The sequence below is a fragment of the Monodelphis domestica genome, chromosome 2, assembly GCF_027887165.1.
Source record: "Monodelphis domestica isolate mMonDom1 chromosome 2, mMonDom1.pri, whole genome shotgun sequence".
NCBI classification, from domain to species: Eukaryota; Metazoa; Chordata; class Mammalia; order Didelphimorphia; family Didelphidae; genus Monodelphis; species Monodelphis domestica.
Window position 1 is genome coordinate 131,004,988 of NC_077228.1, and position 72,089 is coordinate 131,077,076.

A 72,089-nucleotide genomic window follows, 5' to 3' on the forward strand; every position below is an offset into this window, starting at 1 on the left:
GACAAAAACAAAGATGAGAAAAATCAGTTTAACTGGAACAAGTATCCATAGAAGAAGTCTGTGCTAGAAGCAAATCCACTTTTTAGAGAGTTGTGGTGAGAAGGAAAAAATAGATGCTTAAAAATTGAAAAAGACACTGCTGGGTCTGTACCCCAAAGAGATAATAGACACAAAGACTTGTACAAAAATATTCATAGCTGCGCTCTTTGCCCAAAACTGGAAAACGAGGGGATGCCCATCAATTGGGGAATGGCTGAACAAACTGTGGTATATGTTGGTGATGGAATACTATTGTGCTAAAAGGAATAATAAAGTGGAGGAGTTCCATGGAGACTGGAACAACCTCCAGGAAGTGATGCAGAGCGAGAGGAGCAGAACCAGGAGAACATTGTACACAGAGACTAATACACTGTGGTATAATCGAACGTAATGGACTTCTCCATTAGTGGCAGTGTAATGTCCCTGAACAACTTGCAGGGATTCAGGAGAAAAAAAAACACCATTCATAAGCAAAGGATAAACTATGGGAGTGGAAACACCGAGAAAAAGCAACTGCCTGAGTACAGAGGTTGAGGGGACATGACAGAGGATAGACTCTAAATGAACACTCTAATGCAAATATTAACAACAAAGCAATGGGTTCAAATCAAGAAAACATCTAATGCCCAGTGGACTTACGCGTCGGCTATGGGGGGTGAGGGGGAGGAAAAGAAAATGATCTATGTCTTTAACGAATAATGCTTGGAAATGATCAAATAAAATATATTTTTAAAAATTGAAAAAGAATGTAAATATACACAAAACTCTTTCATTCATTTGCAAAAATTCTCCCTTAAAGGCACCTCTCAGAAGATATTTCTTATACATATTTTAATAACATATTCTATTTCTTGAAAGATGTACCAAAAGAGATGGCTACATTTAATAACTCTAATTATTATCATCAAGAAAAAAAACATTTAATAAGAAGATATATACTTCCCAAAGATTCTTGCCAATGTTGGAGATAATGTTCAGCATAAAGTTGAAAGGTAAAAGGAATTCCTTTAAACTGTGGAACCTTTAGGTATTCCTCCCTACAGATGATATTAGATATTTACTTCAAAACTTGAGCCTCCTGGCTCAAAGTCATAATAATTCAAGTTAGGTTTAATTATCTACCTCTCCACCCTAACCCCAACTCCCTACAGCACTTTTTAAAACCCTTTATATTTTAAATAAAAATTAATCTTTTAAATATTATATTTCTATTGTTACTATATGAGTTCTAATCACATAAGATAAATATTTCCAAAGAATTAATATTGTTATGCAATAAACTATAAAAAGTAGGTGTGAATGGGAATACAATGTATTACCTGTAAAGAACTGAATGGCATAAAAGATATCATCTGAGAGATATAAGGCAAGAAAAGAAGATTGGTTGGTCATATAGCAAGCACAGATGCATCTTCAGTATCCATATAATGTCCAGAGACTAAAAGGAAAGAAAAGGTATGGATGGTATGCTACATGATAATTCTTTTTGAAACCTACTCATAATTGCCTACTTATATTTTAGGATAGTTCAATTTACCCATTCCCCATACTTTATTTGTTCATGAACCTCATTAGACCGTGAACTTTATTCCTGGCTCCCTTTTCTGTTGTTGACTTCTGAGTGTCTACATTGCTATTTTTTCCTCCTTTATAGATTCTCTACATTGCAAGCAATTATATAGAAGACTACTTTCTTTCTGGGAGATATCAGGCTGTAATAGATCTAGCTTGGGTTTTGTTTCTCCGTTCCTTCCTTCCTTCCTTCCTTCCTTCCTTCCTTCCTTCCTTCCTTCCTTCCTTCCTTCCTTCCTTCCTTCCTTCCTTCCTTCCTTCCTTCCTTCCTTCCTTCCTTCCTCTCCCTCCCTCTTTCCCTACCTCTCTTCTTTGCTCCCTTCTCTTCATTTTTCTGCTCTTCATTCTCTTCTTCTCCCTCCTGTCCTTCTACCACCCTCTCATATAACTTTCTCCTACCCAAACTTCTATTATGGAAAGCCATTATGGAATTATGGAACATATGAACAAATTAACTTTGAATCTTAACTTTCTTGCTTGTATCATACCACTCTTCCTGACACCTTCCCCAATTTTTAGCCCTATATTTAATGATATAGCCCAACTACATCACTCGTTTCCTTCTAAATAGGTGCCATTATTCCCATTCTATGTCTTTGCGCATATTATTTCCTATACCCAGCATCCCCATTTCCTTATGTATTTGTCATTAGTGTACTATGTATTTATCACTATATGGTTCAAAGGACATTTTATCATTAAAGCTTTCTCTGCTTACTCCAAGTGGAAATGATCTCTTCTTCATTTTGTCTCATAGTACAATGTATTCCTCTGATGTGTTCATTATATTCTAATTTATATTCATTTGTGTATATGTCTTTTTTCCCTTACTAAATTGTGAACTCCTTGAGATCAGGAGCCACATTTATTTGTTTTTGTATCTTTTGCAAAGCTCAATATGCTGCATGGAATAGACTCTTAGGAAATATTTTTTATTGAATTAATGGATAAAATTCCTTTTCCTCTTCCCTGCTCCCCACTTAGGCCTCTACCTTTGCATGAAAAAAAATGCTAAGCCAACTTTCTGCAGCCTGAAACAGGATTATCATTATTAGATTTAAGAAAAATTCAAACCTACAGAAGCTGTAGTGTGATCAAATACATCTGGAAATATGGCTTCTGAAATTCAGAATATTATCTTTAGACTCTGATTCTTTTCTATCAGTTTATATTTTGTGTCAGGACTTTAGAGGAAGATATAATGATCTTGTTTCTCCAGAGGCTATGTGAAAATTGTACACATTTCTCTAGGATCTTTTTCAGTAGCACAAAGTTTAAATGAATAAAGTCTCCTTATAACAAAAGGACCACCACTGGTGACTTTTCTTGTATCTCCTCCTAAAATAATGATCCTTATATGAACTTGGAAAAATCTATTCCTTTACCTTTACATACAACATGAAATAAAGAATTGAGTAAGTTACTCAAATCATTCAAGAAAAATAAAATAAAAGATTTTGGGTGAAAAATCTAAGCAATTTCAAATAAAAAATTTTAGCATTTATTTCCTTTCATGGTTCCTTCAATTTTCATTTTAATATAAGATGGCGTAGGTTCCAATTAGTGTTCTCCTTCCAGGTTTTCCACTGCTATTGCACTAGGGTTAAACTTCCCCTGCTACCATTCTGCAGTAAAAAAGGGAGAGAGAATTTTCTTTCAGAAGTCATGTTATATTTTCATGGCTTCTATTTGCTCTTACATCTGCAAAAGTAGTTCCTTTCACTATCCTTCAATATCTCCTTCCCAATTGTTCAGCACATAGGACTACTTTAGACATGTAGCTAAAATTTTATCTGGCATGGAGAAAATGTGGGATAAGAGATATAGATTCCTAAGACTGACCAACCACAAAATAATTTCCACATAACTCAATTGATATGGCACATGTTAAAAGCATTAAATATCCCAGAATGGGAACTCCTTGAGAGGAAGCACTTTTTTTATTTCATTTTTTATTTGTCTTACTCGGTGCCTGGCATAAACTCTGATACAGAATTATCACTTTATATTTGATTGATTCTCAGCACTCTTTATCTGTAATACTCTTTCTATCCTGTTCACCCTTCTTCTAGGTCTGAATCCTCAGTTACCATACATTTTTTCAGAGCCAGAACTAGGATGAGACCAATGAGACTTTGTGCCAAACATCAAAATTTAGGATACAAATTACTCCTCCAGGTGGGACAAAAATATACATAATTTCATTTGATATAAAAATATTCAGACCAACAAAGACTGTAAACTCCTTGAAGTCAGGAACCATTTTCACTTTTTTCTTTGTATGTCTAATGTCTAGCACATAATAGGTACTTAAGAAATTATTGTTGCAGAAGAAAAACATATGATCCATCACATGGTTCTATGGGTATATAATTGGGAGTTTTGGCTTTAAAAGATCATTCTATTACAAATATGAATAATATGGAAATGGGTTTTGAGCAATAATACATGTATAACACAGTGGAATTGCTGGTCAGCTTCGGGAACTGAGAGGTAAAAGGGGAGGGAGAGAACATGAATCATGTAACCATGGAAAAATATTCTAAATAAACAATTTTTAAATGAAATTATTGTTTGGTTGATTGACCCAAATTAGGAAATTGAAAATATGAGGAGAAAAGCATTTAGAGATTAAAGATACAGGAAGGCATTCAGGAGAGTATTGTGTCTCTGACCTGAAAGGAAGAGAAGATATACAATATGAAGAAATGAATAGTAGTGAAAACTAAAGAAACATTGAATTTGATAATTTGGTAACTGGAGATGTAGACAGGTCAGTTTTGATAAAAAATGGTAAAAGCACAATAATAGGAATTTGTGAAGTGCATTAAAAGATGAATATTGAGATAACTTTTTTTTTTAAGATAAGAGCATAGGGGAAGGGATGGTACTTGAATAAGATAGAAAGATCAGTCAAAGACTTTTCTTCTTTTCTAATAGGATTAGGGAAAATTAAAGATAGTTTTCCTGTTTTCCCCCAGCTGCTAGAGACTTCTCCTAATTGATATCTCATATTGATATGATATGTACCTTTTTAGGGACATAAATTGTATACACAGCTCTCTCTGTCTCTGTCTCTCTCTGTCTGTCTCTTTCTCTCTCTCTCTCTTTCTCTTCCACTAACTATTCTAATGTAATCTCCTTAAGAACACAAATAGTTTTCATTTTTTATTTTTATTCTGAAGAATCATTAAACTTAATGAATGAATACTGTTTGATTGATCATATTTGTAGGTAAATAGAAAGGAGGCAGTATAAAGGATGAGATTGAATTTATTTAAGATGGATGAGAGAGAAGGGGAGGACTGCTGGACAGAGCTAGAAGTAGCACAAGTTGACCAGGATGGCCCAAGGTACTAACATCCAAGGAATTTTTCTATCATCCTATTAAGGCCAATATATTTGTAGTTCACTTTTTGTTCCTCTGCTGGTCTATAATATGAATGAGATACAATAGATATATAGCTTGGGTGCTGCACTGGTATCCATGAATTCCAAGAGAACTAGAACAAGGTCTAAAGGAGAGTGGGTGGACTGACTATGGAGAACTTATGGGAGGATATGGATAAGAAATATATGGGATGATAAGTCATGAATGGCTTATGACCTCCACCATTGGATGAAGCACTCATTAGTCTTGTGTTACTGGATGACAGGCTATGGACAAGGATGTGGTAGATGATGTCAACATCTTCAACAACTGACTAAGCTCTAGGCACTCCACAGCATCTTCTTCAATTGCCTTCATGGTCATTGGAACAAATTGTCTTCCTCTGCCTATTCTGTCAAGAAAAGTCTTCACATGAGTTGGGTAGGCATTCCCCTACTTCACGAATTAATTTGAGGTCTGCTGATTACCCTCAATCTGGTTTATCCTGTCTGTCAAGATAGTTTTACTGCACATTCTACAGCTTCTTGGAGGCACAGGTTAGGGATACCAAAGGTAGATGAGTAACTCTGGAGCTGGGCCCTCACAACAAAGGTGCTAGCCTCCCTGAATGCCCCATACAGCCCAGGTCTAAAACAAAACATTTTCCAGGAAGACTTGGTTTTGGTAGTGGGATAGCGGGCAGGCAGGAGATCTTGGAGTGTTAGTCTTCAGACCATAGCAAAGGAACAGGGAAGTGGAAATTTGCCTTTCAAAGAGAGCCTTAAATCAAGCATTCCAGAAGGCCTAGCTGAACAAACTAGTGATTTTGTTACTAATGAATAAAAGACAGGATATAGAACTTTCCAGAAAAGGGCAGAATGAAATTTCAAGGTCAGTGTCCAGAACAACAGCAACATTTCAAAGAAAAAGCCTTCTACTACAAATTATAAAGAATGGAGCAACTATATACTTCATCTCTCCTTAAGAGGATCAAATGAGTTTATGTATTTAAAGTGAACTGTCAACTTTAAAGTATTATGTAAATTTATTTGAATTAATAGGGACATATAAGAGTGCTCCAACTAATTCAGATTGGTCTATCATAACATCATTAATTCATTATAACCAAAACTATTCTAATACTGTGGAAGCCTACTGAAACACTGTTCCCACATCATCCATTTATAACAAATATCACACTTTTCCTCAGAAAATAACTACTCCCTCAAAGTCATCTTGTCTAACATCTTGCTTTCCTTGAAATAATGAATGGCATGATAGTATGCCTACCTATAGTAATCCAAACATTAGGTATTGAATAAATACATACCAAAACTGTGTTGAGGGATCACATCTATGTCAGACCAATAGAAGATCCTAAAGCAATTTTCTATTAAATGAAAGAAAAAATAATCATCAGTAAGTATTTCTTAAGGTCCCTGCCCTTCTTATCCTACAGCACCCCTTCACCATAATAGCCCCTCTTTTCTCATTGATGAATTCCTTCTTTCCATTCCTGGATATGCTTCTAACTCTCCATCTTTGCTAACATTACTCAACTATTATCCTGCCCTGAAATATCCCCTTTCTGACTCTTCCCTCATTAGAATGTAATTTCCTTCAGGCCAGGAGCTATCTTTTTTCCCATTCATATCGCTATTTTCAGAACATAAAATAAGGTTGTGGCACATAGTAGCCATCTAATAAATATCCAGTTCTGGCTAGTCAGTCATTTACTAAATATTTATTAAGTGTTTGCTAAAGGGTGGGGATACAAAGAGGAAAAAAATCCCAATACCACAGCTCTTGTTTTTAAGAAAGGTATATTTTCCTCCCATTCCAATGGGAAGAAAATAGTACATATTAGATATATACAGAGATTAATGACAATAATAATAATAATATTAACTAGTATTTTTATTAAATTTTAGGGTTTGGAAATATCTATTGGAATTTAAGTTAATCTGAAGGGGATAAATCATAAAATATATTAAAGTATTTATTTTGACCAAACATTATATGCAGTTATCAAAGGGTATACATTTTGAGTTAGGTACTGAAACCAAGAGGGACATGACTAGGCAGAAAGGAGAGTATTTCAAGTGAGGGGAGGATCCTCGCACCTAGATAGGAATGAGCACATTATAAATTATGTATTTCTGAGCAGGGGGATGATCAGGAGGACTGCTTGGCAAGAGCAGAAGGTATGATTTGAGGAACAGTGGAAAAGGAGGGTAGTTATGTAGACAAGATTGTGGGAGTATGAGAGATGAGAAATGAGAGGATGCCTTGGATTCACATGTTAGGGAGCTAGACCTTATTATACAAGATGCAATTAGGAGTCTCTGCAGTGGCAGTGACATGATTAAATGGCACTTTAGGAAAATGATACTAGCTCATGAGTGAAGGATGCTCTGGTTTTGGGAAACTACTAAACCCAGAATGTTTCCTTCCAGACTGATACATCATTCATGTCTTAGAAGGAGTCTTGCTTAAAATAACATGTCAATAACAAGGAGTACACTTTATTTAAAATATTTGCAAGGAGGAAGAAAATGAACGTAAAAGAAAATGATACATTAGTGAATATGTTCATATACCCAGGTACCTAATAAAGAAAACTTGATTGCCTTTGGGCAAGGTATACCTTGTATATAGATTTTCAAAGCTAATAGATTTATCACTTTAATAGGTCTCTCTGGTTACAGCAGGCCCCCTCTCAGATGAATATAGTGGGTTGACATATTTCTGATTGCTGAGTAGCCACTGACTATCTAATTTTACTTGCATTGTCTATCCCTTACTCATTATTTATTCAGTTAGGTTTATTGTCTAATAAATCATTGCTTTTCATTTACTAGAAAATGGCTCATTCTGGTAAGTTATTCCTTCAGTTGAGAAAAGCTGAGAGAAGAAATGGAGTAATCTTAGGATTTGAAAATATATGAAAAAGTTTCAGATGGTCAAAGGTGGCTTCTGGTTTCTTTAAAAAAAAAAATCTGAGTACTGAGACCATGATGCCCTGGGATTTATGCTATGAATGATTCCTGAAGCCCAATAAAGAGGCAAAGTTGACAAAGGTTTAGCCCAATACTATGTTTAAAATAAAAATTAAACAAAGACATAGCAGAAACACGCTGTCAATTTATTCTAGATATCTGTTGAGTCCCATACTTTAAAAACAGTTTTACTGAATTCTCCCAATACTTTCCAAACTTCTAGATTTTAGAGAAGATGGAAAATATACTTTCTTTTTTGCCCTTTCAGTTAAGTCAACTGATTAAAGAATAATGTTAACAAAGTCAAATAATCATTCATTAAGCCCCCTATTCTGTTCCAGGAAGTATGTTGGGTGCTAAGTATAAGAAAAAAGAAAGTTTAAGAATCCTTGTTCTCAAGGAGTTTACAGCCTAAAGGGAGATAATATATTCACAGATAAATGAATTTAGGAAACCTACAAAAAAAATAAACAGAGGTCTTGGCTGGGGCAGATTTTTTCAGGAAAATTAGGAAAGCTTTTTGAGAGTTGGTACTTGAACTAAACCTTGAAGGGAGTCAGGGGATTCAAAAGGCATAAATGAGAAAGAAGGGAATTATGGGTATAATAAAATCTGGGTAATAATGCAATCGTAAACAAGGAGGAGTTGGAATATCAAGTAGAGGGAAGAGCAAGTAGACAAGTTTAGCTAGGAGAATAGAAAACATGAAGGGGAAGGATGTATGATCTGCTTTAAAAGATAGACTGAATCCAGGTCGTAGAGAGGTATTTAAATGTCAGACAAAATAGATTGTGGGTTCTCAAAATATGTAATACATGTTCCAATGAGTATCTAGAAAGGAGATCAAAATAACTATAAGGACAAATATAGCTATGTGGGCCACTAGGCTCACATAGTATGTATGGATGAGAACATATTATTATTGTCAAATATGGCCTCCTAAAGTCACATTCTCTCAAATCTTTCACTTTATCATGGTGTTCCTCTTTGCTATTATTATCATTTTTATGTTATTATTATTATTATATTATTGCTATATGAGCTCTGAAGAGGTGCTAGATGCTGAGGAATATATCAAATATTTCAGGACTCTTTTTTTGCTATGGCAAAAATCATGAAAGGTGTATCTATCAAGTTGTACTCCTAAAGATAGGCATCAAAATATTTCCACAGCAAAAGTAAACTGAAATACTTATAGAAGAGATAAAGAAAGGAACAGGTAGATCACATTAATTTCTAGCTGGTATGCCCAGAGAAAGAAAGAAAGAAAGAAAGAAAGAAAGAAAGAAAGAAAGAAAGAAAGAAAGAAAGAAAGAAAGAAAGAAAGAAAGAAAGAAAGAAAGAAAGAAAGAAAGAAAGAAAGAAAGAAAGAAAGAAAGAAAGAAAGAAACAAAGAAAGAAAGAAACAAAGAAAGAGGGAAGGAGGAAGGAAGGAAGGAAGGAAGGAAGGAAGGAAGGAAGGAAGGAAGGAAGGAAGGAAGGAAGGAAGGAAGGAAGGAAAATTATAAACTGTTAACAATCCAATGAAGTGATACTCCAACCTCCTCTTTTGCTCATAAGAAAACTAGCAAATCAAAATAACCTATAGATTTAATATCACATTCAGTCAAACTGGAAATCTGAATATTCGTTGTTGGAGAAGTGATGAAAAGGCTTTTAAGTGACTCAGAACTGAGTATACTTACAAAAAGTCTGAAAAATAGAAATTTCTTTTTATATCAGCAGCTTTCAAGTGAAGTCCAAGATAGTGATATGAAACTGAAGGTGATATATTAGATAGAGTCTTGAACATGGAATCAGGAAGACTCATCTTCATGTGTTCAAATCTAACCTTAGACACTTACTAGCTGTGTGGCCCTAGGTAAGACACCTTGACTTGTTTGCTTCAGTTTCCCATCTGCAAGATGAGATGGAGAAGGGAATGACAAACCATTCCAGTGTCTTCGCCAAGAAAACCCCAAAATGAAGTCACAGAGTCAGACATGACTGAATAACAGCAATGAAATAAAAATAGAAATGGTTCCTTTGGGCAGTATATTGACTAAGTTAACCACAAGCTAACATCTATGTTGTTTTCTATTTTTATTTATTTTCTTAATCATTTCCTCATTAATCTGATACAGGCAACACTCAGGAGTTTTTCAGGTGGCCAAGTGAACATTTCTGGTCTAAAGTTCCAAGAAGGGGAAAAGTTAGCAGCTGTAGAACTAGTGGCAACCTGTTCATTGTTACTGACACCTCTCTCTCCAATAATTGGCCATAAAGATATGGTGTTGCCATCATGTATATTCTTCCCTGGTGCTGGAGAAATAGAGATGGAACTAACCAGGTTAGAGCCTTGTGAAATTCAGAAGATTGGATGAATCATCTCATTAGAGGTGCTTAGAGCAACTAGAGTTCCTAGTGAAAGATACTAGTAGCTAAAGGAGTTTTTAACTGGCAAAGGATCTAGTTTTGAGGAATGACCAGTGAATTAACCCTGCCACTAAGATACTATGTTCTTCATGGAAGGGAGCTACTCATCTAATAACTATCCTAAACCCATAATTGAATTTGGTGAGACAAGGCAAATGTTTGGTGGTCATCATTTTAAATTTAAGTCTACTCTCCTCCAGAATTGAATGTTTAAATTGCCCTAGTGTAAATATTAATAATATGGAAATAGGTCTTGATCAATAACACATGTAAAACCCAGTGGAATTGTGTGTTGGCTACAGGAGGGGGTGGGAGTAGGGGAGGGAAAGAAAATGAATCGTGTAAACATGGAAAATATTCTAAATTAATTAATTAAATAAATAACCTTAATATAAAAAAATTGCATGTTTAGATGTGAGAGTGAACCCTGAGGAGACCTGATGGTAGTGGGAGGTTTTTATATTTTAGTCAGCACTAAATCATATCAGTAAATATATCATTTAAAAGCTTGTAAGAGTACTTGTTGCAGTACTATTTCTATTAGAACTCCATTCAAACAAGATGAGAATAAGATAAGAATCATGATAGGATAATTGAAAGTTGTGATTACCACCACAATAATAAACATAGCTCTACAATAATATACTTTTTGGAATTTATGCCTCTGATCTCCTTACCTTGGATCCAGACCTTTCCCAATAGATATTCAGTTGTTTAGAGATTATATCATTTATATCACTTACAAAATACTTATGGGTATCTGGGTCCTTCTGAATATAAAAGACAGCTAAATTCCAGTGATAATAATTACTATTCAATCTATTCAATCAAAATAGGTAATAAAATAGAATAAATAGAAGAAGGAAAGGATGTAAGAATCAAAATGGGATCTCAGAGGTAAAATTGGGGGAAAACCAAAATCATGATTTGTGGGAGGCCATGAGGATTATGATTCAGAAAGTCGACCTTATCTGTATCTGTTGCTACCTCTAGGAGTTTAAATTCAAAGCAGCACAGACAATAAAGTCATAAAATTTTGAGTGGCTCCTAGGCAAAATACTTTACAAGCTTAAACTCATAGAGATGACATCAGAGTCCAAAAAAAGAAACTCAATTAAACAAATCATTTGGGTTTTTGTTGTTGTTTGTTTGTTTTTTATCTCACTTTCCTTCTGCACAAAATGGTCTTATTTTCCTAGTCTATAAAGCCTAGACTGAATGATCTCTCAGGTCACTAAGTCCTAAGTCTAATCATTATTTAGGTCACCAGAATGGGGATATAAAGGGGGACGACATCAGCAGGGCAGCTTGGGAGTGTAGAAAAACTGGGAGGGTTATGTTATCTAAATAAAGATCAGAGTAGTAAGCTTACCTTATCAGTAAATAATTAATGACATAGTGGAAGCTCAAATGTCAGGAAACATGAACACCAGTCATGTTATAAGGTATCTGGGGAAGTTAAGGAGAGATGTAGCCTGTAATATCCACTTCAGTTAAATGCCATGAGATCCTTTGATCTATTTGTCTACTTTATCCATACCAAGAGCAATAGTCCACATTTCTTTGCCTAGGAGCCACTCAAATTTTTAACTTCCTTTTCTGTGCCACTTTGCTTTGAACTTAAACTCCTGGAGATTAGGCACTGTTTTCTTTACTTCTTGTTGTATCTCCAGGTACTTTACTACATGTTAATTGATTGCTTAAATATGTGAAAGACTCAAATAATTAAGGATCTCTGGATCTCTCCCTCTTCCATTATCCAATGAGCTGACAGCTAAATAGAAAGATAATGATTTTTTTGAAACCTTAAAAATTAAATAATTATTAGCTATTTTTAGTGAATTTGATAATCCCAACAATCCTTTGAGATAAGTGTTACTATTTTCCATTTTAAAGATAAGAAAATTGAGGAACAGACAGAAAAAAAAATATTTTCTCAAGGTCATATTCCAAAGAAGTACCTGAGGAAAGATATAAAACTTGGCTCTTTTCACTTCAAGGATGGGCTTTTCTAATTATAGGACACTGCCATTTCCAAAGCATATGAAATTATGGGAGGGAGTCAGGGATAATCAGTTAGAGACCTCAACAGTCAGGATGTTCAGGAATGAACCTGATGTTTTTAAGTTGGATCTATGTTTGCCATGGATTTCTTTTATGGTAGAAGGAAGACAGCCCAGAATCAAAGAATTAGTGGTAGACTTGACTTCAAGAAAATCTGGGATGAGTTCTTCTTCTAATAGTTGATCTCTTATAATTCTGGACAAGTCACTGGATCTTTCTTATTCTCTGTTCTCTCAATTGTAAAATGGGGATGATAGCACTTAAAGAACTGTTAGAAGGATAAGCAATATATTATATCTTTGTTTTGACATATATGTACATGCATACATTATCTATTTAAATCTGCCTATTTATCTCTATCATCTACCTATATCTTTACAAACTTTAAAATTCTATTTAAACGTGCTTTATTATTATAGTATGCTTTGGTAGGACAAAAAACGATGTCAGTCTATTGCCTGGTAGATGCCCAGAAGGTAATAAAAAAGTGGAGGTTTATTTGTGTTTGTTTTGTTTTTGGAAGTGGGAAGAGAGGGTTATGGGTTGTTGAAGATATGTACCTAAGGATATACTTCAATTCACATTAAGATAGAAAAAATTTTGCATTACTCATTGTTTTTATCTAATATCCAGTGTAATTCTCCTTTCCATTCACTTAGCAGATAGAGCTGAGGACACTCTGATATTAAAAATGGCGATTCCCTAAAACCCAATCTCTTCCTATAGAAGTCAGTCATTCAGAAAAAAAAATGGGTGAAAGAGCAGTCCAATCCTTTCTTCTTGTTAACAAAAATTCTTCATCCTCTGAAATAAAATAAGGGATAAGCTATTCCAGAAAAATCTCACAGAATCATTGATTGAGAATTGGAAATAACCTTAGTAGCCATCTAATTCAATACCATCATTGTCTTTGTTTACTTTTCAAAAGTGCTGATTGTTGATGAGTAAAAGTCAGATGTAATACTCAATATTACATAGCAAATGGCAGAGGCAGCATTCAAATCCAAGGCCTTCTCTTCCTACAAATCCAATCCTTTTCCCTGTGGAGGATAAAGTGTTTCTATAAATGCCCTTTGTTAATGGTATCACCATAGACACCAATGTAAACTGGTCTTTTTCTTCTGAGATCTCACTGTGAGGATCCCTTTCTGCTCCATTTTCCATAGTGCCAAAGCAACTCTCTCTCTCTCTCTCTCTCTCTCTCTCTCTCTCTCTCTCTCTCTCTCTCTCTCTCTCTCTCTCTCTCTCTCTCTCTCTCTCTCTGTCTCTGTCTCTCTCTCTCCCTCCATCCCTCCTCCCTCCCCCTAAATTTTTCCTTTGTAACCCCTCTCCCGTGTGGTCCCCTCTCTCCTCTGTTATTGACACTCCCTTGGTACAGATCCTCATCACTTCACCTTTGGGCTTCAGAAATAGGCTGCTAATTGGCTTGCCATGAGTCTCTCTTTACTCCAATCCATCTTCTACTCAGCTATTAGTGAGTATCCCAAAGCATCTCTAATTCTATCATTTCCCCCAATGAATAAACTCCAGTAGCTCCCTTTTACTTCTAGGATCAAATAGAAAGTCCTCTGTTTGACTTGTGAAGCTCTTCAAAACCTGCTCTCTAAATAGATTTCTTATACCTTATTCCCCACTAAGTACTCTGAGATCCAGTGACACTGGCTTCCTTGGCATTCCTTGAACATGGGCACTCCATTTCTTTACTCTGGGCACTTTCATTGGTTCTCCCCCATATCTGGAATGTTCTCCCTCCTTAATCTCTACTTCCTGGCTTCCCTGACTTTCTTCAGTCCTCAGCTTGAATTTTACCTTCTACAAGAAACCTTTTCTGATTTCCCTTAATTCTAGTACCTTCCATTTGTTGATTATTTCCATTTATTCTGTATATAGCTTGATTATACATATCTATTTGCTAGTTGTCTACCACCTTCCCTCATTATTCTGTGAGGTCCTTGAGAGCAGGGACTGTCATTTGCTTTTCTTTATAGACTCATCACCTAGCACAGTACCTAGTACATAGTAGGACTTGCGATAATAATTTTTCATCTTTGATATCCTTTTTGTTATTGGATGGAGAGCATTGCTTTTTATTCTATTTAAAAAGTTATTAAGCTTTGTCCCACAGCATGTGAAAATTACTTGAGACATCAAACTTTCCTCAGAAGAGATGTAAAAAAGGGGAGTCAAGGTGCTTCCAAAGTAATTGCATTTAAGGAAAGAATCATAGGAGGTCAAATTCACAGGCTTATAAATCTCTCCACTCAATTAGTCCTTTGTGAATCCTCTCATTGTAGGCTAATCTGTAATCAGACTTAGTTTACCTATTGAGTCTGTTTAAAGGGGTTCGTTTCCTTAGGAGAAGTATCAGATTATGATTCTGTTTAACTATATTTTTTCAACTTTTATTGAAGAAAGTGTGAGATTGTGAATCTGTTTTGTTTTAAATTTATAACCAAAAACATGTACAAGATTACAATATTTAAAAGATATTCCTTCACTCTAATGCAATTTTGTATATAATTGTTGAATACTAATTAGAATTCAGTTTTTTTAAATTTTATTTTATTTTTGTCTGAGACCTTAGCCTGTGTTTAAGCATAATAAAACCTAGATGTTTAATCCTATAATTTCTGCGTTGAGGTAGAACTATTTCGGCAGCAATTACCTGCCATATGAACTCAAAGGAGATATTTCTCCCACTATGGAGTGTAATACATGTTTATTGACTGATTGACAAATTGGAATAATTCCCCACTTCAGGAAGTATTCCTATTATGAATCAGATTTGCTTCAGAAGACACATCAAACACTGTCTTTTTCAGGTTTCATGAGTATAGAGATTTGATTTCTGGGTCCTTTATTCAGCCTTTTACCAGTATGGAGCTCTAAGCAGTAAGATACAAAAAAGCAGACCTTACCATTTTCAGTGTGATATCTCAGGTGGCCCAGAAAATGAACTGAGTCTAGAAGATTGAAGGTAATTCTGATGGGTACAAATGCATCTGGTTTTACCTCTTCCCCCAAATCCCTGGTGTCAAAATCCTATAGAAAAGTATATTTGTTATAAAAAGCTTGAAATTCAAAGAAAATACCCAAATCTTCCTTAAATCAATATAGCAAAGGATTATTCTGCTATAAATCTTTCCTGGGCTGGGGAATAGATACGGGACCCACTGAAATGAAAGTCAATTTACTTGCAATTTAGCACTCCTGATAAAGCAGACAACAGCAATAATATCATAGTCTCAATGATTCCGTAGCAAATCTGGAACTGGAATTTTTATTTTACCTTTTTTGTTGTTGTTAGGAGTAGGAGAAGTGAAAAGAAGAAGAAACTTGGGGAGATATTGCTTTTTAAAAAAAAGAAACAAAAGAGTCTAAAGGATTTATTTTTTAAGTTCAAAATTCAGTTTGTGAATACTAAGGCTTTAATCAATCTACCACCAGTCCTTTTATAGACCCTCCTCATGGGAATAATCTTAAAAACTCCCTAAGATGCTTCTTGGTTCTCAGGTACTCGGGGTAATGGGGTTGGGGGGGGAAGAGAACAGGAAATAAACACAAAGGCTCAGTGTCTAGAGAGCTCAACTTTGCATCAGGCAGATTTATATATAAACCTTGCCTCCAAAATTTATTATGTAATAATTTCTCTCAACCTCAGTTTCTTCAGTGATGAAATGGGGACAAATTGATTAATAAACATTTTTAAGCATCTACTAAATCTGAGGCATTGATAGATACTAAGGATTCTCTTCCATCTAAAACATGAATTCATTATTCTCAAGGACCTAGCATTCTATCAGAATTGAACTTCAATAGAATTAGTTTTCTTTAAAATATTATGGATTTTATTCTTTAAAAATTTTTTTCTTTGAAGGAGTTCAAAAGATACACTACTCTACCAAAGAGGTCAAATACACAAAAAATTTTTGAAGCCCCTACTTAGATTAAAGATTTGTGAAAGCCATTAGATGAAATGATCTAATGCCAAACAAGAAGTTTGTTTCAATTGTCTGACAGATTTTGCCATGCCTTTTAAATCCTGTATATAATTATTTGTATCTGTTTTCTTAAGTATTGTCAGTTTAGGGGATTTAAGTTTTAGTTTCAAGCTAAACTAATCACTCTTCTTTAATGGGAATAAAGAGTCTCAAGCTCTACATCTAAAACTTAACTGCTTTCCCATAAATTTCCAGTTCTGCAATGAACACACATAGTAAATAATAAGAGGAACTAATTTATCCAAATCAATTACAAAACAGAAATCAAAGAAAGTATAAATAGGAAAATATATGGCAGAGAATAATATATACACAAATAGTTCTTCCATTTATAATACAAGTTAACACGTATCAACCAAGAGAGAATGTCTTAGATCTCTCTCAAGGGGAAATTCCCAAGTTTTTTAGTCTAGTAAGTTGAAGATAGAGAAGTGGTAGAGACTACAAGCTCCTCATTTTAGTTTTTCCCCAGGTTCTTTCTCCCCTTTCACTTATTGGAAGAAAAATTAAAAATTTGCATTTCTTTCTTAAAGCTGGAGGCCAGGAGCCTCTTCTTTCTCTTCTTTCCTGCTCTCAGCATCTTTTCCCATTCTATATGCAGATGGAGGCATTGAGTTGTCAATCTACCCTGATGAGAGAGTTGCATAAAACTGACTCCTTGAGCCAAGGTTTATATTTTATCTTGGGGTGTATGGAGTATACAGGGAGGAGTCTCATCTGAGGGTTTGCCTAGCCCTTTTCTGGGCTGTTCATCCCTTCTCTTCCTTTTCTCTCTCTCTATCTCTAATTCCTTTCTTCCTCCTGTTGTAATTAAACTCCATAAAGATTGACTGCTGATTTGAGTTTTCATTTAGGAATTACATAGCTGAATTCCTTGGCGACCTTAAATTAATATATATCAGTCTTTTAAAAGTGATTTCCTTGTCACAAGTCACACTCCAGTAAAACCATTTTGGCAGCAAACTAAACCAGGTTGAGGGGTAACTGACAGTCCTCAAATCTATTGTTGAGTTGGTAGGGGGATGTCTACTCCAATCATGTGCAGATGGAATTCCCCCAGCAAAAGAGGAGGATGAGAACAATTTGTTCCAATGGCAGCTAAAAAGAGGTGCTGCAGCACTCTTAGACCCTAGTCAGACATTAACGATGCCAAGATCATTCACAATTATTACAGGCCATCTTCAATTGTCCTGACTTTTGTCATGCCACTGATTCTGGAAATGAGAATGAGGCTGATGTTCTGTGTCATTTGAAACTCTACTTCATTTAAGGAATAGCTAGATGGTACAATGCTTAGATCTCTGGGCCTGAAGTCATGAAAAATTGCCTTCCTGGGTTCAAATCAGACCTTAGACACTCACTAGCTATGAGGTCCTGGGCAAGCCACTTAACCTTGTCTGCCTTGGTTTCCTCATCTGTAAAATGAACTGGAGATGGACATGGGAAACCATTCCAGTATCTTTGCCAAAAAAAAAAAAAAAAAAAACAAATGGGATTACAAAGAGTAGGATATTACTGAAACAAATGAACAACAATGACTTAATTTAAATCCAACAATTCATGCCCAAGTCAAGACATCACCATTATGATGTCATTGGTCCTTTTTAAAAATAAAGGACAAAGAAAAATACTTGGTCTTAAAGTTATTGTGCACTTAGTAAGCATATAATAAATTATTTTAATTCATAATAAACAGTATTTATAATTTACAAAGAATTATATAATATATATGTATATATATAAACACACACACACACACACACACACACACACACACACATATATATATATATATATATATATATATATATATATATATATAGAGAGAGAGAGAGAGAGAGAGAGAGAGAGAGAGAGAGAGAGAGAGAGATCATTTGAGCTGAAGAATGGGTAAAATGAGTTCTGTCTCTGGAGCCAGAGAACTCCAAAGATTCAACTCCTACTTTTGATTCTACCTAAATGCCCTTAGGCAAAAACAACCTCAGTCTCAATTTTCTCATCTATAAAATGTTGTATTACATGATCTCTGAGGTTTCTAGATCTATGACCCTATGATTCCAGTGAAGCAGACTTTTTCAGTGCAGAATTATTATCTTTATTTACAGGGGAAGAAACTGAGTCCCAGAGAGGTTAAGTGTTGTGGTTATGCTTATGGACTCTGAATAGTATCATTTTCATATTTCAGAGTAAAGATTTTTCAATGCTTAATGCTCAGAAGCAATGCCAAATTCCTTCCTTTTTTCAGTGAACTGCTGTCAGTATATGGCTGAAGAAACAATAGCTCAGTTGTTTGTCATGTGAGTGGCATTCTAAGAGTGATGGCTGTGGTCTCTTTCTGTATACAGGAAAGGGATTCATGACTTTGGGGCTGGTGGGAGATACTATTACTGCTTGCAGTCTTAGTAATATATCTATGCATCCATGAGTCATCCCAATTCTTGGCCAAAATCCACAGGCTCCCCAGTTATTCAGGTTAATCACAAAGGTATAGAGTGAAAGTCAAACCCATGCTTGGCAAAATTGAAGGTAAGGCAAGTTTATCAGTATTATCAGATCAGCTCTCCTGTCACTACTCCACCCCTAATTCCTCAGAAATGTGAGGGGTATCCTCATGCCTTCCTAGAACCTGTCATGGGAATGTTTGCCTGGGTTCTATCCTCTCCTGTAATGTTATATCATTTGGACTTTTTCTTCTTTCTTCTCACCTCTCTGAAAATGTACTGCACCTGTTTTTCATACTTTTGAAGATTTGCTCTCTGAAGCTTAACTTAATTAATCTGATCAATGAATTGAGGATAAAGTGCTTACAGATGATAGGTTTATATGGCATACCTGCCGGCAACGTTTATAGTCTAACACGGATTCTTGGATACAGTCTTTTGAACTGGGAGGCAAGAAAAACTTTATCCAAATACTACCTCAAACACTTATTAGCTATGTGACCATGGGTAAGTCACTTAACCTCCCTGTACATCAGTTTCTTCATATATAAAATGAAGGGGTTGGACTTGATAGCTTCTAAGATCCAGCTCCAAATATGTGATCCTAAGAATCCATGGAAATAACTCATATTTAAGTGTGGAAGTGTCAGGGTGGGAGAGGGGGACTTAAAATCACTATGAAAGATATTAAGATAAAGATTTAGAATGAGTTGATGGGGCAGCTATGTGGCACAGTGGAGAGAGAGCCAAGCCTGGGAACAGGAGGTCCTGGGTTCAATATTATTTGTCCTCAGACACTTCCTACCTGTGTGACCTTGGGCAAATCACTTAAGCCTAATTGCCCCTCTGTTGCCACTCTTCTGCCTTGGATCCCATAGTTGGTGTCAATTCTAAATAATGATAATTCTCAATAATCAATTCTAATTTGCCAAATAAAAATAATTAGTTGAATCAAAAGTTGAATAATCAGTGAATATTGAGATTGGTTGTCTCATTTGCATAAAATGAAGCTGCCCTTCTTTCAATTTTTTAAAAGCATGAGTTGATATATAAGATAACTCCCTGCAGGGGAGGGTCTAGGAGGATGAGGCAGCAAGGATTTTAGGTGGTAAAAAAACAAAAAAGGAAAGCCATCAACACGATTTTTTTTAGAGGAGTGTGTTGAAAATACTAGTTAAATTATAGTAATTTAAAATTACTCAAGGATTGGTGAGCAAGACATCTAATTATTACTAGGTGCTTGTTTTTAAATTTTTGCTTTAGGGGTCTATTTTAATCTTTAATGCTTTGCTCTGTGGTTTTAATAAAGGCTTCTATTTTTTGTTTTAGCAAAAAAGATAATTGAGTGGGTGAACATTCTAATCTTTCTTAACTGCATCTTGGCAACAGGCTATAAAAGGCCATGGCACCACTGCCCACCTGGTGGCAGTGTATCCTAATTACAGGCAAAGTATCAGCAGGAGAAATAAATACCTCTTGAAGTATTAGACTTACAAAGCTAGCCCTATAAAGAGACAGTAATGTTACATTCCTGGCTGCCAGTCTTTACACCCCAGACATCACAGTCACCTTATCATTCATTGGAATCAGGAAAGCTCTGATTTCCAGTCTGTGGACCCTTGGGAGCAACAGAATTATTGCCTGGTACACATATGGATTTGAGGACATATTGCAATGTCATTTCAATCTTTATTTAGCGTCACCCAATATATAACTTTGCTAATAAAATAGATGAGAAAACATTCCTTCTCTAGACTGGATTAATGATATTGTATATTCACATATGATTTTTTTCAGATGCTAGTAGTTGCTGTGACTGACAAATTCACTTTAAAGAGTCATTGAATTCTTAGTAACTTTTCATCTTCCTGTATTTGGAATTTGGAAGAATATTATGGAGACAAAGGAGAGATCCAGAGAGGGTTTTATGAGAAATCTGAGAAGGAACTGAATAATTCCAGTCTTCTTAAGCTGGGGTGTATGCTTCTAATAGTGAATGAAAGGATGCTATCAGGTATTGAGGTCTTAATGATAATAGATTCTAAGAGGAGAAAAGACAAAAGAAATAGAAGGTATGCATCTTGCCCATGGAGATTAATTGATCCTTAGTGCTTCTCATCTGCCAATGAAATTATTTCTGCCCATGTGATGGGAAGTCTACCTGACACACTTTATAACTTTCCATATGCAAAATACCCAGCAAAACTGCAAATTTCAGTTTACCTGAATCCAATATATTTGTTTCCTAAACTTTAGACTTGGTGATATGATCTCAACGGGATATTGTGTATCTCCATCATTCTACTGAAAATTGAATGATGCAACATTTTCTTCTGAAGAGGGTGCTGATCAATAATAACTTCCAAAAAAGGAGAAAAATTAAATTAGTATTGCTTATTTGTATTTAGAAATGGTGAGAGACTATTTTTTTTTCTCATTTAAGAAGTATCACTGTTGGGCAAAACCTGGAACAAAAGGAGAGCCATGACCTAGGTTCCAAACTATCACCAAATTGTTTTGCACCATTTTAGGAGAACAGATTTTTCATTCCCTCATCCATGTGTTTGGAGTGAAAATCCTTAGATTTCTCTCTCAGGAATCTATACTAGTTAATGCTTTACCTGGAGCCTTATTTGGCTGCACAGAACAATGAGAAATAACATGAGTTCACTACTAGAAATTGGATGGGACAAACTACCTACTGAATTCTAGGGAAAGGTGGGGTGGGTTCTCTAAGTCAATCTTGAACTTCCAGGAACCCCATTCTATTCCTTAGAGAAAGTAGTCCAGAGTTTTGCAAATAAGGAAGAGAACAAGCACTTATATATGCAGCTGATGAGCTGCCAAAACCAAAATGATCAGTTGATTCATTGAGATTGGTTGTCTCATTTACATAAAGTGAGCAATAATTAAATTGAATCTCAACTGTGAACTCTTTCATTTTAATTGCATTTCAACTACTAGTTCTGTAGTTTTAGCAGAAATGTAAATGCCTTTGCAAGCTTTTATTTTTTTAATTTCTTCCTCTTTCTTTGGTGGAGAGGGGGAGTGATAGAGTCCATAATGAATTAGTTAAATAAATGAGCCTGTACACAAGGTCTAAAGAAGCCCATTGAAACAGGTCCAATAACCTTGGGAAAGTGACTTCAGTCATTTCTGTCGACAGGAGATTTAGAAGTGTGGGGGAGAGGTGAAGAGAAGGGTATGTTATAGTCAAAGGGCATTACACTCAAATCAAGTCTTTTTGTCCCCCAAGGGGGAAACTGAGGAAAATGAACTTGGGTAGCCTCAGAGTGAAGTTAGCTTAGATAAAATCATGATAAAAATAGCTAAAATTTATATGGCACCTAAAGGCTTACAAAACACTTTAATACATTATTTCACAACAAATCTAAAAGGCAGATGCTATTACTATCTCCAATTTACAGATGAAGAAACTGAGTAAAGTTTAATGACCTATTCAGGGTGATATGATGTCAGCTTCTGAGGAATAATCCAAACCCAGAAGTACCTCAGTCAAACTACTAGCCTACCTTATTTCTAAATCATATTATATGAGCAGGAGGGAAGACCTCCACCGCATTTTAAAGATCTTGAATCTATTTGGACACACTACTTTGGTTTGTATCAATTTCATCAAAAAAGTTAGTTCATCACCCAGCAGAGCCAAGCCTGAAGTCCAAGATTTCTTACTTCTAGTCCAGTCCATTATCTATAACACCACACTTCCATTGAATAATAGAATCTTAGAATCAGGAGGGGCTTAACTAATCATGTGATCCACTTAACCTCTTCAACTGATTGATCCCATAAATGAGCAGAGGAAGATTTTGAGTGATTTGCCCAGACATATCAATTATATTGGCTGAGGCATGACAAAGTAAGAATAACACATTTAGGCAATGCTTTATGGTATACCAAATTCTTTTCTTATATAAAATCCTTGGAGTTAATGCAAGCATAATAAAGATTATCTGAGTTTTCTCAATGCAAAATTTGGAATATTTGACTCTCTTGCTCTACTATTGAGATAAAAGGAATCCACCACAGATAAAGAGGACTGTGTGGATCAGTGTAAAGAACTCTTGTTTACCAATGATGAGCAGCAGCAGCCCATGGAGGCTTGGTTGAGGATTCCTGGCATTGGAATCACTCTTTCTGCTCCCCTGCCCATCTTCTCTTCATTAGATCCTCAATAGCTTTGCCATAATTAAGAGGAAGATAAATTCTCCATCACTATCCATATCAGCTGGGCCAATAAATTAGAGATTGACCAACATCAGATCTTATGATTATGTGTGACTGATGCCATCACTGTATGGACTTTGGAAAACCAACATTTTTATCTGCTAACCATATGATGAAGGAATGAACTTTTGATTGTCTGCTGAATCAGAATGAGGATGAATTTAAAAAGTCACTAATCAATCATATGAATATTTTTCTTTCCTTCCTTCCCACCCTCCTTCCTTTACTCCCTCCTTCTCTCTCTATCTCTCTGTCTCTCTGTCTTTCTCTCTCTTTCTTTCTTTCCTTTTTTAGTGAAAAAGACATGTAGGTAAGCCTTTGAATATGGATACCCCTGGAGCCTGCCCTATCCAGAGACAACATATAGTCTATGAATATGAGCTTTGATCCCTGCCTATTTAGATTTCTCCTTCCTTGGTTTTGGTGATAGTATATTAGAGATTACTATGATCTAATGAACTTTGAAAGGATGTAATACTGAGTCCCAGAAATGTTAGCCCTAGAGTCCTTGCTAGGATTTTTTGGCAGCTAGATGGTGAGAGAATAGAGTCTTGTGTAATTTATTGTATTGGACTGGAGACAATCAATAGGCTCTCAGTTAATCTGTAAGTAACTGAGGCAGTACTTCAATTTATTCTTTGGCATAATAAATTTGAAAGTGAACTTAGAATGGTAAAGTATCAATAGAAGCTACTCTAAGTTTGAACCCATTCTTCCCAGGCATCAAGGTATAGAGGAGAGTGTGCACACAAGTATTGGGAGAAATACTTTGCCATTTCCTTTACTGTTATAGCTCCAAAGAAAATATACTATTAAAAGATGTTCATTGACTAGAAGAAAATTGGATTTTGATCACTGCTAAATAATGTTAGGGAAAATATACTAGAATAGTGTCTTGAGCCAAGAACATTAGTGAAGGAGAGTCTGACTCTTAAGATTTTACACTAAAATCCTAAGGGGTAGGTGTAGCCTTGCTCTTAGCTATCTGAATCCATCTGAAATTGAGTTCAAGTAAAAGTCCTTAGAGTTTATAGGGGGTACTCAGATCTTAAGTGCCCATACTTGTGGGATAATGCTATAATAAGAATTCAAGAATCTCCTACTAATTTGGTAACTTGGGTTCAGGGCCAAGGGGAGTATCTGATGCTCCTCAGAGTCCAAACTAGGTAAGGAAATAGAGAAATAAAACTATTTCAGTTAATTTACTGTATTCTGATAATTGACCAACTGTAATGGAAGAACTAAGATCTAATAAGAGAAGAATTCTAAATGTCTAGTATAGGCTTCCAGATTCGAAACTCATTAAGTATAGAGCAGCATTGAACAATAGTCTTCACATTGAAATTCAAGGTGGCATTTTTTCTGCCTAGCAGGAGCAAAGAAAGTTTTGCCAGTTTCCTTGAGTTTGAAGAAGCATAGATTCAAACATAGCATGTCTTTATTTGCTTCCACAAGAACAGAGATGATAGAATTGCATTGCTCAGTACTTTTAGCATTTGCAACACCAAGATTGTGACACCAGGACATCATCCCCTTGGTACCAAGAAATAAGATACTTATCATGTCCTATATAGCTAAAAGATACTCTTTTGAAGGAGATTATATTACAGTCGCTTTCTTATTGTCTATAGAGATGAGTCTTAGGAAATTTTGTCAAGGTTAATGTTAATATATGTATATTTGGCATTGTGCTTTGTATGAAATATTGAGACCAATTTCCATAGTGCTGTGATGTGGAAATATCATCTTTTCTGGATTTGTTTACATCTGTTAGTACAAGCAAATACTCTAAATTAGCAGCAAAAAGGAAAGAGGGAAGGGAGGGAGGGAGGGGAGGAAAAGAGTAAAGAAGAAGGAAAGGAGGTAAGAAAGGAAGGAAGGAATGAAGAAAGGAAAGAAGGAAGTTCTAGATTCCAAAGACTTAGAATTAAATCTCAGCTCTGATGCTGACTACCTGTTTGACTTTGGACAAATAACTTTCTCTCCCTCTGCCATAATGTTCTTAATCTATAAAATGAGGAGGTTGAACTAGATGACCTCTGAAGATCTTAACACCTCTGGATCTATAAACTCTAGATACCAGAAGGACAACTGGGGGGAAGCTAGGTGGTATAGTCTATAGGCCACCAAGCCTGGAGTTGGGAGGACATGGGTTCAAATCTGGATTCAGACACTTTCTAGCTGTGTGGCCTCCAGTTAATCACTTAACTCTGCTTGCCTAGCCCTTGCTCTTCTGCTTAGAGTTGTTACTAGGACAGAAGGTAAGAGTTAACATTTTTTTGACATTTTAAAAAAGATAGGTGGGAAAAAGTGGGTGTGTGCTTTGTCAAGTGTCTAGATAAAGGGGAAATATTAACAGAGGTAGTATATAGATAAGTTAGGGACCAAGGGAAAAGAAAATATCAAATTACAGAATCATCAAAGCAGGTTGGAAGTGTGCTGATTTTTGTGTAAATTTTTGTTTTGTTTTGTTTTGAGGTTACAGTTGTCATAATCCATACTGCAAGGGAAAGCTTCAGAGTAGAAGCACTCTGATGCAACATTCTATGGGAATTATTTTGCAGAGCATTTTCTGCAAAGAAAAAAGAAATTCTAAGGCACTTTCTTTACTAACTGAGGGGTCCACAGCAAAGAGATTATTCCCTGGAAAAGATGGATAATATTGCCAATTGCTAACATCTCTGGACAGTTTCAGGAGGAGCAACAGCAAGGACCTATAGCCAATGCCAAAAGTTGCTGGGTGGGAGATGCAATAGGAGTGAGGGAAGGGATCATTTGCTGGAAAGTTCTAGAGGAACAACAACTGGTTCATGGCAGCTGTGCAAAGCTTTATGAATATCATAGGATTGGAAAGATTAGAGCTGGGAAAAGATCTCATGGGCCATCATTTAATCCCAAACCCTTATTTTACAGGAAAGGAAATTGTGCTTTAAATAGGTTGAATGACTTGCCCAGGAACAAGATAATTGCACAAGCAGGACTAAAGATCCCAGTTCTCTGACTCCAAAGAGTCCCTTTTCTTTGTACCATTCCAGATATGTCATGCTTAGATACCACTGGAGGCATTCTTTGCTAGGATTTAACTTAGTTCAAGGCTATAAGAAACTGAGTCATTAAAAGTCTCTGAGCACAATGAGATCATCTATGGACTTTTTTTGTTTGATGTCAGAATATATTTTTCTTCCTCAAACTTGTGAATTTTGAGTTTTAAAGGTCAATTCATAGAATCTGAGTTCAAAATGATGCCCAAGGGCATCTATTCCAAGCCATATCTTAATAAGAATACTCTTTATAAATAGTTATACAGCCTTTATTTGAAGACTTCCAATATACTATATATAAAATCATCAAATAAAAAATTGATTATGTACTAGTTAAACATAGAGGAGTCAATAAGTGGAACACATTAAGTACATGATACACAGAAAAAATGTACCTAGTGCCAACTGTTCAATTAAACCACAGAGTCCAGCCATTAGGGTAAGAAATTACTATTTTAGACCAACAATGGTGAAAACTAAAAGGTGGTCTGGCAGAAATTAGGTTTAGATCAGCTTCTCACACCATTAAGATAATTTCCAAATGGATAAATGACTTAGACAAAAAAAGTAACAGTATAAATACATTAAAGGATCAAAAAATATCTTTAAAAACTACAGATAAGGGAAAGATGAAACAGACAATTCTGATCACTTAAAATTATAAAATTTTTTGCACAAACAAATCCAATAAAGGTAAGATCAGAAAGGAAATAATTAACTGTAAGGTGGTGGGGATGTAGCATTATTCTGATAAAGGTCTCATTTTTACATATGTGCATTTTCATATCATATACATATAAAACCAAAAAGTTTTAAATTTGTAAGAATGAGAGTTATTCTCAAGTAATAAATCATATAAGGCTATAATTAAGTATAAGAAAACAAACTAAGCTACCTATAGTTATATGAAAAAAATGTTTCAAATCACCAATAATTAGAGGCTATAAATTAATGTAACTATAAGGTTCTACCTTTCACTCATCAGATTTGCTAAGCTAACATAAAAGTAATATGGCCCATTTTGGAGTGACTTTGGGAAAAGATACATATTGATATATTACTGATGAAGCTGTCAATTGGTTCAGTCATTCTGGAGAGCAATTTGGAATTATGCCCCAAAAATTGTTAAACAGGCAATATTACAATTAGACTTATAACTCAGGGAGATCAAAAGAAGAGTAAAAGTCCTTATATAAACAAATATATTTAAAGCAGCTCTTTTTATGTGGCAGCAAAGATCTAGAAAGTGTTTCCCATTAGTTGGAGAATGGCAGAATAAATTGTGGTATGTGAAAATAAAGCTTTCAATTCAACTGGGGAGATACGTAAACTGATACAGAGTAAAGGGAGCAAAACCAAAAGAATAATTTATGCTATAACATCAATTTATAAAAACAAACAATTCTGAAGGACTTAAGAACTTTGAACAATTAAATAATCATGCATGATTCTAGAGGTCTAGAATTCTAGAGGAGGAACACTGCTCATTCATCAGCAAGATACTGGACTACTAGAAAAATAAATGTATTTTTAGATATAGACATTGTGGGTATATGCTTTGTTTGATTATACTTACATGATGCAAGTGTCATTTCTTCCTCCCTCCCTCCCTTCCTTCCTTTTTTTCCTTTCTCCCTTCTTCAGTTGGTAGAGAGAGTTAGAAGAAAAAAAATTCTTGATAATTTCTTTTTAAAAAATCTATGGGCCTAAAAATAAACATAAATATGATATGAAGTGAAAGCCTTAAAATAAAATAAGAAAAAAAGACTTCCTATGGAGTGATTCCACTATCTCCTGAGACAATTCACTGTGCCTTTGAATAATTCTGCTTCATAATTTTTTCTTACATGTAGCCAATTCTAACCTTTCTGCAGTTTTTACCCACTGCTTCTAGTTGTAATATCTGAAGCTAAACAGAGCAAATATAATTCATATAATCACAGAACTTGAGAGATACAAGCAGGCATATGTGGGAGCTAGCTCTAAATAGCTTGCAAGATTACTAAAATTTCAGTGTATGCATTTACACTTCAGAAATAAGAAAATTAGGACTAGAATTATTATTTTGTTAATTGTCTAGACTTAAGGTGTGAATAATTTATATTAAATTTAAAAGTATATGTCTATATTGTTCCCCCAACACCCCCCCACCTAGTAATTCTCTAAAACATACCTTAAACTTTACAAGAGTTCTGTGGAAGGCTCAGGGGAGGAAGACATCACTCTACTGGAAGCCTGTTGATTATAGGCCAATAATAATAATTGGCATTTATATAGCACTTTAAGGTTTACAAAGTGCTTTTCATCCATTATCTTATTTGAGTCTCACAAGATCCCTGAGCTTATGTATGTCTTTCCTAAAATGATTTGCCCAGAACTGAAAGAAGTAATCCAGATGTGGCTTTGCCAGGGCAAGCAATAACTAAATCAACACCAACGCTCTATTTTAGAGACTGCATCTCAGGATGATATGAGCTTTTCAGACTGCTGGGTTAGACTGATGAGTCAAATTGACCTTGCATTTCACTAAAAATAGCTCCATCCTCAAAATGGATAAGATTTTACAGCCATCTAATCCAGTCTATATAAGTTCTCTAAGCATATAGTCACCCAGCTTTTCCCTGAAGATCTCCAAGAAGGGGACCCATCATCTATTGAATAATTTTATTCCACTTTGGGACAACTCAAATTGCTATGAAGTTTTCCCTGATATCAAGTCTAAATTTGCCTCTTGGCAATCTTTTCTCATTGTTCTTGGTTTTGTTCTCTGGGGACAAATAGAAAAAGTCAAATCCCTCCTTCATCTGGCAGCTCTTCAAACACTTGAAGACAGTTTTCTTGTTTCCTTTGAGTCTTCTTTTCTCCAGGCTAAACATATTTAGTTCTTTCAACCAATTTTTCCCATGTCATGGACTCAAGGTCTTTCAAAATCCTGGTTGATCTTTCCTGAACACTCTCCAGTCTATTATCTTTCCTGAAATGTTGCACACAGAACAGAAACAGTACTTCAAGGTCTAACCAGAGTAGTATACAGTGACTGTCATCTCCTAAGGTCTAGACATTATGTCTTTCTTAATGTAGCCAAAGATTACATTACCTTTCTTGGCTGCCATATCATTCTGTTGATTCATATGGGACGTTCAGTCCACTAAAACTCCTAGATGTATTTTTTTAAACATCTGTCTAGCCATGCCTTCATTGTCTTGTATTTTATTTTTTTAACCTTAGTGTAACATTTCATTTATCTTTATTAAATTACATATACCTTTATTAAGTTTCATCAAAGGAGACATATAAAGTACTTTGTAATCCTTAACATGCCACATAAAAGTTAGTTATTATGATTTTAGTTGATTTAAATAGATCATCATGAGCTAAGAGAATTGACTAAATTGAATATCATTCAGGGATTTAGCCATTCTTCCTAGCTGGTGATAGCACCCTGGTTGGTCTCAAGCAAATAAGCTCTCAGATTCTCTAGTTGGGACCAGTGAACCAGAGGAGGTGAGAAATCTTCCAAATTATACCCCAATTTTTAAGCCCTTACCTTCCATCTTAGAATCAATATTGTATATTGGTTCTAAGGCAGAAGAGCAGGAAGGATTAGATAAGGAGGGTCAAGTGACTTGCCCAGGGACACACAGCTAGGACATGTCTGAGGCCAGATTTGAACCCAAGACCTCTGGTCTCTAGATTTGGTTTTCAATCCACTAAACCACTTAAATGTCACCTATACCTTAATGTTTCATGTCATATATATATATATATATATATATATATAACATTTGTAGTCCTCAAAACACTTTATAGCAAAGGAAAGAGAGGCCCAGGGACATAAAATGATAGCTCAACATTGTACAGATAGCAATAGATCTGAGACTCAAACCCATGCCTCCTGATAATGTTCATTTAATGTTGTTAGTATTATAATTTGACTTAAACCAAGTGATATTCATTTGAAAATATCAAATATTTGTTTATCTATGCACCTGTTGTTCCCCCAATAGAAAAGAATATAAGCTCTTTGAGGGGAAAAATGGTTTCCCTTTTGTCTTTTTCTATCTACCACCTAGCATAGAGTATGGTGCCTCTTTTGAGGCACTTCATAGATACTCCTTGATTGCTTTATTGTACTATGCTGATATAAACAAGCTGCTAATACAGCAATCATGACAGTGAGGGCTAATCAGTGCTGGTATTTATTACACAAGTAGGGTGCCAGGATGGATGGAACTCATTTATTTTTATTTTGTTTTAGAATTTGGGATTCTTCCTTGTGCCCTCTTTGTGAGGGTGCCCAGCTTGAGCACCTGCTCTCCCATTGGTAGCATTTGTGTCCCTTTTGTGCCTTGGCATCATCCTTGGCCTGCTTTGGAGTCCTTGTTCCCTTCAGGATTGCTTCTGGCTCAGCTGCTGTCAATCACTCTCATTATTATGCTTATCAGAATATTTGGGTCTTATCCGGGGCAGGAGAATATGGAACTAGTTCCCAGCAGGTGATGGTTATATAACTGTCCTGCCAGCCACCCAAGCAGAAACGATGGCCCCAGCCTTGTAAAGAGGAAAGAGCATGCCGATGGCCTGGGACCAGGGTGAAAATGCACCCCTCTTCTCCCCTGGCAGGAATCTCTTCTACTTAAGTGATTTTCCACATTGGTTGAAGAAATATAAGGAAAGGATTCTTCATATTCCAGTAACAGCATCCTGGCTGCTCTGGGTAGTGATGGGGAAATGGAGGTAGAGATAAAGTACTTCAGTTTTGTTTGGAGCTTTTTAAAAATATTATATATATATATATATATGTATATATATATATATATATTTCAAGTGACAAATGCTGTATTCAGTTTCCTTGGTGGAATAAAAACAGACTGATTGGCCCTCTGGGTGTCCAAGAAAGAAAGGTCATCCATCCACTTTGTAACCATGTCCACTCAGGCGAAGAAAGGCACAGATTGAATGTGACCTGAAAAAAGCTCTTAACCCTTTTTCCCTCTCCTTTTCCCAACCCCCAACCCCAGCCAGTCCAAGTCTATACCCTAATCCTTTTCTCCCTGGACTGGGCAGCTGGGAGCTGCCATGGATTAGGCTATACTAGACAAGGCAATAATCTCAACTCAGGAAGAGGGAATTCGATGAAGGGAAAGGTGAAGTAGGAGAATGGAAGTAGGAGAGTGGAGGAGCTGGAGACAGAAGAGATGATCGAAGGCTATTCCCCCACCGTGGGAAATGCCACTGCTGGGACAGTATGTGAGACAGAAAGGAAACTAAGTCCTGTCTTACAAGGTACCATCAAATGTGCTTGTCTCATTCTAGGGATACTGTTTCATTAACAAATTTTTCATTTATTCATTCAACAAGTGGGTGCCACTTGAGAGAAACAGTCAGAGACAGAAAGAGAAAAACAGGAGAGAGAAAAAAAGAAAGAGAGAGACAGAGTCAGAGAGACAGAGACAGAGATGGAGAGATAGAATAGATAGACAGAAACAGAGAAAAAAGAGAAAAAAGAACGAGCGTCAGAGACAGAAAGAAAGAATAGGAGAGAGAGAGAAAGACAGAGACAGAGAAAGACAGAAAGAGAGAAACAGAATCAGAGACATAAAGAGAGAGAGAGAGAGAGAGAGAGAGAGAGAGAGAGAGAGAGAGAGAGAGTCAGAGACAGAAAGAAAGAACAAGGGAGAGAGAGACAGAGATATAGAAACACAGAGTCAGAAAGAGAGAGAGAGAGAGAGAGAGAGAGAGAGAGAGCACATTTATTAAGTGCATACTATATACCAGACACTATACTAAGGCTAAGTATACAAAATGAAGCAGATAAAATAATACCTGGTTTCAAGGATCTTACATTCTTTTTTTTAATCCTTATCTGTCTTAGAATCAATACTATGTATTGAATCTAAGGCAAAAGTGTGGTAAGGGCTAGACAATGGGGGGTTAAGTGAGTTGCCCAGGGTCACACAGCTAGGAAGTATCTGGGGTCAGATTTGAACCTAGAACCTCCCATTTCTAGGCCTGGTTCTCAATCCATTGAGCCACCCAGTTGCTCCCAAGGATCTTACATTCTAAAGGAGAAAGGTGATGCATAAAAGGGAGCTGGAAAGAATTGAGTTCTTTGAGGAATATGTTTTGGAGCTAGAGGCCAGGATATAAGGAAGAGGATTATTTCTGGACAAAATAAAGTAAAATCTCAGCTTTCAAAGCCCAGGATAGTTCCCTCAAGTTAGAGACCAACTTTTCCACAGGGAAAAGGCATATATTGATAGGGAGTATATGGTGGTGATGGTGGTGCTAGAGGAGGAAAGCTAAAGAAATATTTCCTCAAAAATATTACAATATGGATGTGGTAAGAAAATCCTTAATTGGGGATAGGGAGAAGTAGTCTCTAACCTTGGTTTTGCCTTTAATTACTTATATAACCTTGAGTAAATTACTTCCCTTGGTCATAGTTTTTTTTTTTTCATTAGAAAACAGAGGAAAAGTTGACTTTGTAAGCACTAACATTCCCTCTAGTACTGGATCCTGTGCCCTATGAGGGGTATCAGAATGACACATATGAAGAAACTGGATATGTAAGACATGCATAATCAATACTTTTTTCTATATCATCTCTATCAACATACTAATATGCATAGCAGTAAACAACGTATACACACACATAAGCACATATATATGCAAACTTCTCAAAAGTCAGATATCTGCTATGTATTCACTATATATTTTGACGTTAAAGTTAAAACACAATCTGAAAAGACTAATTGAGACAAATATCTCCTTCCTTTGACCTTGTTACAAAAACTCCTTCTCTTGCCCTCCCTCTCCTGATCCTAATTCTTTTTGAGCAGTTATGATGGCAGTCAATGTGAGTTCAGTGTTTTGACTGTACCCTTGTGTTAGACTACATTTGCAACTTAGCTTGGTTTTACATTTTAAACTGTTGATACTTGGCATGGTAGCCACTGTGAGTCATAGAATAATACCTTTTCTCTCTTCATTCTCAGCTTCTAAAGTAATTTAAAATAAGTTATTTCAAAAATTTCAACACTGCTGATTTTTCCCTTTTCTCTTATTAAAGGATGAGCAAATGTTTTTAAGAAGAAAATCTGCTATATATAATTTAGTGCTAAATTGTGTGGTACAGACTATAATTATGGCAACTTATACACCCTAGATTTTTTGTGATGATTCTAATGCCAAGAAAAGGAAACATACTTGTAGGGAGATTTTACATATGGTCTGATAAAGGTTTTGTAATAATTTTTAGTTTAGAAAATACAGTAATTATAGCTGTATCAAAGAATGTAGTGAGAATGATGGCTAATAAGAAGACTGCCCAAATGGTGCTCTGGTATCTAGAAAATCTTTAATGACCCAGAATAAATTTTCTAGCACATAAAGTAGCTCTAATATGAAGAATTTATGCAACAACTTGGACAAAAGCTATACAGGATGATCAAACAATGATGAATTGTGATTTGCACAAATAAAACCTTTCATATCAAGATCATGGATTCAGTGAGGTATTGAAACTATAAGTGCTGTAAGAATTCAGAGTGGAGAGAGAAAGAACTAAGATTGGTCATGATGTACTTTTCCTTCACTCCAGCTTTGTCATTGTTTCTGGAAATGGGGTTATCAATCTATTTCCCTTATAATCCTATATACTCTCTGACAGTCTTAACCAAACTCTTTTCCTCATCCTGTATTTTTCTCCCTTCAGAGGATGTAAGTTCCTTGAGGACAGGAACTCATTTTGCTTTTATATTTGTGTCCTAGTAAATGCTAAATAAATCTTTCTTTCCTTCCTTCCTTCCTTCCTTCCTAATCCTAATGCTAACCCTTCCTTCCTTTCTTCTTTTCTTTCCTTCCTTCCTTCCTTCCTTCCTTCTCATGAATGTAGGGATCAGAGTACATGTTCCCACAAAAAGGGGTTAGAGGGCTTACCCCATTCCTCCTGATACATTAAAACTTAAAAAGATAAAGAGGTGAGAGAGATAAAAATTTAAATAACTATATAATACAACAATACAAGAGATGTTACGAAATAGTACCAGGTCAAAATAACAAATGGCTAGTTTATATCAGCACAATAGGAGTTGAGAAGAGATATTTTTTAAAATTATAAACTGGATGGATTAGGGAAGATTTACTGAGGATAAGAACTTGAATATGATGGAGAGGCCAAAGAAGGCATTCCTAGTAATCACTGAGTACCAAATGTCCACACTGTTAAATGAAAGATAAGGATACAAAATTGATAAAAATAGAATTGCCTTCAAGGAGTTTATTATATAGGTGTGAAAAAGAATAAATATTTATACTAAAGAACTAGAAAAATATGAAAAGAGCAGCATATGTATTATTGTAATACTAATTTTATCTATGAGTACTCAAGGGACTCCATATTTCCATCCATAATTTTCAAAAAAAAACTTAGGTTCAGTTTTGAGGTCTGTCATTTACTAATTGGACAATGCTGAGCCAGTCACCAAACCTCCCTAAGCCTTGGTTCCCTTATCTCAAAACGGGGACAATGCAGGAGACCTACCATTAATATCAACAGATTGCAGAGCATATATTTCAGAAGGTCAGTGTTTTGGATTTTAAAATATATTTTATGACTATTTTCCCCTATAATTGGCTTCCTTCACATTTTATTTTATGCATTTAAAATATTATTCTAAGAAGGGGTCCATAAGTTTTACCTAATTGTCTAAGGGGTCCTGACATACAAACAAGTTAAATCTTTCCAAGATTTTGATACCAGCCCTGTCTTGTTCACAGTGTTGTTGTGAGAGACTTATTCTCAGCAAATACAAAACACTGAGCTTATTTGAAGTAGGAAATTACTAGATGGTTAGTCTAGCTTTTCCTCCCAACCCACGAAGTCATGCCCTAGATAACTATGACCAAGAAGTGTGCTGGAGTCATCTCTGACTACCTGAAGAGAGCTGATTGTTAAATTTTCAGTGTGAGCATTTATACCAAAGAAATTGGCACATACTACATATTATGGCTTGATTTATTGCTTTGTTGATGGTTTAAATTTAAGAATATGATGAAGTGTTAACAGTTCTGATTAAAATTAAAAGTATGTCTTGTGTACTTTTTATTTATACGTTTTTGGAAACCTCATTGTTACACATTTATCAGTACACTGCTGCTCCTACCCTACTCTGCTCCACAGATATGACCTCCTTCAAAGCCCCCAAGGATCCCAGCCCATAAGGACTTGTCCTGAGGTATCAGTTTCCCTCTTTACAAGATTGTATCTTGGCATCTTTTCTGCAGAGCAACCGTATGTCTTCACGTCTGGGGTTTCTTCTGGAGGTCACCTTTCATGCTACTACCTCAGGTATGATTGGTGGGACCCCAGACAACAGAATTGTAATAATTCATTCTCTCTCCTTACAAATGAGGTCATTGTGTTTTGATTAGGTCTTTAGTCCTTTTTCAGACTGAAAACAGACAGATTTTTTCCCTTTCCTGAAATAGGAAAAAGAAAATTATTTTTTTTCTAATTCTATATGCTGGAGTTATTTGATGTTATAGGGCACTGAAGGAATTGGCATGTGCCCATCCATACTTGCTTCATTCCTGACTTACTCAATTTCGACATTACCTTACCTCCTCAGTTCCCTTAGCCCCTGAGGGTTCCTTCCTTATCCCTTCACAACTGCCTCTTTAAAATGAAAGATCCTTGAAAGTAGGGTAATATTATTTTCTTGTATTTGTATCTCCTATATGTCAGAGTGCCTGGCATATAGTAAAAACTTCAGAAATGTTTGCTGTCTGTTTCTCTCTCTCTCTCTCTCTCTCTCTCTCTCTCTCTCTCTCTCTCTCTCTCTCTCTATATATATATATATATATATATATATATATATATATATATATATGGTAGCTAGAAAACCAACATGAATGGACCATGGAATCTCAGAATCTATAAATTCTTAAGTATATGACCAAGAGATGTTTAATCTTCAGAGTGAATAGAATGTTAAAGGCAGACTCCCTATGGCCATCTACTAAAAGGTTACTCTGTATCAGGCTTCTACCATTACTACAAAATCTATGTGGCACCTGCTAATCATATTTTGAAGCCTTCTTCTCCAGGTAAGAAAACACATTCCATCCTGAAAATAAAATTGCTGTCATCTGCAAGGCATCCCCTTGGCCACACTGTTTCTTGACAACTTTACCATAGTGTGGGTGCATGCCTCTGTTAAATCGGGTTGTTGGCTGAAGGCAAAAGAGAAAGGTCCATGACATAATAGATAGGGTTAGACTTGACAGATTCCAGAAGATTTGAGTTCAAAACTTGCTTGTTGTGTGATCCACAGCAACTCTGGGTCTCAGTTTCCTCAATTTCCTCAATTATACAAGGGGGTGGGAGAGATTTTATGACCTTAATCCTTTCCCCATAGTCCCAAAACAGTTCCCCTACCTATCCCTCCTTTTCCTTGCTGAGCAAGTCATTCTAGAAGTCTAGGGTTTAGAAGCCAGCCTCCAGATCCTTTTATCCTCCTTTTCTAGAATAGCTGGAAATGCTCCATTGTGTTAGGACACTCACAGAATACAGTAGCCCTATTATCTTCCTTCCTGAATACCTTCTCTAATACCTTATAACTCCCATGTTAAAAGATCTACGTCAGTGATCAGTCTTTTCAAAGGTGCCCTTATATCTGCCTAGTCAGTCCATCAGCAGTCCTTAGATAAGTAGTCCTTGGTGAGGATCCACAACCATCACTATGTCCCAGTCCTCTAACAACTGGACAGTCATGGTCATCACTCAATATGCACACAACAAAGTACAGTGGTACAGTTTGATGGGGAGGGGGGCTTATAAAACTTCCCTGGTTCATGTCCTTACCCAAGGAGCACCTTTCCTACCCACACAACTTCACAGTGTCAGTATCTACTTCATTTTAATTTTCCCCAAAAAATCTCCATTCCCCTTTCTAGCATTCTAACAAAACATTAAACATAGAAAAGGTCTTGTTTCCCTAACAAAGAGGTAGAAAGGACTCCTAGGACCTATAGAGTGTACTAGAATGCTTCCATGTCCTATTAGAGAGAAGAAGGATTCATCTATTAGCCCCTAAATAGTCCAAGAAAATTCTCCCATTTCTTCCAGAAATGAATGCAATGGTTTTTAAAGTTTTCCCTGCCTTGGTGGCTTATATCAGCAGAGAGCCTATCTTGCTCCCAGCCCCTAACTGAGGTCTATGCTCTGCATAACTCACTGATCTTGCCAGATCCTCATGGGGACATGGTGCGGTGTTCCCATCCCAATCTATTGCCACCGACTCCCCATTTTGTCTTGGTCAGACACCATCTCCAAGTCCATTTAATGCTTTTGCCTTTCTGAGTCTATCTTTTTAATCTGATCAGGCTCTCACATGGAAACAGATCCCCTCTTGTTTTCCTGCCCTAGGAGTCTTCCTTGAGGAAGAAAATAAGGAAAAAGAAGAGGAGGAGGGAATAAGCATTTCTTTAGCACTTACCATTTGCCAGGCACTGTCCTAAATGCTTTACACATATTGTCACAACAACCCTGAGAGGTAGGTACTGTTATTATCTTCACTTTACATTTGAAGAAATTGAGATAAACTGATGAAGTGAATTGCCCAGGGTCAAACAGCTAGTAAGCATTTTGAGGCTGGATTTGACCTTCTTACTACCAGATCTGACAATGAATCTGCTACACAATGTAGCTGCAGAAGAGTGATTATCTGCCTCTTGGCCCATAATTAGTAGAGTTTGGTATTACTGGCATTACTCCCCACACATCCTGATGAATTGTCCCATCTCAGTCACTGACTGAAACTATTTGTCCTGTGTATTTGCTTTCAGATAAAAACAAATGTGTATGTATGTATGTGTAATACTATCTATGTATATTGATGTATATGCATATATGTGTGGACATATATATACGTATATATGTATATGTACATATACATATATATATATGAGATGTTTACCACTTTTTTAAAAAGCTAGGTTCTAAATGGTAATGCTCCCCTACAAAAAGAAGCATTTTGTATGAATTTAATTATTCTCCATCTAGAAAACAATTTGATTTAGACACCCTATGAGGAGACTCACTGTATTTTCAGATCAAGAGTCCTACATCTTCATGCAATATTTTTATCAGTTTTCTGGCTGTTGATTTATCTCACAGAGGCTAAAAACTGGAGCATGACATCCAAGAGTAAAGGAAAAGACCACCTTAGCTCTGACTACACTGGAGCTCCAAGGCTTCTGAAAATGGAAACTATGACTCAAGATACCCTTTCATCCCCTTCCACTTCAATTTTTCAACAAGCTGAAGAGCTGAGGCCCCAAAAGAGAAGCCAGGGGGAAGGAAAGTGACTAAACCAAAGGAATTAATTAATATGTATGGTTCTGGGGTCCTTAACCTCTCTTTGTTATTCCATCTTAGCTTATTAACAGAAGATTTTGAGATTTTGACACCTTCTCCCTACCTCCTATCCAGGAAGGAACATGGTTGCTATTGTTATCTCCAATGGAAATGCTAAGTCCTACAAATGAGGACATTCTGGCTGCTCTCTTCTGCCCCTGGGGCAGCTTTGGGCATCCATCCTTGCCAGTTGACAAGACTTCTATAGGCAGGTAGTAACATGACCTCCAGAGAGTTAAGAAGCAAACAAACATGGATTTTTCTGCTTTATTGAAAGAAACACTTGAGAAAAAATAGAAAGGCCAAGGAGAAAGAATTCACCATTAAAAAAAAACAAACTGTTCTACCTCCTCTAAGGTCTCAAAGAAGGTTTTTTCATACTTTCAAGTTTTATTTATATCATTTGGAGGATAGGAGTTAATTTTTTTTTATTTTGAAATCATAATTTTCCCACAACCTTTCCCCCACCCAGCTTACCTCATCCAGAAACATCCTATAAGGCAAATAAAATGGCTAAATAGTAAATAACTACATTATAGTGTATGTATTATTCTGTACTTATAGTTACCCACTTCTCTCCTGAAAGAGGGGAGATAAGTTTTTGTCTCTGTTCTTAGAGATAGTTTGGTCTTTATAATTCTTTGGAGTTCTAGTCATCTGTTACAGTATTTTTGTTCTTTTTGTTTATTTATATGTATGTCATCATTGAATAAATTGTTCCCTTTGATGAAGACTTTCTGGTTCTTTAAGTGAAATTTTTAAAAAAGAGTCAAACATGATTATATTTCCTAATATTGTTAACTCACTATCTAAATTCCACTCAGCCTTCTTGCCCTCTGTCCCTTTGCTACTACACCTATAAATATGCATATTCATATGTGTCTACAGCCAGTAAAGCAATTTCCATGACCTGATGCATGGCCCATAGTAATTCAGGTTTAGCCAACTAATTGTTACAAATTCTTTACAGTAAATAATATAATGGGGGCATAATACCTTATTTGCTTTATGCCTCATCCAGTTAATGAACTCTATTCGTGATTAAACTGTTTGTCTGTATTATAGGAGAAGATGAATAGGAGATACTTCTTCCTCTTTCCCCAGCTGACTCTCAATGGTCTTAATTATCCTCTCTAGAAAATCTTTCCATGCTCTTAAACCCCAATTCAAATAAAATGGATGAAAGAGTAGAGAGAAGGAGAGGGTCTGGATTGAAGGGCTATATGAAGTAATTTTTATTCCCTTTGGAGTTTCAATAATTTCTTTTCACTTTTCTCACTATTATTCATTCTGCTTTGTCTTGGGCTTCTGCAGAATGGAAATGTGATTACTAAGCATCTACCACTTTGAGAATATTCCAACATAGGAAAACAAAGCAAAGGTCCGGTGGAGATTTTGATAGAATGTGATTTTACCTTCATTGGAGAAAACAACATTATATATACTGTACGGATAGTGAGTCAATTGGACCCTTTTCCTCTAACAAGAACAACATATTACTATCTGAGTCACAGATAGCACCCGATCATGGACTATGTTCATTCCTTCAGGAAATATGAATGTAATTGATGTTATAGCTACAGAGGTATAACAGAGGTATGAGGTATCTCATTTTCTCTGGGCTTTATATGAGGTGATATTGTTCCAGTTTAAAATATCAAGATAAGCTTGAAAAAGAAGACAGAATAGAGCAAGTAGTGTTCCTTCATGTTTGGGTACCACAAGACTTCTAAAAGAACCCTAAAAGAAATAAGAAAAACATAACTGATCTGCTAGAAATGTTTCGGAACAGATGACATTGACCATTAAAGTAGATAAACTATGAGTGAAAAATGTGTAAGACATAAATATTTTCATTATAACAAAATTAGAAAAAGATATTACCAGTCCTAGGCAAGGACTTCACTCTTTTATTCTCAAAAGAAATCTCAACTCCATTGTCACACACACACACACACAAATGTATCCCCAACTTATGTAATAATGTATAGGGAAGGGTAATTGTAAGAAATAATTTTATCTCTAGGAGAGGCAAAGGAAGGGAAGGGAAGGGGAGGGGAGGGGAGGGAAGGGAAGGGGAGGGGAGGGAAGGGAAGGGGAGGGAAGGGGAGGGGAGGGGAGGGGAGAGGAGGGGAGGGGATGGGAGGGGAGGGGAGGAACTTCAAACAATAAAGAATATCAGAAATCCTAGGTTCCTACAATTTGTAATTGAAAACAAAAAGGTGAAGAGAATAACTAAATAATAATAATAATAATAATAAGCTAAACAGAATGGCTATAGTTTCTAACATTGTACATTGACGTATGGGTTATTAGCAAAAATTACTTCTACAAATTTCCTTTTAGATATGAACTTGATTATACCTTTCTTGAAAGAAGCCATCACACTCATAAAAGATAAGACCACCAGTGACCACTGCAAATATAATCGAAATGTATTTTTAAATAAAGCATTTATAACATGTTTAACTAAAATGATCTACAAATAATTATATGAAAATAATACATTCATTGAGAAACACAGGGCATGTCCAAAATTTTTAGGACTGAAAAGTACATATCATTATTGATTACATAATTACAAGCCTTCCCAAAGTGACATATTGTTCATTCTGTTTTTATTCATTATTGCAAAGCTTTTGATTCAGTCCTGTACTTAAGGCTTATTCATGTACTTTAGGAATATAAAATAGATCCCTGTATAGTTAGAACACTAGAGTATTTGAAATTCATGTGAAACTATTCTTATTTAAAATACACCACCAACACAACATCAAAGACAATTGATTTAAAATTTGACATTTTTCAGAGCAACAGTTTCAATCCATTATGATTCTGTCTACCCTTAAATGCATGATAATTTATCCTTAACTACTTTATCATCTTTTTTAAATAGAACTAAGCATAATTTCTTAATTAAAGAGGGAATCTAATCAAAGCAACTTATTAATCACTTTATATAAATAGATGACAATTTTCTATAGCAAGCCAAGACATGTTAAATAGCTTGTATATCTTACATATTTCTCAAATTATATAAAAATATCATTTAGATTTGATTACTTTATAATTATTTTAAATGTAAAAAGAACTTGTTTGGTTTGGTTTTATTTTTAAGATTGAATCTACCTAAATTACCCATATTGAGTAACGCTACTCCCATGGATTCATCATATTAATACTAAAATTACTGTGGTCAGTGGCAATTATAGAATTCCTATTATGTTTTAAGATAATACAGGAGTCTTTGATCTTGAATTCATCGTAGTAATATTAATAAATTTTTCCTCTAGGCTAGATATCTCAAGTGTAAAGATAGGGAAAAGGCTGTAGTTGATTAAGTTAAAAAGTTTATAGAGCCATGAGTTCAAACATGCATACAAAGAACATATTCAAAGTGATCAACTCCTATTAAAAGCAGTTTTAATGTACATTTTCAGAATTGTAGGATGGATTATAAAAGATTTGGAAAATATTCCCCCCAAAAACCTATACAATTAATAAGACATAGGGTCCAATACCCTAAGGAAGTAGTAAAAAGATTTTTATTTTACTCACTACAAAGAAAGGGATTGATGGAAACTTTTCAAGTAATTATTTATTTTTGGCATTTTAAGAAATCTGAGCTCCAAATTCTCTCCCTTTCTCCAGCTCTTCCCTCACCCACAGAGAAGGCAAGCAACATATTAATTATACATGTTAAATCATGTAAACCATTATTTCCGTATTAAGCATATCACCAAAAGCAAGAAAAATAAAGAAAATAAAAAGATTATACTTCAACATTCAGAGTCTTATCAGTTCTCTCTCTGGTAGTAGATGGAATTTTTCATCATAAGTCCTTCAGAATTGCCTTGGGTATTGATCAGAGCAAAATTTTCATTACTGTGTACAATGATCTCCTGTTTCTACTCACTCCACTCAGCATCCTAAGTTTTTTCTAAAACTACCTCTTTCATTATTTCTCACAGCACAATGATATTCCTTCACAATCGTTCTACAACTTGATTAGTCTTTCCTCAATTGATGGATATTCCCTCAATTTCCAATTATTTACCACTTTCAAAAGAAGATGCTATATTTTGGCATTTAAAGATCCTTTTTCTTTCTCTTTGATATTGTTGGAATACTAATGGTAGTATTGCTTGGTCAAGGGTATGCAAAGTTTTATACATTTAGTCTTTTGGGAAAAATTTCAATTTGTTTCCAAGAATGGTTGGGCCAGCTGACAGTCAAACACTAGTGCTTTAGTGTCCTAGTTTTTCCACATTCTCTCTGGTGCTTGTCCTTTCCCTTTTTTATCAAGTTAGCCAATATGATAGGTGTGAGGTAGCACCTCAGAGGCATTTTAATTTGCATTTCTCTAATTATTAGTGATTTCGAGTATTTTTATATAACTACAGATAACTTTGATATTTTTTTCTTCTGAAAACTGCCTATTCATATCCTTTGACCATTTATAAATTGAGTTAAGAGCTCCCAAAGCAGTTCATTGCTGATGTTGGTGCCATACACACTCAGGACCAACTACTCCCCAAAGACCTCTTCTTCAGAACTCCTAAATAATCCTGGGTTGGAAAACTATCTCAAATTAAATTTCTGTTGGTTATGCCTCTCCAAAATTCAATCAGATGCATTATTTTAAAGTTGTTTTGATGGGAATGTTGGAAGAGTTTTGGTTCTTCATATAGAATTTCTTAAAGCACATGATTAAACATATCAGAAACATGCTAAAATATTTTTGTAACATGTAGAATTGGGATTATTGAATGGAAACAAAGATGTTTTATCCCTAATTGAAGACTAAGAAATGGATGACACAATAGTGAAACCAAAAGATCCTTCAAGGGCAATATCTTCATGAACTCAACCAACAATAGATCGACATGTTGAATACAGATTATTTCTGTAAATATATAGGTTTATGGTAACAATTAAGATTCTAGCCATTGCCACCTAAAATTTCAGAAGTGATCTGAAATGAGACTAGACTTAATGTTCAACAGAAATTATACAAAAAAACATAGAGAGACTGTAGCAACCAAGGTTTATCATGTCCTGAATACCAAGCAAGACCTGATCTCATAGCTCTATGATGGTGAACCTAAGGCACATGTGCCAAAGATAGCATGAAGAGACTTCTCTGTGGGCACGTGTACCATCACCTGCCAGATTTAGTTACTAGCAGGATCTGCTCCCTTTCCCTTCTCCACTATGCCTTCCCACTCCCTTCTCTAGCAGTCCAATGGAAGCTCTTACTCCCTCCCCTGAGCAGAAGTCTTGGGCCATTCCCCTTCCTGTCTCCACACATGCCTCTCCCTCTCCTAAGTGGAGTGCAGGGGCCACTATCTTCCCTTTCTCCCTCCTCTCCTCTGTCTTTGGTAAGGGGGAGAGGGGCAAGGCACTCAGTCTGTGGGGATGGGGTGGAGCATGGAATATAATTGGGGATGGTGCATGGCACACAGTGGGGGTGGGGCATGGCACAAGGTTGCTAAAAGGTTCACCATCACTGTCATAGCTATAAAGAAGCTTATTCTCTTTGGTGAACTGACTCCCTATGTTACAAATAGAGAGCTTAAAATATAATTAAAAGCGGCCTAAACAAAATGTACTAGAACCAGACCATTGTCACAAATAAAACTTAGAATTACTTAGACATAGCACTGATTCATATAAATTTAAGAATAGTATTTTAAATAGATGTTACAACAAATATACATAATCTCTAAGCTTCATGACTCCAAAATTCCATTCAAAATATAGAGATATAGCAGGAGATAGCAAAATCATATGGGGATAGAGAAATCACTCACATATTGCTCATACTTTCCTTTATGGTTCTGAAATTCTACAGAGTAAGTTTGTAATGAGCTTACAATAAACTAATATCTTAATATTTTTATTTAACTATAAAAAATGATTATCCTATATACATCTTTAATAGTTTATTTACCATTAAATATAAAAGATTAATAGATTAGCAACTTGTCCCAAAACCATTTATGTCTTGACCCTATCAAAAATATTTAAAAGGAGAAAATGATGATAATAATAATAAAATATTCAAACAATAAACACAAATTGTATCACCTAAAAAAAAACTATTGGCCACAATGAGAATGAGATGAAAGAAAAAAAATCTATTGTAATAGGTATTTAGAAATATCTTTAAGGTTTTCAGACTATTTTATATGAATCATCTCATTTGAAAAATCACAACTACCTTATTAGATAATTACATATTTTTATCTCCATTTTACAAATAAGGAGACTGAGGCTTGCAGTGGTTATCTAACATACTCATGGTCATGGAATAAGCAAGTGTTTATTGCTACTGGTCAAAGCTGCCTTTATTAAAAGTAACAACTACAGCAAAAAGTAGATATATGCTATAAACAAACTCATAGCTCCTGTAACAATGTAATCAAATCCATGGCAGTATACTTCAATGGCTATACAACTAGGCTAGAATTAAAAGTCTTTTTGTTGTTATTAAGTTATTTCAATTGCATCTGACTCTTCATGATCCCATTTGAGAGTTTCTTGACAAAGATCCTGGAGTAGTTTGCTATTCCCTTCTCCAGCTCATTTTATAGATGAGGAAACTGAGGCAAATAGGGTTAAGCAACTTGACCAGAGTTACCCAGCTAGTAAATGTCTGAGGCCAGATTTGAAACTTTAGAAGATGAGTCTTCCTAATTTCAGGTCAGATACTCTATCTACTGCATCACCTAGCTGCTCTATCAAGAGTCTTGGGTGCCTTTAGATGGATACTGTGTATTGGTCTCCCTTACTATAGAATGTAGAAATGTTACATTTTTCTTATTAAAACTGAGACAAGTAATACTTTAGGTGCTTGACAGATCCATTATCTCATTGTTATAGTTTCAGCTGAAGTCCCATCTTTTGTAAGAAGCCTTTCCTATCTCCCTCAATACTAGTGTCTTCCCTCTGTTGATTATCTCCAATTTATCCTATATATATATATATATATATATATAGTTTATATATATATATATATATATATATATCTTGTCTGTACACCATTATTTGTATGTTGTCTCCCCCATCAGACTGTGATCTTAAGTACAAGGACTGGGTTTGGTGAGTTGGTTTGCTTTTTTTTTTTTTTTTGCTCTTTTTGTATCCTCTGGCTTAGGACAATACCTGGAACACAATAGGTACTTAATAACATTACAATTTCTATATGCCTTTTCATTCATGTTTTCCCCATCTTTTCCCACACAGGATGCATCCAGAATCCCAAACAATTTCTAGCGTTTTTTTTTTTTAACTCTCCTTGGTTGTTAATGGAGAACCCTCATTCCTATCATCCTTTTGTCTTATCATGTGACTGAACCCAATCATACCTTTTGCAATTCTTACCGAGTAGGTGCTAACTAAAAAACAATAATTATAAAAATAAAATAGCAATGGCCACAAGTAAATAAATGGGGTAAAGAAAGGATAGAGGTGGCTTGGTTACTAGTACTCTCTCACTACTTAGGAGATGTGACTTTACCTTCATATTTTCCCGAACAAAGTAGTCAAGATGGTCAAAGTGAGGCATTGAGAATCAGAAACAAAGAGAAAAAGAAGATAGGGGAACAGGAGAGGAGAGGAAAGAAAGAGAGAGAGAGAGAGAGAGAGAGAGAGAGAGAGAGAGAGAGAGAGAGAGAGAGAGAGAGAGAGAGAGAGAGAGAGAACAAGAACACAAATGTGTGTTGGGGGCATGTGACTATAGTCTTACAGAGATTCTTTTCTCCTCACTTCTCATATGCTTGATTTTTTTCTTTGCTTTCTCACATAATTTTGCTGCTTCTAGGTTCTAGTTTGTTCCAATACATCTTTCATAACATTGCTGGATGAATATTTCAAATGCAGATCTCTTACCTGTTAAAACCCTAAAAAAGTTTCCTGTCATCTCTTCAATGAGATCCAGATTCAGTACCTTGGAATTCAAGGCCCTGGGCCAAGTATCTCCCAGATTTCTTCTTAATTTTGTTTCACAATCTTTCCCCTCTCATATTCTGCTCACCAGCCAAAAAAGCCTGAAACGTCTTTGTTCACTCCATTCCCAAGGCAGACCATAGAGTTAGAGCTAGAAAGGGCCTTAGAAGATATCCAGTCCATTCCTATGACTTTACATATGAGGGAACCGAGGCATAGAGAGATTAAATGATTTACCTGACACCTTTTGGTATGAATAAATTGCTACTTTTTCTATCATTTTCCTTTAATTTCTCATCCAGAATTCATCTATTACTTCTGCGAGTTCTCAGCCTTAATTGTTTGTCCTTTGAATATATTGGCACTTAAGAAATATTTGTTGAATATGCAATGATAAATATGTTGCATTTGAAGTCACAGACCTGAGTTTAAATTAATTTTAATACTTAACCCCATGTGACCTTGGGCAAATAAATCACTTAACTTATTTGAACCTCCATTTCCTCATCTATAAAATGAAAGGGCTAGATTAGGTGATCTCCAGGGCCACCTCCAGCTCAAAATGTATCATCCTTTGATGGAACATTGAGATCTTGTTACAAAATCAGAAAATCAGCAGTATTGCACTCTATTCTAATACAGGACATTGATTTTTTCCTTTCCACAAATGTACTATGATTGTCAATATGTTATCTGTCCTTTCTATATAGATAAATAAATTGATCATGACGACAAAGACAGAAACAGAGCAATAGATGGTAAGTTGATGAAAATGATGAGTAGAGTTACATATATTTAGAAATATAAAGCATTTATTAAATGTTTACTATGCACCAAGCATTATGCTTAGCCATGTGAATACAAATATGGGTAAAAAGGAAGAGAATCTCTGCCCTTGAGGAAGAGCTTGCATTCATATGGAGAGGGAAGAACCACATTCACAAAAGAACTGAAAATCTGAAAACTAAGAATGGGTTTAGGTGGACTAGAGAGCCAAGAGTCAGGAGCAGAGTCAGGTTGTAAGTGACTCTTGCTATTATGGTAACTTCCTTAAATGAAGATTCTGAGTGGGAAATTCCCACTAGGAAGAGGGGGCTGCAAAGGAGAAGACAGCAAAGGGCTATACTGCCAGCCCTCTTCTTGCTTCAAGGTTAATGGGAAGAGAAAACAATTTAAAGGGTTCTTGGAAAAATCAAACAGTAATACATTGCTAATAGCAAAGATAATAATAGTAAAAACTTCACCTTCATAACATCATAAGATCCCCTGGGTGGCAGTTACAGATATTATGTATGTATCAGATGTATTTCTCATACTATTTAATTGCTATTATCTCAGTTGGTTTTACATCTTCATTAGAATGCTTGCTACTCACCTATGTCATAATGGGGAAATTGAGGTAAAGAGCAGAAGGTGATTTGCCCTTGGCTACAAAATGAATCATGATTCCTAGGATCTCAGGTCACCAGACTTTCAGCCCTTTACATATAATACCTCCTTCATCTTTCTTGAGTCTAGTCACTCCCATATTACATTTCAATAGTTCTAAAAATGTCCAATGGTTGTAGCCCAGCCCTAGAAAAAGAAGGCTTCCTTTCATGTTGGCAATGGGGAAAGTGACCTTCAGTCAATGGCACACAGCCTCACCTTCTCAGAATCAGTTCATCAGTGTGACCTGGCCTGTCCCTAGAGTTCAGATGAGGGAACCTGGGCACATGACAGAGATGCTTTGTATCTTAAGGCAGCCCAGATGTTCCCGGCACAGACAGCCACATTCCCCACACAGATGGCCAAATAGTACCCATGACATCCGTGAATTCAGCTTCGTGCCCATTTATTACCAGCTGCAGGAAATTCCCTACTCAGGGAACTGACTGTGACTTGGCAGGTAAAGTGGAAAATGTAGAGCCAGAGGTCATGCAAGGACCTGTATACACCTCACCCTGGGGGTGGCTAACTCTTTTTGATGGGCAAGTCACTTCTCCATCACCAAGCTAGAGAGAGCAGCTGGAATGTAGTTATCTAAAAGTCATCTCTAGTGCAAAGATCCTTCCCCAAAGAAGTTTGATCACTCCCTCCACTGAAAATCATCAATCTATACAATTTGTTAAATACAGACTCCTACCTAGTGGACAACACAGTGTGGGATACAGAAGAAGACTGGAGACTGATGGATCTCACAGCTATTTCTGCCCACTGAAAAGGGGAGATAGAGTTACCACCATAAAAGAACAATGCCTGGGCCAGAGAAATAAGACAAGGGACCATCTCCCTCTTATATGCCTTTGTAATGCATTCACCCAGCTGCACTCTGCTGACTTCTGGGCTCTTAGAACACCCTCTAAGAATTTCTTTTCCACCACTTCATGCCAATTTGAACTTAGTATTTTGGTGAACTCTGGTTTGACCAAGAACTTGGTTGCTTTCTCTGATTATAACCTCACTTCCCTAGGTTTGTTTCCTCAGTCAAATAGCTCATACTTCTTTATCTAGAGTATCTATCCTCTAGTAGTTTACAATTTGCTTGAGAAAATGAGACATGAACAAATGAAATAATTGGAAAATAGGATGGAGTGATATATTTCTGTGTGAATTAAGTGGTAATTGGTATGCCCCATTTAAAAGATAATAGAAGTGCCAAGAAAAGAAGGTTCAGTGAATATCAGAGGTGTTAATGCCAGAGGTCTTGGGAAAAGCTTCTCAGATGTGTAGTTGTAATGCAGTCAATTAAGACCTGAGCTAAAAACTGGCTTGACATTTACTCTAACTTCTCAGTGCCTGATTTTCTTCATCTGTAAAATGAAAAGGCTGGATTTAACACTTTACCTGGTCCCTTAAAGCTATAATCTGTGATCCTAGGATCTTATATTTAGGCTATGCCTGAAATCTGATTCTCTCATAGTTTATTGTTATTGCAATAAGAAATAAGGACCCTTTCTTTGACAAGTATTATTTTCTCTAATAAACCAAATAACATATATGTACTCAGTTGTAGAAGTAGCAATTAACCTTGATTAAATATTTAAAATATGCCACTTCATTGTAACAGGAAAATACCTACCCTAGACACTTGGAAGTAATAGTAGTGACCAATTATCTTAATATTAAAAATAAAATATTGGTAATACAACAAAGTTATTGTCAGTGGGCACCATTTTCTGTCAATTTTTCTAGTCAAGAAAACAATGTAGCCAATTATAACATTTCTGTAATACAGAAGAGTCAGATTTTTTGCTTAGTTTGCACAATTTTCTCTTTTGTTAATAAATTGAATCTAGTTATAATCAAGGGAGCATTGGATACAAAGTAAAAATAAATAAATACTAATTTTATTTCTGCCTCTTATAAGCTATGTAACCTTAGATTAGCCCTTTTACTTGCTTGAGCCTCAGTTTCCTCATCCTAAAAATAGAGATAATACCTTCATTGTTTACTTGATGGAGTTATGAGAGGAAATATTTTGTAAACTTTACAATGATACATAAATGTGTACAATTATTATTAACATATTATTCTTGGGGTTTTTATTTGTCTTCCCAACTACTTGTCAAGCTATTTATGATTAAGGTTTATATTATATATTTCTTTTGAATATTTTCATACTGTTTGATATTATATAGAGGCAACAGGGCTAATGGCTAATGGACTGACTATAGAGTCAAGGATTCAAATCCAGCCTCTGACGTTTACTAGTTCTGTGAGAATGGGCAAGGCACTGAAGGCCTCAGTACCCCCAACACAATTCTCTAAGACCCTTAGACATGGTACAGTTGTTGATCTGTACCAGGAGAGGGAATTTCTACATTGGAATTACTGAAATAGATGACATTATAGGTTCCATTAGTGGATGACCAGTAAATTGTTATTTAATGAATGCATTAAGGCAATATTTATCTATTTTCTATATTTCAAACAATATTTTCTTTTCCTCAATTACATGTACAACAATCCTTAATGTTCTTTTTTTAATTTTGAGTTCCAAATTCTCTCTCTCTCCTCACCTTTCCTCTCTCCCTGCCCCCCAACAGGAAGTAATTTCATATAAATTTTACATGTCCAATAATGTAAAATATTTTTCCATATTAGTTATTTTGTGAAAGAGATTTCAAATTTAAAAAGAGGAAGAAAAAGAAGAGAAGAAAAATAAAAAGAAAGAAGGAAGAAAGAAAAAAGAAAGAGAGGAAGGAAGAAACAAAGAAAGGGAGGAAAGAAACAAGGAAGAAAGGAAAGAAGGAAGCAAAAAATGTATGTTTCAGTCTGCATTCAGATTCCATCACTTCTTTCTTGGATAGCAAATGGAATTTTTCATCATAAGTCTCTGGAATTGTTGTGGATCACTGCATTGCTTAGAATAACTAGGTCATCCACAGTTGTTCATCAAAAAAGATCATTGTCACTGTGTACAATATCCTTCTAAGTCTTCTCACTTTATTTTGCATCAGTTCATGTGTCTTTCCAGATTTTTTCAACAGCATCCTGCTCATCATTTCTTATAGCACACTAATATTCTGTAACAATCATATACTACAACTTGTTCAGTCATTCTCCACTTGATGGATAGCCCCTCGATTTCTAGTTCTTTGCTACCACAAAAAGAACTGCAATAAACATTTTTTAACAACTAAGTCCTTTTCCCTTTCTTTTTTATCTCTTTGGGATACAGTCCTACTAATGATATTGCTGGATCAAAGAGTATGCAAAGTGTTAGAGTCATTTGGGCATAGTTCCAAAATACTCTCCAGAATGTTTGGATAGAGTATGATATTTATTAAGCACCAAGCATGTGAGAGAACTTACTAACCTCCCACAGTATATCAACTCCACAAAAATCCCTTTAATTTTCATTTAATTCTAAAAAAACCCACATTTTTTGAGGAATGGCAACTGTATGTCTACATCAGAAAGAACTGATAAATAGAAACAAGCAAGACAAGGTTTTACATATACATATATTTGTCAAAAAGTGCCTTCTCTAGTGTGGGGAGGGAAAAGAAAGAAGGAGATATCTAGGGATTTTCAAATAACAAATAAAATTTTTTTAATTTAAAATTTATTTTAAAATTATATAGATTTTTCCCTTTGTTTGAACAGAAGGATTCTGAAGCTAAAGTTTGTCCCTCTCCTGAACCTTAACTGTTCCTTCCAATATGTATTTTCCCTTCAGGTTTTAAGAGTTATATTTTGCCAAAATGATAGGAAAGTCTCAGGAAGAAAAAGATGTGAACTGGAGGTAGATAGGAGGCATCAATATCCTAAAGCAGTAATCATTTTAGGGGAATTTTTTTAAAAAGAAAAGAAAAAATGCATAACTATTTAAATATATATACATACATACATACATACATACATACATACATACAAACTGAAGCAGCTCAGTTGGATATAGAGTCAAGGCTGGAGATGGAAGGTCTTGGATTTAAATCTGACCTCAGACAATTCCTAGTATGACTCTGGACAAGTCATTTAACCCCCCATTGCCTAGTCCTTACTACTCTTCTACCTTAAAACCAGTACATAGTATTCATTCTATGAAAAAAAGATAAAATTAAAAAAAACCATACAAACTGAATCACTATGACCATATTCAGTTTGTCATCACACTGAAGGCCATCATTGCTGAGAATCTGCTTCTCTTTTATGTATCTTTCAGTTCCCAGGAAATCTTTGGGAAACTCTGTTTCCTCCTGGGTATAAGGATAACAGCAGTAAACGCTAACATGAGTGGAGAAAGGGCAGCACTATTCTAAAAGGATCCTTAGATCTGGAGTTGGAGAGCCAAGTGCAAACCCTAGTTCTTCCACTATACTGCTTGCATTGGGCACATAATGTCTCTAACCCCCAATTCCCTTATATGTCATGAAGGGGTTGACTAGATGACCTCTAAGGTCCCTCCTAACCCTTTATCAACAATATGGTGCTACTGATCTCACAGGGAACTTGAGAGAAGTTTCTTCTATGTCAACCTTGGAGTGCTAGATAAATAAGTTGCTGTTCTTATTAGGACTTTTGCCACAAATGGCTACTTAGATTAACCAGTCAATTCAGCTAGAGTTGATGACAGAAGGAGCCCTTTTAAGGAGGGAATGGGATGCATTCATTTCTAACCTTAAATTTGTTTCTAACAAAGTGGGAAGAGTCTTAGGTGAGAGAATGAGAGAACTCAATTCAAATTCCTCCTGGGGCATCCTTAGTTGGGGGATACCTGACCCCAAGGTTGGCAGTTTAAGTGTTGAATTCCAGTCACAGCTTTACACTTTTTAGCTAGATGGTTAAAACCTAATTATTTATGCTTTCCTGGACTTCAGTTCCCTCCTTTGTAAAAGAAGAACATGGGATTTAATGACTCCCTTCAGTTCAGTTATTTTTGAGTCTTATCCAACTCTTCATAATGCTATATGGGATTTTGTTTTGGCAGAGTCCCTGGAATGGTTTATAATTCCCTTCTCCAGCTCATTTTACAGATGAGGAAACTGAGGACAACAGGGTTAAGTGACTTGCTCAGGGTCACAAAGATAATAAGTGTCTCAGGCCAGATTAGAACACAGAAAGATCAGTCTTCCTGACTCCAAGCCCAGTACTTTATCTAGTAAACTACCTAGCTGCCCTAGTGATTCACAAGTACCCCTATAATTCTACCATTTGTCATTCCAAGTCCTAGTTCTGTCACTCATGTAACCCTGGATAAACTGCTTCATGATAATGGTCCTCAATTTCTTACCCATAAAATGAAGAGATTAGACAGATGACCTCTAAGTTCTCTGTCAGTTCTAATCTTCAAATACTTCTAGAAACAGATCATCTCTAATGTTCCTTCTGTCCCTGATATTCCATGACTCTAGACAATAACCATCGATGTCTTGAAATTATTTTTTTCCTGCTAAATGACAACAGAGGGGTCACTTGATTGTTGGCTGACCAGAAGCCTGGGTTTCAAGCAGGTTCTCCACAGATCCTATTTTTAGAGAGCTCACTTTCATCTGTCATCAGCAGGATCAACGGCCAACATCTCATTCGTGCCCCTACTGTACTCAGGGACCGTGTTGTCAAGCCTGCCACATGACTGAAGTCTGAGGTTGTGCTGAAGGTCAGTGTCTCCCTCGAAATTCTGACAAGGCCTCTCTTGATAAAGCCCACACAAGCTGGTCTTACTGAACTCCAAGAGCTCAAAATCAAAGCTCAATTTTCCCAGGCAAGTATCAAAGTGACTTTGGCAAAAGAGAGGCAGGCTTGAGGACACATACACACACACACACACACACACACACACACACACACACACACACACCACTATATATATATATATATATATATATGTATATATATATATATATATATATATAATATACACACACAGAGTGACTTAGTGGCTTAGCTTTTCTGTGACCCAGTTTCCTCATCTGTAAAATGGGCTTAGATGATGTCTAAAATCCTTTCTAACTCTATGATTCCTTAATACATACGTCCTAGACAAAGCTCTAAAGTAGAAATCCCAAAGTCTGAATTCCTTCTAGTCCTTCTAATCCTTGCTTTATTTACTTCCTGCCTAACTTTGAGCAAAAGTCTTAAACTCTCTGAGCTTCTGCTAACTCATCTTAAAATGGATAAGACAATACCTGCCTATCTTATAGACTGGTTGTGAGGTATTCAGTAGATAAAAGAGGTGAGAGTACTTTGAAAAAAAATACTCTACAAATATTTGGTATTAATATCTCAACTGGAAGAGGCAATCAACAAAAACTATTGACTAGCCACCATATGCCAAATCCTTTTTAGACCTTGTAGAAGGAAGCAATAGAAATAGATGAAACAATTTCTACCCTTGAGAAACCCATGAATGGGAGTGCTAGGATATTCACATTAATAACTCCCCATTCTGAGTTGTTTGAATCAGTTTATGGACTCCGACCTAAGCTCTTTCTCTCATTGGTGAGTTCTGAGAACCATTTGGGAATAGATGCATCCCTGATTCTCTGGACTTAGTCATGAAGTCCTCATGGAGGTTTCGCCTATGTACCCTCCACCATTTTCAGCTCATCTTTTATTTCATATACACAGATGCACATACACATTGGTATGTATGTCTACATAATGTACACACAATTCACATATATGTATATACAATACACACATATATGCAGATGTGTTTATGCATGTACATGTGTGGATGCACACACATATCCTTCTAGACCTTACTTTATACACCATCTACCAGGAACCAGGACCTGTGTAAAACCCCAATTTCCATCTGTTGCTCTTGCACTGGTATAAGGAATCAAATCAATGATACCGCTAGTACTAGAAAGGACATGATAACTGACTTCCCTGTGACTTTACTCACCATGTCTATGATTCCTCTCTCTGGTTAGAACTTTCCTATATGTGTGACAACACCTTTTTCTCTTTTCCACTATTATTTCAATTTATATTTCACTTTTATTTTCTTATTCCCAACATCTAGTATTCAATAAGTCCCTGATAAATTATTTTTATCATTCAGTGGTACATTGGATAAAGTGCTAGTTTTTTAGTCAAGAAACCCAAAGTCAAATCCTACCTCAAACATGTTTACTAAACAAGCCACCTAACCTCTGTCTGCCTAAGTTTTCTCATGCTTATAAAATTTTTAAAAATATTTTTAAAATGTCGGACAGAAGATGAGATAAATAGATGTCACAGAAACAATGAATATGAACTTGGACAGACTTTGTGAGACTATGGAGGATAGAAGGACTTGGAATGTGATGTGGTTCATGAGATCACAAAAAGTCAGACAGGACCGAATGACTAAAAAGAGCAAAATGCTTATAATAGTAACATCTATGTCTCAGGGTTGTTGTGAGGATAAAATGTAAAGCATTTTGACAGCAACGCATTATAAATATCATCAGTTGCTATTAATATAGACCATGTTCACTCATAAATGTATAATTTACATATGGAATGATCAGATCTGTATATGGGATTTTTTAAGCTTTATGAAACAAGTGAATTTTGAGCAAAATTGGAGGGAAGAAACAGATATGACTTCCCAGATGGGTAGAAAATATTTCAGGTGAACTTTATATTTAGAATTCTGAACTATCCCTTTCCATTCTAAAATGTATTCTTAGGGACACAGTTCAATCTACCTATAAAAACCTATGGTTTAGAGCCCTCTGATCTGGGTTCAGTTTTGGCTCTGCTGTTCATGAGACATGTTACTAGTTAGTGTCTAATTTCTCTTAGTCCTGGTTTCTTCATCCTTCCCTCATATCTGTTTCCTCCTCTCTATTTCCATTGCTTTAATGCTTAACCTTCAAAGGAATGTAGCCTTCCTGGGAGAAGAGAGAGGGAAGATGGCAATGTTTCTCTTGCTTCCTTGTGGTGTTTCTGAAACATTGATTTTTTCCACCCCCAGTTGCTGGATAGCTGCCATATAAGCTGAAACCCAACAAAATGTAAGCTTCTTGAAAGTAGGAGCTATTTCCTTTTTGTTTGTTCCTTTGCATGTTTTTGGTGCTCAGGGAGGGGTAGTATCTCTGGTATGGAGGGCTTGTCGTGCCCTCCTAGGGCAGCTCTCCAGCCTCTGGCCCCCACCTGACCCCCAGCTCTCACTTGTGGCTCCCAGTAGCTGTTAGCATGCGGCAGCGGCCACACCCCGGGCAATGGCTTCGACAGGCCGACTAAACCTTGTGAGGGTAGCCATCGGGTCATCGACCCCTGGTCAACCAGGGCTTTGCTCACCCAGCATGTGAAGACTGTTTCGGCAGAACAGGCGGAAGAAACCAACAAGAAGTGTCAGTGGCTGAGAGGGCGACTCAGCAAAGCACTGTGCAGTGCTTAGGGCGTGTTGGAGCACAAAGGACAACACGGCCATCCAATGCAGCTGAGGAAGTCTCCAGATGTAACGACTTTTTGTGCCATTGGACCCAGGCTTCCAATGCCGAGAGAGTGGGACTGTCTCTGTGCATCAACTTTTCCACTAAAATCTGTACGCACAAGTGTCTGTGCACACTCATCTATCCTGACCCCATCCACCCTCTTCAAGACCTGCGGTGATGGGGGAGTGGCGACGCAACAGGTGGAGGTGACCACTGGCAGTTGTAGTCACGATCCTGCACGTAGGCGGCCCACGGACCAGTGGTCACTCAGCCCTGTAGGGCAGCAGGGACGTTTGGCAGCATCCTGGGCAACTGAGCAGCCCTCTCTAGGACAGCACTGCTCACCCTAATCAAGGGAGGGGACTAGAAAAGGTGTCCCAAACATTGCCTGCCCTACAAACACCCGGTCAGCACAACGTGGCTGGCGGGTCATCCCTTTAAGAGGTCGAAATCAAAGAAAAAAGTACAAAGAAACTCCTACTAGGAGCATGGAACATCAGGACATTACTGGATAGAGAGAATACCCCAAGACCTGAGAGAAGAACAGCTCTAATCAGTAAAGAACTGGCGCGATATAACATCAACATCGCAGCCTTAAGCGAAAGACGCTTACCAGAAGAGGGATCACTCAGCGAACCCACCACTGGATACACCTTCTTCTGGAAAGGTAGAGCCACAAGTGAAGACAGAATCCACGGTGTTGGCCTGGCTATCAAGACCAGTTTGTTCAAACAGCTGCCAGATTTGCCTGTGGGCATCAGCGAGAGGCTCATGAAGATCTGTTTACCTCTCAGCAAAGACCAATATGCCACAATCATCAACGCATACGCTCCAACACTGACCAGCACAGAGGAGACCATCGAGCAGTTCTACTCTGACCTGAGTGCCGTCCTGCACTCAGTGCCCACAAATGACAAGCTGATACTACTGGGAGACTTCAACACCCACGTTGGCCAGGATCATGAAAGATGGAAAGGAGTGCTTGGCAAACACGGCGTGGGCAAAATGAACAACAAAGGCCTACTGCTACTCAGCAAATGCTCAGAGTTCGAACTCACCATAACAAACACTGTGTTCAGAATGGCGAACAAATATAAAACAACGTGGATGCACCCAAGATCAAAACAGTGGCATCTCATTGATTACATCATTGTACACCGGTGAGACATCCAGGATGTACAGATCACCAGAGCCATGAGAGGAGCTGAATGCTGGAAAGACCACCAATTGGTTAGAGCGACTCTTCAAATGCGCATTGCGCCTCGCCATCCAAAACATGCCCAGACAGTTCGCGCATTTTACAACGTGAGTTGTCTTAGAGATCCATCTTATTTGCAAACATTCCAGTCCTGCCTGGACTACAAGCTGTCTGCCAAGGGACCACTCACTGGAAGCTCGACCGAGAAATGGAACCAGTTCAGAGACGCAGTGAAGGAAACATCAAAGGCAGTCCTAGGCCCCAAACAACACAACCACCAGGACTGGTTCAATGAGAACAACACTGCTATTGAAGACCTATTGAGCAAAAAGAACAAAGCCTTTATGGAGTGGCAAAATAACCCAAACTCTGCTCCTAAAGAGGACAGATTGAAGTCTCTTTAAGCCACAGTGCAGCATGAGATCAGGAAGATGCAAGACCGATGGTGGGGAAAAAAGGCAGAAGAAATCCAGCGGTTTGCTGATACGAAAAACTACAAACAATTTTTCAGTGCCCTCAAGACTGTCTATGGGCCATTAAAACCCACCACCACTCCCTTGCTATCCTCTGACAGTGACACTTTCATAAAAGATAAAAAAGGCATCAGAAACAGGTGGAAAGAACACTTCAGTCAGCTTCTCAACCGACCCTCTTCAGTCAACCAAAGGGCCCTTGACCAGATCCCCCAAAACCGCTCCATTGAACAACTTGATGACTCTCCTTCAATAAAGGAAGTCCAAAAAGCCATTAAACAAATGAGTGCAGGCAAGGCACCCGGTAAAGATGGGATTCCAACCGAGATGTACAAGGCCTTGAATGGAAAGGCGCTCCAGGCATTCCACATAGTACTGACCAGCATATGGGAAGAGGAAGACATGTCCCCAGAACTCAGAGATGCCTCCATCATAGCCCTATACAAGAACAAAGGCGCATGAGCAGCCTGTGACAACTACAGAGGCATCTCACTACTCTCCACTGCTGGAAAGATCCTTGCCCGTGTTATACTCAACAGACTCCTGTCATCTGTTTCAGAGCAGAACCTGCCTGAATCACAGTGTGGCTTCCAACCAGATTGCAGCACCATTGACATGGTCTTCATAGTGAGGCAAATGCAGGAAAAATGCCTTGAGCAGAATCTGAGTCTCTACATTGTCTTCATAGACCTGACAAAGGCTTTTGACACAGTGAACAGGGACGCATTGTGGGTGATCCTTAGCAAGCTTGGTTGCCCAGCAAAATTCGTCAAACTGATCCAGCTCTTTCATGTCGACATGACAGGGGAAGTCCTATCTGGTGGAGAGACTTCCAATCGCTTCAATATCTCGAATGGCGTGAAACAAGGCTGTGTCCTCGCTCTGGTACTATTCAACCTATTTTTCATCCAAGTATTACAATATGCTGTGATGGATCTAGACCTGGGCATCTACATCAAATACCGACTGGATGGCTCACTATTCGACCTTCGCCGCCTGACTGCAAAAACAAAGACAACAGAGAGACTCATCCTGGAAGCTCTCTTTGCAGATGACTGTGCTCTCATGGCCCACCAAGAAAATCATCTCCAAACCATTGTGGACAGGTTCTCCACCACAACAAAACTGTTTGGCCTGATTATCAGCCTCAGCAAAACAGAGGTGCTGTTCCAACCTGCACCAGGGAGGCCAACTAACCAGCCGTGCATTACAATCGATGGCACACAGCTTTCTAACGTCAACACTTTCAAGTACCTGGGCAGCACCATCTCCAATGATGGGTCCCTAGACCACGAGATTAATGCCAGGATCCAAAAGGCCAGCCAGGCACTTGGGCAGCTGCGCTGCAAAGTCCTCCAACACAGAGGTGTAAGCACTGCGACGAAGCTCAAAGTGTATAACGCAGTGGTCCTCAGCTCGCTCCTGTACGGTTGTGAGACATGGACACTGTACCGGAAGCACATGAAACAGCTGGAGCAATTCCACCAACGCTCTCTCTGGTCAATCATGAGGATCCGATGGCAGGACCAAATCACCAACCAGGAAGTCCTCGACAGAGCCAACTCCACCAGCATCGAAGTCATGGTCCTCAAAACCCAGCTACGATGGTCTGGACACGTCATCCGCATGGACCCACAGTGAATACCAAGACAGGTATTCTATGGTGAACTGTCAGCTGGACTCAGGAAACAAGGCCGACCAAAGAGAAGATTCAAGGATCAGCTAAAGTCAAACTTGAAGTGGGCTGGCATTACACCAAAGCAACTAGAACTCGCTGCCTCTGACAGAAGCAGCTGGCGAACCCACATTCACCATGCCGCCACCACCTTTGAAGATGAGCAACGTCGACGTCTTGCTGCTGTGCGTGAACGCCGACACCAGGCCATAGCCGCACCTCCCGTAACAACTGGCGTCCCAGGCCCCATGTGCCACAGACTCTGCGCCTCAGCCTTTGGACTCCAAAGCCACATGAGGGTTCATCAATAGATGATAATGCACAAAGACAATTGTCATTCTCGATCACTGAGAGACTACCACTATTTCCATTGCTTTACACCCTAATGCTTTAGCTTCACACAGATACCATGTCGACAAAAACATGTGGTACGCTGTTTCTCTTCTTCCTTTGTGTTTTTACTTTTCTGATCTTGGGTGAATTATAATCAGAGAAAGAATGGAATAAGATATGATGTGAGGTTGCAAAGCCATCAAAGGTGCCCTGAGCAACAGGAACTGGTAGTGGCAATAGACAAATCCAATAAGAATTAGCCCTGAGGAGCAACTAGCTTGAATCAGATGAGGTATGAATCAACCTTGAGGTCAAAACATTGTGTCCTCCAAACAAGGGACTCAGCTTCTAGCTATGCCTCATCCAATAGTGAACTTGGTGGGGACTCTCCAAAGGAAGAAAAATGTTGAGGGGAGCAAAGGATAATATTTTGAAGCAATTTCTTTGCTTGAGTCCACAGTACCTAGAGAGTTACTGAAAGTGTAGAAGAGAGAACTTGGGAAAATGTTTTCGTACATTTGGCTCTGATATTCCTTATCAGCCCTTCATAAAAAGTCAATGATATTAATTTCTTAAGCAATATTTGAAAAACTTTAATTGGCTAGGTTATATTATTGTATATAATTGTAATGGAATACTATTGTGCCATAAGAAATGACAAACAAGATAATCACCAAAAAACCTGGAAAAATTTATATGAACTGGTGCAAATGAGCAGAACCTAGGCAATATTTTACACAATAATAACAATAATGTATGATAATCAACTATGAATCAATTATTATTAATAAGGCATGGATCCAGGAAAACTACAAAAGGCTATCTTCCACCATAGATGGAGCGAACATGATGAATAGAGGAATACATGTTATATGATAATATATGTATAACAAATATCACTTATTTTACTACCTGTAAAATATTGTTTACACTAGAGGGGGAAAAGGGGTGAGATTGGGAGAGGAGGAATGAGAGACAGATTTTTGGTCATAACTACAGTAAGAAATTGTTTCTCTTAAATAAGCATATTTATTATAATTTATTATATGTTTATGACAAAACATGTATTATATTATTTTGTTACACCTTATATGTCAAAAATAAATTCTAAAACATGTAAGTTACATGAGAAGAATATAGAGTCCTATGGGACTAGATAAAAAATTATTTTTTTAAGGGGGGGAAGGTTAGGTCAAGTAAGGCTTCATGGAGAGACAGTGTGGTTTGCTGAAAAGAAGATAGACCTAAAATTGAGTAGACTTGAGTTCCAATCATACCCCTGATACTAGTTATGTGAATTCCCATCTCTATGCTATGTAACCTGTACTTAGACCATTATACTCCTTCCAGGTCTTACACTTTGTTACTAAGACACTTGGATCGGTGAGCTTTTGCCTCATTTTGCCCTGAATCAGATGTGGTGTCATATACTGATTATCACCACACCTGGACATTACCACCACCCATCTTCTAGTTCTCCTTTATTTATTTTCTTCTTTTATGAGAACATATGTCTCTTTGTAGATTACTTTTTAGCTTTTACATATCCTGTACTTAGAAAAATGTCTGGCACATGATAAGTGGCTAATTATGTTTTATCTTCCTATTTGTTATTTATCTGTCTGTCCAGATGTTTATACATCTATCCATCTGTTTATCATACATCTGTCCATCTGTCTATCATCTATCTACCATCTTTCTAGGTATAACGTATACTTATTTTATTATCAAACAGGATTATCGCAACAGTTTCCTAACAAACCTTTCTACCTCCACTCTCTTCCTCTTTCTAGCTTTTTCCTTCACAGTGCTAGCAGAATAAGTTTTGTTGTTGCTTTTTGTAAGTTTGTTTGTTTTATATATAGAGATCTGGATATGACATTGCTTTGCTCAAAAATCTTCAGTGACTTCTTACTATAGAATTGTTGAAAGTTGAAAGAGACTTTGAGGTCATCCATTTCAACTTACATGTGAAGAAAAAACCATTCAACAATATGCCCATGTGGGCCATTCTGGCTTTGAAAACCTTCATTTAAGGGAGTGGGGATAAGATGGTAGGGGAAGCCAATATTTCCAAAAGCAACCTGTTACACATTTGGATGATTCTTATTGCAAAGATTTTCTTTACATTCTGCCTACATCTCTAATCCTGTATGTTCCAATCATTGATTTCCCAGAGTTTTGTCCTATGAAAATAAGAAGAATAAATTCTATCCTGTTGCAACCTGAAAGCTTGTCAGTCTTTTCCTCATTCAACTAATCTCCTTGTTCCTCCCCAATCTCTTCAATTAATGCTCAGAATGTCTCGCCCTCAAGGTCTTGTACCATCATGGTAATTGCCAATGTCCTTTTCCTATGTGTTGCCCAAAACTGAACATTACTCCAGATATGGTAGTTAGGTGGTACAGTGGATAGAGCAGTGGCTGGGTATAGAAGTAGTTCAGGTCTGATTTCAGACACTAATTAGTCATATGACCCTTGAGAAGTTCCTTAACCTCTGTCTGCCTCAGCTTCCTCATCTATAAAATGAGGATAATAATAGCATCTACCTCTCAAGGTTTTTGTGAGGATCAGATGGGTTATTTGTAAAATATGTGGCACAGTGTTTGCAAAGAGTAAGTACTATATAAATGATATCTATGATAATGATGGTGATGATATAGTCTGACCAGGGCAGATTATAATATAAGTACAATATGGTGTTTTAGAAAGAGCAATGATTCTAGAGTCCAAGGATCTGGTTTCTCATCCTTCCTTTGACCTTTATGACTTATGTGACCTTGAGTAAGTCATCTAACTAAACTGGGCATTGGATTCTTGTAGAATGAGGATACTGGACTATATGACTCTGAGGTCCTGTTCTGCTCTAGACTGGTGATCATATAATCCTTTGATCTCCTGTGTCCTGGGCATTATACCTCTCTAAATTAGGCTTATGATCCCACTAGCTTTTTTGGCTCTGTTGGTTGTTGACTCATATTGAAGCTACAGTTCACAAAATCCCTAGATCTTTTTCATATGAAGTCCTATTTAGTCACCCTACCCCCATCTCACATTTAAGAAGTTGGCTTTTTAACTCAAATAGGCAATTACATTTTCCTATTCAATTATATCTTTTTAGACCATCATGTGAACTTTTGAGATCTTTTTGAATAATAATTCCAGTATCCAATATGTGTTAGTAGTCCTTGCAAGCTTTGAATTATCTTCAAACTTGATAAGCAAGGGATCCAAGTCACTAAATTTCCATATCCTTGGCCCTTAATAAGATTAAGATAGATAAACTATAGTATAAAAATTACTAGTGATAACTTTGATGAATTAATTATAGTAAATATAGTCCAAACTAGTCAACCTAATACCTCAGTTAAGCTAATATTTAAAATTAATAATAGAGTTAAACACAGAATTAATAAGTTAATCATTTTATGTGCTCATATGAAGTTAATCACTTAGATATATTTCTAATTTTAAATTAGAATAAATATTAGAAATAGCTATTAAATATAGAAATTAGATAAGAACATTTCCTCTGATCTTTTCAATTGTCCCTGTTACCACAAAACCCACAGACCACTATTTTAGGCCAAGATTGAAGAATCTTGCCCCACTGAGAATCAAGGTCCTCCCTGTTTGAGATTTGTGACATAGGGTATGCACATAGAAAAAGTGCCAGACTGAAGAGTTTGTGGATCTGATCACTTTGACTGGGGAGGGGTCCCAGGAGGTCTTGAATGTTGAGGAGTCAGAAGATTCTGGTTGGGATTTCAGTTGGATAGCTCTCTCAGCCTTGAGAAGCATAGGAGGAGAAGTCTGGCCAAGCCTTTCTCCTGGGATATACCCATCTTTCCTCTCCTGGTGACTGGAAATTCTCCTTCTTCCTAATTCCCAAACTGAAGGAAGATCTGAAGAAAAATATTTGAGCCTTTGTCAAAACTGTACCTCACAGCTCCTGGTGGCCTGGGTCTGAACTATGACCAAAGAGCCAAACCCAGGGTCAGTCAACCTGACTATCTCTCAGGGGTCTCAGTCTGCCAAAGCCTGAGTTCTCCCCAAACTCGAGGAGGGAGGGAAAGGGGTTAGAGGAAAGAGACCCCATTTTCCCCATTTTCCTTTCCCATTCTTTTCCTTGCCAGCCATTTCTTTGTATTACCCTAATTGAATTAATTTACATTAAAGTGGTTATCCTTTCCCAAATTTGAATCAAGTGTGAGTGGGGCAGCTTAAAGGGGAAGAGAAATCTTCCTAAGAACAAATCTTTTAGGCTCTAGTAATGGAGGAGGAGGACAAGAGCCCATCTGTGAGAGCAGCTATAGCTGATGTGGGAAAGCTGAAAGGGGAAACTAATTAAACCCCTTCTTCTCTCTCTGAGCCAACCTTAAACATCAGCTTCTCTCCTAGATCCTGTTTCTTTTACTACCCAAAAACCTTCTCCATTACAGATTCAAGATCCTTTTTTTTAGAAAGGTGTCAAAACCCACTTTCAAAATCAGATGACAGTAGGATAGATACAGACTCTAATTCAGCATTAGAATTAATAGGAATCTCACTTCAGACACACATAGATCCACCCAGGAGAAAAATGTTACAATTCACTCAGTTCTCCCATATTGTAATTCAGTAGGATCAACCCTGTCAATTCATTCTAGTGTTTCTTGATGATACCACAATTTCGTTCTTCTTTTTCTGCTCTGAATATTGTAGTTCTTCCAAACATTGTTTCTCTGACCCAGCTTGGAGTGAGAGACACCATTGACTTTGTATGACTGCATGCTTCATTTTAAAGCAAATAAAATAAGAAGTTCTTTCTCCTGCTGGTTTTCCTTTTACACCCTATTTTATTTGCCATTTTTTATCAAACTCTATTGTTTAACAATTGGCATTCTATGATCTGACACATACCTACCTTCCTAGCCTTAGCTCATATTAGTTCTCTCCATGAGTTCTATGCTCCAACAGACCATATCAGTCTCTAGCTCCTGAAAAATCATTATATATTTTGCCTCTAACTTTGCTCCAGAAAAATGAGTATAGTGACTTCTTTACTCATTGAAGGACTAACTATCCTTTTGAGGTCACCTCATACAGGAAGAAGTATGTGGTATTTTTGAAAGACAGCTGGATTGGGGTTAAGGCAAGGGATTGGGGTCCAAATGTTGACTTTATTGTTTGATCAACTTTGGTCAAGTTGCTTAATCTCTTTTGTCCTCAGTTTAAGATGAAAGGATTTTATTGGGATTCTTAACCTGCTAATATTTTTAAAAATATATATTTTGATAACTCTTTTCAATAATAAGTGAAATCTTTTCTATTTGATTTTATGTATTTGAAAATATTATTTTGGGAAGAGGTCCATAGCCTTCACTGGGCTGACAAATGAATTCTAAACTTAAAAATCCATAGCCTAGATCATAATTAAGGTTTCTTGAAGCTTCATTACCCTCTAGAAAATCTCTTCTCATTTCTTTCCCAGCATCAGTAACCACCTTTTCCACCTTACCTCTGGCTCTACCACTCTCAGACCTCAGATGACAAATGTATTTATCCTAAATATACTTATCATGTGTTGTATTTATCTGTGCACATGCCATATCTTCTTAATAGATAGTAACCTCTAGAGAATATGGACTCTGATTCACCTATGCCAGCACAAAAGACAAGGACCAGATAGAGTGTTTTGCAGCCTAGCCTGGCCAAATGAACCATTAAAACCTGAACCATTTCTACATTGTTTTTGTAAGTGTTCCTTATAACAGGTATCAGGCAAAAAACCCAGGAGTTTAGGGAACATTCCCCCTGGCTATGGTTCTGAGTTTTTAGGCTTCTTTGTTAGGTAGAAGTGAATATGGCAGCCAAGAAACCATGACTTGCTTTCTGGAACTCTTGGAGGAAAATGCCTGCTTCAGTATGAATTAAGTCAGGTCAAAAGCTTTTCATATGCAGAGAATTCAGAACTCAGTGGTTATTTTTTATTATTAATTTTGTCTTATCATTATTAGATTATTATAGTTGTTCCCAGAGTTTAACCTGGTATGTGTCCAATGTCAATAGAAATATTTTTCCTTTGGGTATGATTTTAGAAGATAAGAAGGATTCCTGGCACAATAGTTAGGGAGCTGGCCTTAGAATCAGAAAGGCCTTGGCACTTAGTAAATATTGAGTAAATCAGCCAGTCAGTAAACCTTTAATAAACAACTACCATATTCTAGGCACCATCCTAAGCACTGGGAATACAAATAAGAAAAAGAAAGACTGTCATTGCCCTCAAGGATCATGTAGTCTAAGACAACACAAAAAAGGAAGTTGAAAGGTAGAGGGAGAGAAGGGAGAAGGTACACAATGTTGGGGCATGATAGAGTCCAGTTCAAAGGGATACAGCTGGTGGGAAATAAAGACATGGCTAGTCTGGGAGATCTCCTATTTAAATAAGCCTTTGGGAAGAGTTCTTTGCTCCACCTTCCAGCCCTCAATTCAGAGGGACAGAGAGTATTGAAAGCTTGTTTATTGTCTCAAGTTCTGCCTCTTGCATATATATTATTGTCTCTGTGTGTGTGTGTGCATGAGTGTGTGTGACCTCTGACAAATCACTTAGCCACATCATGTCCCAGGCTGTACATAAGCTTTAGAGCACGTACAGATCTATAGTGTAATAAATTTTTTTCTTGCCAGGAATTCTGTATTACCAATGAAACATAGTTCTACTTTTTGTTATTGTTTTAGAAGAGGACAGTAGTAGTGATCAGTCATTTCTCAGCTATTAAACCTATCATTCCCCACCAAACTCTTGCCCTCTGGGAAGCTTTAGTTGCCAAATTTCATATGAATTGATCCATCCTACTAGGCTTTAGTGGTCTATAAAGGTTGACTTAAAGTGCTTTGAAATGGAATTTTAATATGTGTTAAGCCCATTTCCTGCAGGATAAAGAGATAATTATGAAAATCTACTTCTGTTTAGTTGTGGCCATTATTCAGTGGTCCATATCTTAGAATCATCTCTGGATGAGATCTAAAGTTCTACTCCATGAACTTATCCTTTGTCTTAGCTTCCAGAGTTTTTTTTTAATTTCTCCTCCTTTACTTAATGTATCAAGGATTTGTGCAGCTGATTCAAGAGTTAACTATGCAATCAGTGTGATGCAATCCCTTTCCTTATCAGCAAAGGGGGAGAAAACTGGCTTAAATTTTATGCATTTTTCAAGAGTTCCACTGCAAAGTGATAAGTAAACTTAATTGATGTGATCTTAATTGGAATCACAAGGGGAACTGGAATGCATGTGGAGTTGAGTTGTTTTTGTTTCTAATGGAGCTGTTTGGCTGAGATTGGACCATTATCTCTAGCTCCCTAGAGGATGTGAATCTGTGTATTTGAGTCTTGCTGGGAATGGAATGCTATCCTGAATATGCACTCTTTCTGGACACTTCTTCCATCCCATTTTCCATGGGTTGGAGTGGGTCACACTTTTGGAATGAGCTACAATATGTGGTGAATAAACAAACTTATGTTTATATTCCTTCATTGTGAGACATGGTGGTGATGGACTTACATGTGTATTCATCATCATTATCCTGAATTAGTCCTTTTTCATACACATGATACAGGGCTAGAGACTGCTGCAGTACATTGACTGTCCCCTCTCCTTAAGAACTCTGCATATTGTTTTTATTCTAATTTTAATTTCTAATTGATAAAAAAAAAACCTTACCTGGGGACTATATATTTCTATATATTGATTTAGAAAACTACATGTTAACATCATCTATGTTCTGTTGTATTTTCTTATTTATTTTGTTAATTATTTCCAAATCACATTTTATTCTGCTTCTGGCAGCACTCAGAAGTCTTGTGACCAGCATGCAGGACCCTTTTTGACATATCTCTCTAGGCAATTCTCTAAAACTTTAAATTGCAGGAAGGGATCAGATCTGCATTGATAGAGAGTTTCCTTATCTTAGAATATCCTAAACCATAGAAATTATGGGTCCTGTTTCTATTCTTTATTTTTAATGATAATGTCATATAGAAGCCTATTGAATAAGACCTAGAATTATAGTGGAATTCTTTACTAGTATACCAACCCATGAAAAATATTTCTTAATGAATTAATGATAATTTTCTTTTAACTTTAAGGAACCTATTCATCAAGCACTTTTAGAAAGCACTTGTCTGCCCAATGGTAGGGCCTAGGCCTGAATGTTTAGATAAGACATAACCCCTGCCCTCTTGAAGCTTATAATCTAATAGGCAAAGAAGATCCAAAATGGATAACTATAAGGCATTATATGTCAATTCAAATGAACAGGTATTTCATTTTTTAAAACTTAAATTTGTTTGCTACATTAAAATAACCAGGTAATTTTCTCCCCTACATTTGAGAAGATATCATTTGATAAAAAATTTTATGAATATGTAAAATTATGTAGCTAATTTTTATTTATCAGTTCTTTCTCTGAAGATGTACATAAGCCTTTTTAAAAAATAACTACCAGGAGCCTTCAAGGACTTTATGTCTTAATGGGGCAAGAGGGGGCAATATGTCGACAAAATAAATAAAAAATACTTTGGGGAAGAACACTAACAATCTAGGGAATCAGAAAAGGACTCTTATAGAAGATGACATTTAAGCTGAGTTTTGAAAGGAACCAGGAATTCCAAGAGTGAGAGGTGAGAAGGAAATGCATTCCAAGCATGGAGGATAGCCTAAACATAGGTGTGGAGGTAGGATATGAAATATATGGGAAATATCAAGTAGGACAGTTACAATATTGCATAATAAATATAAAACAAAGTAATAGATAAGAGAATCAGAGGAAATAAAAGTCATTTCTGAGAGTGGAAAGGAGGGAATGTTTTATGGAAATCCTCAAAATTAGGTGAATTTCAAAGGATATTGGGAATTTTAAAAGTGAATGGCATGGGGGTACATTTAAGGCAAAAAGGACATGTATCTTTATGCCAAGGGTTGGCATAGGAGCCTTAGAAGTCCTGGGTTTTAGTCCAAGAGCCTTCTACCACTTTTTCCTCTTTCACCTCGTCTTACAAGAAAAGGTGGCCTTACTGCTTACCAAGGCTTATTCTTCCACTTGTATAAGTGATTCCATTCCATTCTTTCTCCTCCAACTGATTGCTTCCTTTGTCATTCTCACTCTCTTACTTATTTTCATTCTCTCTCTGTATTCTGACTCTTTTCCAACCATTTACATACATACTTATATCTCCCCTGTCCTCAAAAACCTCTCACTTGAACCTTTCATCTCCTCTAACTGTCATACTATCTCATTTCTACCCTTTGTGGCCAGACTCCTTAAAAAAGACCTTCTACAATTAGTCCTTCTGTTTTGTTTCTTCTACTTCATTTCTTGACCCCTTAAATTCTAGTTTCAGATTTTAACATTCTCCTGAAACTGCTCTCCCCAAAGTTACTAATGAGTACTTAACTGAGAAAGCCAATGTCTTTTTCTCAATTTTCATTCTTCTTGAGATTGTTTTAGCTACCTTTTTTTTTTCGTATTTCCAATGCTTGGCATATCCTCAGTGCTTATTAAATGCTGATGGACTGATCAACTTACTATTCCTCCTAGATTTTGGTTCCCTTCTCCCCACACCAGAATCCTTGAATCTATTTTGTAATCCATTCATATATATATATATATATGTACATGTTGGCTCCTCCATTAAAATGTAAATTCCTTGAGGGCAAAGACTCTTTCACTTTTCATCTCCAAGACATAGTAGTAGATACTCAAGCCACAGGTTTATAACTGATTCAGTAGTGCTTACAACATAATGATTCTTGATAAATATTATCCATTTACTCATTCGTTTTACTACCCACACAGTATTTTGCCAAATATTATGCATAAAGTAATAATAGTGTGATAACAACTTTTTCCAGAATATCTTTTATCTGAACTCCATCTAATAAAGTGAAAATGAGAAAATAACAAAATAATTACCACGACTCTCCACATAAACTGAAATAGCACAATGGGGGAAAAAAAAAAGAAATGTTCAACAAAGAGCTGAGTCACCTGTACTATTTAGAGAAATACAGGGGCTTATGATCATGGTTCAGGAACAGGTCATTACCACTAAAAATTACAGAAAAGCTATCCCTAAGAAACCCGGGCCTATTGATTAGAGAACATTATCTGAGAAAATAGTAAAAACTGGACAGCATATCACTGTAGGTTGTAAAAATTGACCCTCTCATGTAGCCATAATTATACCCTAGAAATTCACTAGTCTTCATTACATACCAAATAATAATAACTATAATAATGATAATTTGCATTTAGATAGCACTTTAAGGTTTACAAACTGGTTGTTTAATCTTTATAACAACCTTGGGAGGTAGCTATGTTTAATATCCCCATATTACAGATGAAAAAACTGAGGCAAAGAAGTTAAATGAACACTTGCCCAGGGTTACACACATAGTAAACATTTGATACTGAATTTGAACTCAAGTCTTTGACATTCTGGGACCAATGCTCTGAGCACTATAGTGAATCTAGCTGTCTCAAATATTATTAAGATCTCAAATGTTAAATTATATTGGAAGTAGACTCTCATGGCAGATATAATTGTTCCCCATAACTGCTTGGACATAGCACTGACCCATAAATACATAAAATTTTCAAATGTCTTCAAAGATGCTGTCATACTTCTCTAATGCAGGAAGCAGCAGAATGAGGGAAATATTTGGGAATTTTAATGTAGCCAGCAAATTAATAATAAATAAATAATTTTTAAAAATCAGATTCCTTCATATAAAACACTCTTATCTCCAAACAACATAGAATAAAAGCTTCTCAAAAGTAGGAGATCTTGCAAAAGAAATCAAAATCATGTGAGATTATGAGAAAGTTCATATCATCTTTGGCATCCTGTCTGCTACCAGAGTTAAGAAGATGTTATAGGGGGAAGCTGGGTGGCTCAGTGGATTAAGAGTCAGGCTTAGAGATGGGAAGTTCTGGGTTCAAATTTGACCTCAGACACTTCCTAGCTGTGTGACCCTGGGCAAATCACTTAACCCCCATGGCCTAGCCCTTACCACTCCTCTGCCTTAGAACCAATACACAATATTGATACTAAGATGGAAAATAAGGGTTAAAAAAAGATGTTTTAACAAGTCTATAGAGGATAAGCTTATATACAAATAGAATTATTTAATTACAAAAAGCAACTATTTCATCTACTTGTCCAATAGACCACAGACAATTAGAAAAAAAAAATTAGTAAGAGCAATAGAGCAACTTGTCCTAGGACTCTTTCTATCTGAATGTCATGAAAAAAGATGAATCAATTAATAAATACTTATTAAGTGCCTACTGTGTGCCACATTAAAAGCTAGGGATACAAGTACAGCAAATGAAACAATTTCTGATTTCAAAAAGCTTACGTTCTAATGGGGAAGGTAACATGTATTCATATATATCATAAGTATAAAGTGAATAGATACAAGTAGATACAAAGTAGTCAAATATCAAATAGTATGGAAGAGGACTCTTAGGCACTGGGCTTGGAATAGAGAAGATCTGAGTTCAAATTTGACCTCAGATGGGTGAACCTGGGCAAGTCTCTTGATTCTATTTGTCTCAATGAACTGGAAAAGGAAACAGCAGAACACTCAATACCTCTCCTAAGACAATCCTAAACGGTGTCACAAAGTCATACATAACTGAAAAATAGCCAAACAACAACAAAAATGGAAGAGAGAACACTCACAATTGGATGCATAAGGAAAGATCTCATACTGAAGAGGGTTCTGGAAGAACGACTTATTTTTCTAATAATAATAACAGATTTCTTGATTATTAAAAAGCTGAATAAAAGCTCATACTGCCATTTCTGAGATGAACTGTAGGTTTAACTTTTAGTTCATTTATTATGGGGCAGTAAAGGTTTGTGGAGGCCTTCAAATCAAGGGATAAAAAGGCTAGAAAATCATTGGTCTAATAGGATTTGTTTTTTGTTTTTGCAGTGGTT

At 36.6% G+C, this 72,089-nt stretch overlaps 1 long non-coding RNA gene across 1 annotated transcript; it reads right to left on the minus strand.

Annotated features, from left to right (window-relative positions):
• Positions 1-3,087: 3,087 nt before the first annotated feature.
• LOC103098407 (uncharacterized) lies at positions 3,088-47,873 on the minus strand. Its single transcript, XR_001627911.2, has 4 exons — positions 47,806-47,873; positions 15,378-15,501; positions 6,312-6,371; positions 3,088-3,236 (listed from the first exon to the last, which is right to left on the minus strand). It is a non-coding gene; the product is annotated as an uncharacterized LOC103098407 (long non-coding RNA).
• Positions 47,874-72,089: the final 24,216 nt, after the last annotated feature.